Raw genomic sequence first — 69,854 nt, 5'->3', positions numbered from 1 at the left:
TCTCCTGTGTTTGTTTGGTTCTCTCAAAAAAATAAGTGGGAATTTTGATAGACTATTAGCTTTGATTAATCAATATTTTCGCTAGACAATTTAGTTTTGCCCACTTTTTTTTTTTTTTAATGAGAATATGACCACTTAAATTGATTGACTTGGTCTAGAATATCAGTATTATCAACAACAACAAAATTAATCAAAAGGGCAATTTTATTTTATGAAACAGAGAAAGTACAATGCTACACAGGAGAGTAGGTAAAAGATTTGGATCCATCCATGAAGGTTAATTACTTATATTTTTTTAAGTTATTGTCAATTTTTCAATATATATAGTTCATTTCTTCCCTGAAAAGTGTGCAAAATCCTCGGTCATTGTTATTATTATTCTTTTACAAACCTAATCGGGTTACAAAATTAATATGCAAGTCTAATATACCAAGTTTATAATTTTTCATTCACTTTTAAACTTTTCTTTTTCTCACTTCTTGCAAGTCTGATAATTTTTTTTTTCTTTTTTTGATATGCTCATAGAAATTAAACTACTTCAAGCAAGTAGTAATTCAAGAACAATATTCCAATTCAACATCCTATCATTTTTATCCCAAAATGAGATAGTCAATTTGTTTTCTTATATAAACAGGGTTTGGCAAGAACCGTTTGTGACCTCAACAACAATGTAATTATGATCTAGCACGCTTGACTTTAGGTTCACAGTCCTCAGTCCTCACCACCAACGCTTGTATCCTGAGAGGTCTTCATATCAATTAACATACCTTCCAGTTTAGATGTAAATTGACATCTACATTCTGTTTTGAGCTTGTCAATCAAACTTCTTTCATCACCAATAGAAATAGTTTTCCCTGAACTAAGCCTATTCGCCAAATGTAGACTGTAATACATCTCAAACATATCTTTCTTTTGAAGGTAACGGAAAAGCATCATGACCCTGTCTAGTAAAACCTCCACACCATCCTCACTTAAACCTTTCAGTCCTTTACGGAGCTTGTCATCCACAAACAAAGAAATGAATTCCGGGGACGAAGGCTTCAAATTAATGAAGTACTCAAAAGAGGAATTCAAAGCATTCTGGAATGTATTGTCATTGTTAAATTCCAAACTGATGTTTTTGTCAAATTTATCCTTCAAATCCAGTAGACATTGCACAAAGTTGACAGGATCCTTCAACCTTTCTAGATCAGCAACTAGCTGCTTACCAGTATCCCAAATGTATAAATTCAATACATCCCTTACTATTGAAAGTCCAGCAGGTACCCTGCGGAACAAGTTATACTGCATGCCCAAGTCCTCATATTTGTCATTTACAATCATATCAAGTAAGGCCATGTTCTCTATCTGGAATAGTTTGTGCATGTGACTTTCAATCATCTCCTTTTCGACCAGCTTAGCTATCTTGTCTAAACTTTTGGGATCCAAATAATGGGACACTCTTTCGATGTCTTCATTCAGACATCTCTCAGCCTTTAAATAATCCCTGCAATCACAAGACTCAATGAACTGTTGAGACTGTAAAAATCAGCTGAAACTTCAAGAAAAGGCTGCTCAAAGTCTTCGTCGTAAACTGAAGAACCTAAATCTTTTAGCATTTTTATGATATTCCTCATTAATTCCCTATTTATAACTTCACCATTCCTTTCTCTATAAACAAGCTCAAGAAGTGTATCCCGAAGCCTAGTGCGGGGCATAACAATATCTCTCCACAAATTGAACCCAAGCTCAAGAATTGGGGTTTTGTGGGTGCGTGGGATGAAAGCTATCTCCATGTACATCAATATATTTAGGATCATTTGCAAAGCCTTGTTATGATCTGCCCATCTCTGGTTCAGCTCTTCCAAAAAGAACTCTTCCTGAGCATCTTCAATCAATTTAGATATTCCGCTTAGATGAGAAGTCATAGTTGTCACAATTCCGGAATAGAGTTTCTCTCCAAAATTGTGCAGCACCATTTCATAAGCATGCCTGAATGTATTTAAACATCAGAAAATACAAAGTTTTCTTATGTGAAAAAAATATGCAATACTGAACCCAGAGAAACATATTTAAATGGGAGGCTAATCCATTGTAAAAATTATAACAGGGAAAAAATGAAAAGGAAAATAAAAGTGACAAAAACAACAATATAAACACCAAGGTAATGGATGACATAGAAACGTCAAACACTCCAACCCTTAACTTTGATATAGGACTTTTGTATCCAGTCAAGTCCATAGATAAAGACAGTTTCCACTAAAACATCAAAATAAATTTAACAAAGGATTCTGCATACAATGAGAACACCTTCGAAAAGCTAATTCTAGTACATCATGTTCTGCATTGGTTTGTGATGGAGCAACCAATTAGAATAGAATGTCATACTTTCTTCGCACTTCAAACATTTATTCAACCTTCACAGCCGTTATTTGCTCTCCCACATTGATTTAGAATGGAGTTACAAGCTTAATGGCTTTAAAATTCATAAACTTAATTCCTAGTTGAGTTGAGCCAAGAAATGTAGATGCAAACATTAAATCAAGCAATGTGATGTAGCAGTGTGATAACTTAACTAGCCCCAACCAGTCTCGAACAAAAATCAGATGTGATGTAGCAATGTGATAACTACATATATGTCCTACTACCAATCTAGCATGGAGTATTGAAGTAAGTATGATATGCTTCAAACAGGTTCAAGCTAACCATAAAATGGACTGTGAATCAAATTTTCTACATCAATTTGAAAATTTTTCCTTTTCCTTCCAAATAACTAAACCAAATTTCACCATGCTCTCTATCACACTTCAAACCTTTAGACAAAGCTTTTTTTTTTTTTTTTTAAAGAGAGTTTCAACATATGACATTCACTACTGATAATAGCTCTTTATCATTAGACCAAGACACCAATCGATTTTTGATGTAGGCAGAAATTGAACCCCTCAGTTGAGCTAATTGAAACCACAAACATCATCAAAGCTAAATGGAAACATACTTAGCAAAATGTTAACATACATAACACAATAACCAAAAGAACCCACAAACTTGAGCTGCAAATAGACCCAATCAAAATTCATCTGTCCGTGTCAATTTTGAAAGATAAACATAGTACAATAATCAAATCATCCAACTTAATAAAAGAAATGCTAATTTTTCATTCTTAAAGTGTGTAACAAATTAAACCCTATAGTTTTAAAAAATCACACATTAAACCTGTCTGTAATTTGAAAAAGCAACAAATTAAATCCTAAGGGATCAAAAATTAACAAATTAAACCCTCAACTCACATAGCTATATTACAGATCAAACACAATGTCGTTCTTCTTGAATAGCTTCGGATTTAATTTATTACTTTTTATAACTTCAATTTTGAATTTACTAGGATATTTTAAAGTACCCGTACTAAATTATAGAGTTTAAAATGTAATTTTGTATTAAAACCCAATAAAGAAAAGAATTTATTAATCTTATTATTATACTAAAACATTCAAAAGAAGAATAAATAATAAAAAAGAAAATGGGGGCAAAAGATATTATATTTATACCTATAAAGGTTTTCAAAAGAGAGGGTGCCAAGTTTGTGATTGGTCAAAATATCCATGATGGCATGCTCAAGAATCTTCCACGTGTTGTTTGCGTAGTTGGGATCCACCAATAACCGGTGCTTCAATATTTCCATCTCAAAGCGATTTCTCTTCATCTGAGACTGAGAGAGAGGACTCAGACACTCGTTAACAATCCGTTTTAGAAAAATTTTGATATTAGTTTTAAGGAAAATGAAAAAAGTTATCAAAATATTAATTGTTTTTTTTTCTAAAAAAATTTTCTTTAACTGGATTCTTAACCGGGAAATTATTGTGTACTCCCGGAGTACCATAAATGCGTACTTCCTCCTCTCACTCTCACTAATTAAATTCATGAGACCGACCATTTATGTGAGAATGGGGAGTACGCATTTATAATACTCCGGGAGTACTTAATAATTTTCTCTTATCCAATGCCCTTAGGACAGATACTCGTTAGCATTTCCCAACAAATAAATAAAAAGATTGTAGTTTTAAGAGCCAAAAGCTTTGATTTAAAAAAAAAAAAAAAAAAAAAAAAAAAAAAAAAAAAAAAAAGTGCATTACCTTTGGTGATGTTAACAAACACCGATCAATGAAGTTTCACTGGTTCAGAGACTGAGTGAGAGAGTGTACTGAGAAGAAGTAAAAGTCTAATAATGATTCACCGACTCCTCTAATCAGATAACTACCACTGTCCTTCAAAAACTGTTTCCAGTTAAACTGCATTTTTTTTTCTTTTTAATTTGATAAAATCAAACTTTTTTTTCTTTAAAAAATAAAAGTCAACTTTCAATAGAGGTCTTATTTTAATAGAAGACTTAGAACACTCATATCAGTTGGTATATAATAAAAAAAAAAAAAAAAAAAAAAAAGTGAAATATACATAATTCCTGTTTCAATCATTTGTGTTATCAAATTTTTTAAAATATATAAAAGGTTATTTTATTTTATTTTATGAAACAGAGAAAGTACAATACTATATAGGAGAAAAGGTAAAAGATTTGGTCCCATCCATTTATTTTTTTTAAAAATATAATGACAAATTTTCAATATATATATATATATATATATATTTCTTCCCTCAAAAGTGCTTAAAATTTCCGGACATTGTTATTATTATTCTTTTACAAACCTCCTCGAGCTACAAAATTCAATCTAAACCTGACCTAATTTGAAGTTCAAAATATTTTAAAAACCTAATCCAACTCATCAACCCACATGATACCAACTCAAGACATTGGGTTGGGTTGAATTGGTTCCTCCCATTCGCAATCTGAATGCACTTATCAGAGTTTTAATGTTTTGATCATGTTTGTTGAAATTGAAGGAGAAACTATTTATTGCTAGATTATGTTGCACGGAAAAGATTGGAAAAGATTATTATAATAATTCCAATATTTAGTGGATTTGTGAAGTTGCTAAAATCCTGTCATCTATTTTAAAAATTGGTTGGCAATAATTTAAAATTCTTAAAGGTTACTAATATATATGAGTGTCCGGTTTTTAATATTGTGAGAGTTTTAAATCTCCATATATCACATTTCCAACGATTTATAGGATGCAAACGTCTCGAATAAAGATCTTACTACTAAGAATCCCACATTATGCTATAGGCATGTAGATAAAATTCTTGTAATCTCATGCATCTAGCTAATTAGTTGAGATTAGATTGAGTTAGTTAGAATTTAAACGCGTGTAAAAAATTAAACACGTGACTTTAATTCTTAAAGCACGTGTTGAATTAGATAATCAATTATTTTGAGTCATGTGAACTAATGAGATAGGAGTTAATGTCCTACAAATTCATTTTTCTAATCCAATTGTTACTATGCGCATATCTTTTTCTCTTGATATTTCTCTTGAAGGGTGACTAGACTACCTGTAATAGGATCAAATTCTTTTTAATTCTCACTCATCTATGTTAGATACAGATGGGTTCCTAATAAGAGACACTAAAAAAATACTTTAGCTAATTTTAATATTATAAAACACATAGGGTCTGTTTGGGATTCATTAATTTTGCTAAAATTGAAAATTTTTTGTTGAAAATACTGTAAATAAAGGTAAAAGTTAACTGAAATAGTACAGTAAGACTTATGAATAGTACCAAAAAGTGTAGTGGGACTATGAATAGTAACAAAAATAAACTTGATATCGCTCCGAATCAGTAAGGTGGATGGCCTGGCTTCGGTGGGCTATCGAAATGGTTGATGGCCTGCAAGGAAGGAAACGCAATCAAAGAGGAGACCGGAGAAGACCGGTCGAACCCCCTCCGATGGAGAAGTTAGTTTTGTATGGAAGGAAGTTCCAAGTATTTTGGAAAATTGTCTGAGTGAAAATCTTACCACTGTCGGGTTCAGACCGGTCCCTTATATAGGGAGCCTGGGACGGTTACTTGTCCAATAACCGTTCCAGGATTTGTGGAAACCAACAACTCCGGAGTTAACTACCTAAACGGATATAAAATTGTAACCGCTAATGGAAGTTAACTTATTCGAAGGGTTTGTTGAAAGTCCAAGTGTTGAGCTTCCGTCTGTCTAGCGTAGGACGGTTTAGTTCGTCCAAAGATATTTATCGATTGTTCCTAGACGAACCTAATGGACGATCATGTCTTCCATGGAGGACAGTTTATGGAGTGGTGCTATTATTCATGGACGCTTCTTCTTCTTCTGGATAAACTCTGGGATCAATCCTGCGTTGTAGGCTCTGGACGATCCCGTTGGACGAGCTGGAGATGGAATTATTTTCCGCTTCTCTATCAGTTGCCCCTTTGTCCAAAGGGTCGTCCAGGACATTGTCGTGATTTCAACAAAGTTTCGCTTTTTCGTACGCCACGTGTCACGAAACCGTTGGTTGGCCAGTCGCGTCGATCTCGTTTCCCAAAGGGATCGCCACGTGTCAATCTCTGAGTGGTGAGTGTCGCTTCGTTGACCCTGTTGCTGGGGCCTATAAATAGCGCATTCTCTTTCATGCCCCTCACTTTTTTCCTCATTCTCTCTTCTGCCAACTCGTCCAAGATTCTCGTCTAACTCTCGTCCTAGTTTCATCAGGTATTTCCTCTTTCTTTTTTTCTTTTTAGGCTCTCATTTTAAGTCCTCTACATTTCAACCATGCCTTCATCTTCTAGTCTAGAGAGAGAGATAGACGACTACCAGGACGGTTCTTCTGAGAGTGACGGTAGTGTAGATAGTTCGTCCTGTAGTGACTCCTCAGACGAGCATTACTCGTCTGGGGTTCCTGGCATTCCCTTAGAAGAATTTCAGGAACAACGACGTAGGGCGGCTTCTGGATCTGGGGCTAGCTCGTCCAGACAGCCATCAAGTCCTCCTCAAGACGAGGAAGAGGACGAAGATGTAATCTATAGTTGTGCCCCAGAGGTAGCATCCACCTTAGACGGTGCTAAGTTAAAAACTCTTGTAGATAGATACCAAATCCCTAAAGAGCTTAACCCTCGTCTACCCCAGCCTGGAGAATGGTGTTATTCCCCTTCCTCTGGCTTAGGGGTATACGCTTCTTACCTATTAGCTGGCCTTAGGTTTCCCTTAAACTCTTTCTGCAGAGACCTCTTCCAAAGGTTGGGTATTGGGCCAAACCAGCTCAACCCCAACGGTTGGAGGACGATAGTTGCCATGCAAATATTATGGCGTGAGCCATTGGAAGGGAACCGTCCAATTACAGTGGACGAGTTCCTTTACTGTTATAAGCCCTCAGAGATCAAAAAATCTGTTGGGTTCTACCAGTTCTCCTCCAGAGGTTCATATTACAGTCTAATAACGGGCCGTAGTTCGTCTGACCGGCTTTGGAAAAAAGAATTTTTTATTATTTCTGGAAATTGGGCTGGGGACCCAGCTGATATGGGTATTCCCCTCTTCCCTCCTTTTACCAGCCCTCTAGGTCGTCTTCGTCCTGAGGGTATGTTTTTCTTTCCATTTTATCTTGTTTGTCCTTCAAAAAATTTTTATCTGTCACTCGTCTAACCTTTTATCTTGGTGATGCAGCTGTCATTCGTCCACGTTTGGATAAGCTTCTCTTGGATCAGATAGAAGTGGTTCGCACTTTTCCAGGAAGGACTTTCCACGACTTGGTTACTTTTTCTCGTCTAGCAACTTGGGGACTCGGTCCAACTCCTACTGCTAAGAATTTAAGTCACGAGGAGCTCACTCGTCGAAGTAAGTGATCGTCCACTGTTTCAGCTCTCCTTTCCCTTTTTCTTTTTTTATATATTAAATTTCCTCATCATAGGAATAAGCACGATGAGGGAAAACAAGGAGAAAACAGTGGCTAGCGGGGACGAGGATGTTGCTGCCCCTACTGCTAAAGTGGCTTCCGTCCAGGCTGGGAAGAAGAAGTCTAAATCAATCTCGAGTACTGTGGATCTGGACGACCTCCCCAGTCGTCGTGGCCACAAAAAACAAAAGCCAAGGACTTCTCTCCCAAAGGTTCCCAAGTTCGTGCCATCAACAGTGAACTTGGACGAGCCTGTGGTGGACGTGGAGCCCGTCCAAACGGTTCATCCTGTTCCGTCTGATCCTCCCCCTGCTCCCAAAACTTCTCACAAGTCTGGCTCGTCTGAATCCTCTGATCGTCCCTCTAATTTGGTTCTGGACGAGGGTTATGCATGGAGGACGTTCAAAGGGATCGTCACTGATCATGAGGTTAACGAATGTTACAACATGTCAGTGAAGGAGTTTGAGCGTTCTGGCATCCATGACCTTTTCAAGGTAAATTTCTTCCTCGTCCTTGTGTGTAGACATTTAATTTTGAATGAAATGTCTAACTCCTTTTCGTCGAAATGCAGGCTATGTCAAAGTTTTATACAGCGACCTGCCAGGTCAAGGAGCTTGCTACAGAGGCCAAGACAGCCAAGGATAAGGCTAAGGAGCTGGGCCATGAGGTTTTGCTTAAGAAGGGGGAGGTCATTAGGTTGACAGAGGATTTTAATCGTCTGCTGGGAAGCGAGACGAAGTTGAAGAACGAAGTAGAGGAGCTCAAAGCTGACAACTTAGAGAAGGATACCCGCATCGTCCATCTCGAGGGACAAGTTTCAGAGCTTACCTCGTCCTTGGAGAAGGCACGTGAGGAAGCAATTGCTGCCTTTAAGAAGTCTGACGAGTACAAGAATCGTCTAGACAGTCATTATGCAGCTGGGTATGAAGACTTCCGTGCTGATGCCAAGGAGGCGTATCCTGATTTGGACTTCAACTCGTTCAAGCTCCCTCTTGCTACAGAGAGTTCCGCGTTGCAGACGAGTTCCGAGGACGTCAACATCATGGACGATGCTAACACTGAAGTCATTCAGGACGATCCCAAGACGAGCTTGCCCAAGTGAAATCTATTTCCTTAGAAAATTTACTTTTATTTGCCTTTTCATAGAAGTGCCTGTTGTTTTGGGCTTTTTACTTCTTTTTCTTTTTTAAAGTTTATGCAAGTACAATCATCTCGTCCAGGATTATGGACGAGTTTTATATACATTTTCATATTCAAAACTAAAGGGGTTTTTGGACGTTGGTCGTCCACCCTCAGAATTTCATGAAAGAAATGAATACTTCTATTTTTACTTCCATTGTGTTTGAATATATATGTTTCCAGCTTTATGTATGAAATTTTTATTTTCATCAATGTGTGGTTCGTCCATCTAGGAATTCACTTCACCTCGTCTTGGGCATGGGGGTGAATTTTATTACATCACCAAGAAAGTAAATTAGTTCCTTTTGGCTAGATTTTTCATTATTCCAAAATTATGGACGATCATTTTGTCGTCCTTGATGATTAGACTTTTTAGCGATTTCTCGTCCAATGTAATGGATTGTTAAGCTAGTTTTGAAGTCTTCGCTCGTCCGCGTCTTGGACGAACACTTTTGGGAATTCATCTCGTCTTGAGGTCTAGACGAGTATTCCCTTTTCATCTCGTCCTTTGTTCTGGACGGATGAAACTTCGCTTTATTTTCAGCTTATTTTTCATCTCGTCCTATGTTCTGGACGGATGAAACTTCGCTTCAATTTTTAGGTTAGGTTTCATCTCGTCCTATGTTCTGGACGGATGAACCTTAGTTTCAATTTTGGGTTAGGTTTCATCTCGTCCTGTGTTACGGACGGATGGACCTTAGCTTCATTTTCAGCTTAGGTTTCATCTCGTCTCTTGCTTTGGACGGATGTACCTTTTCATCTTTCCTTTGGAGGAGAGCTCATGGACGATATGTCCTTTCGTCCAAGGATTTCATTCGTCCATGCTCGCTTTCTTTTTTGCGGATCAATCTAAATGATCATATAAGGATTCCAATAATATACTTTAAAACAATATATATATTTGAAAACCCAAACTTATGTAATCATTCGTCCACAGGCATGGCACATGCTCATGAGCTAGTGCCTTATTGAATTAGAAATACAAACCAACTCATCCATGAATAGCACAAAAGTGAAAACACTAATGTACTTTCTAGGGGATTATTAAAATACTTAAAAACACTTAATAGTAGTAAACACTTCTGCTCGTCCGGATATCTCGTCCAAGGACACTGGTGAAGAGTCAGCACTTATTGATGGTACTTCCTGAGGTGCTCAACATTCCAAGGGTGTTCCAGCCTCCGCCCATCCAAAGCTTCCAAATAGTAGGATCCTTGCCTTTTGCAGTTGATAACCCTATAAGGTCCTTCCCAATTTGGGCCAAGTTTCCCGTAGGCCGGGTTTCTTGTTGCCAAGGTAACCCTCTTCAAGACGAGATCCCCGATGTTGAAACGCCTAGGCTTCACCATAGCGTCATATTGTCTTGCCATTAGATTTTTGTACCTTGCTGTCCTCTGCTCTGCATCCATCCTGACCTCGTCCATAAGGTCAAGGTTAAGACGGAGCTGTTCCTCGTTTTCTTCAGTTTGATACTTCCTCACCCTGTGGCTCGTCATGTGTACTTCTGCTGGTATAACTGCCTCGCTTCCGTAGGCTAGTTTAAAAGGAGTTTCTCCTGTTGGAGTTCTCGCTGTCGTTCTATAAGCCCATAAAACACCTGGTAATTCATCCGGCCATATTCCCTTTGCCCCTTCGAGCCGAGTCTTGATGATCTTCAGCAAGGATCGGTTCGCTACTTCTGCCTGGCCATTGGCCTGTGGGTGGGAAGGTGAGGAGTAATGGTTCTTCATTCCAAGCTGTTCACAAAATTCCCTGAAAGGTGTGTTGTCAAACTGTCGTCCATTGTCAGACACTAGTACTCTAGGTACTCCGAATCTGCATACAATGTTCTTCCAGACGAAGTTCTTGACATTCTGCTGCGTAATTTTGGCTAAGGGTTCGGCTTCCACCCATTTTGTGAAGTAATCTATTCCCACCACCAGAAACTTCATTTGCCGAGTTCCAGTCGGAAAGGGCCCCAAAATGTCTAGTCCCCATTGCGCGAAAGGCCAAGGGGCCATCATTGGCGTGAGATATTCTGCTGGTTGTCTGGGAATGTTGCTGAAGCGTTGACATTGATCACATACTTTGACATATGCTTTAGCATCAGCTTGGATGGTTGGCCAATAGAATCCGCTACGGATGACTTTATGGACGAGTGATCTGGCTCCTGAATGGTTCCCGCATGCTCCTTCGTGAACCTCCCTCAACATGTAATTCGCTTCGTCTGGGCCAAACATCTTAAGAGAGGCTGGGAAAAACCTCTCTTGTATAACACCTCGTCCATAAGCACATACCTGGCTGACTTGACCTTGAGCTTCCTAGCTTCGTCCTTCTCTTCTGGAAGCCTTCCGTCCTTTAAGTAGGACACTATTGGGGTCATCCAATTTCCTTCTCCCTCTATCTGCATCAGTTCTGGAAGGTCTATACTTGGCATGTAGTATACACCATCTATATCGTCCAACGCCTCATTCGCAGATGCTTCCTTCGCCAGAGTATCTGCCTCTACATTCTCTTCCCTTGGGATTTGAACAAAATCTGCTTTTTTGAATTTCTTCACAAGGCGTACTACCTTCCTTAGATACTTCTTCATTCTGTCTTCCTTGGCTTCATATGTTCCATTGACTTGGCCCATGACCAGTTGAGAATCTCCCATGACAAGTATTGTGTCTGCTTCTACAGATTTGGCCAGTTCCAACCCCTTTAAAAGGGCTTCATACTCCACTTCATTGTTAGTAGTCTGGTATTGCAGACGGGCCTTGTATTTCAATTTGTCCCCTTCCGGCGACTGCAAAACAACTCCTATTCCTCCAGCATATAATGTAGATGATCCATCTACATGGACGACCCATTTGTTGTACTCTCCTTCCCCCAGGTCTTCGTAACTTGGAGTGAACTCTGCGATGAAATCTGCTAGGGCTTGAGCCTTTATTGCATTTCTCGGTTGGTACCGAATGTCGAATTCGCTAAGTTCAACCGCCCACTGAATCAGTCGTCCTGCGGCTTCCAACTTGTTCATTGCCTTCTTAAGCGGATGATCCGTCATGACATTGATGACATGAACTTGGAAGTAATGTCTCAACTTCCTAGAAGCCGTTATCAGTGCAAAAGCCAATTTCTCCATGAGCGGATACCTTCCCTCTGCTCCTCTGAGTGCCCGGTTAGTGTAGTACACCGGTTTTTGTATTTTCCCCTCTTCTCTGATTAAAGCTGAACTTACGGCGTGTGGGGACACCGCTAAGTATAAGTACAGTTCTTCTCCTTGCACGGATGGACTTAATAATGGGGCAGTTGTGAGATAGTCCTTCAGGTCTTGGAAGGCCTTTTGGCATTCGTCCGTCCACTCAAATGCCTTCCTGAGGACTTTAAAGAAAGGTAAACACTTATCTGTGGCTTTCGAAACAAACCTGTTCAAGGCGGCAACTCGTCCTGTGAGGGATTGGACTTCTTTGATATTCTTTGGTGGCTCCATGTTCAATATAGCCTGGATCTTGTCCGGATTTGCCTCAATTCCTCTTTGCGAGACCATGAACCCCAGAAACTTTCCCGACGATACTCTGAATGCACACTTGCTTGGGTTCAATTTCATCTTATATCGCCGAAGTGTTTCAAAGGTTTCCTGTAGGTCGTCTAAATGGCTTCCCTCGTCTATGCTCTTCACAAGCATGTCGTCGACATAAACCTCCACATTCCGTCCTATTTGTGGACGAAACATATGATTCACTAACCTTTGATAAGTTGCCCCTGCGTTCTTCAAGCCGAAGGGCATCACTTTGTAGCAAAACAAGCCTTGGCTGGTAATGAAGGAAGTTTTTTCCTGATCGGCTTCATCCATCTTGATCTGATTATATCCTGAGAAGGCATCTATGAAGCTTAGCAACTGATGGCCAGCAGTAGAGTCCACCAATTGATCAATGCGTGGCAGAGGATAACTATCCTTGGGACATGCTTTGTTCAAGTCAGTGAAGTCTACACACATTCTCCACTTTCCATTAGCTTTCTTCACCATCACCACATTGGCTAACCAGTCCGGGTAATAGACTTCCTTAATGAACTTTGCCGTGGTTAGTTTTTGAACCTCTTCCTTGATTGCCTTGTCCCTCTCGGGAGCGAATACCCTCTTCTTCTGACGGATAGGCTTAAAAAGGGGGTATACATTCAATCGATGAGTGATCACACTTGGGTCGATTCCTGGCATGTCGTCATGACTCCATGCAAAAACGTCGATACTTTTTCTCAGGAACTGGATGAGGTCTTCTCTTGCCTTCTCCTTCATACCTGTTCCAATTCTGGTAAATTTCTCAGGATCATCTTCTTGCAAAAGAACATCTTCCAACACTTCCGTGGGCTCTGCAATAACTCTTCTCTCCTCGATGCTCATTGTTTGCATCTGTTCGTCCAAAGCCATCATGGCTAAGTAGCATTCTCTAGCTGCCAACTAATCTCCTTGTGCTTGTCCTATCCCGTACTCAGTAGGGAATTTGACTGATAGATGGTAGGTCGAGGTTATCGCCTTCCAACTATTAAGAGTGGGTCTTCCAATGATGGCATTGTATGAAGAAGTACAGTCTACCACGAGGAAATTGACTTCCTTGGTTATCTGTTGCGGGTATGACCCTACCACCACTGGTAATGTAATGGTACCCACGGGCTGCACCTTCATTCCTCCAAATCCTATCAGCGGCGAGCATACTGGACGAAGTTGATCTCGTCCAAGCCTCATCTGTTGGAAGGCGGGGTAGTACAATATGTCTGCTGAACTTCCATTGTCAACTAATACTCTTCTGGTTGTATAATCTGCAATGAGCAGTGTAATGACGATCGCATCGTCGTGCGGGTGATGGATCCTCTCAGCATCTTCATCGGTGAAGGAAATGGTTGGCTCGTCCATTAATCTCGTCCTTGGTGGTCGTCCAGAGAGCTGGACATTTTGTACCGCTTTGAGATACGTCTTCTTCGACTTGAAAGATTGCCCCATCGGGTTCCCTCCAACGATAATCCTTATCTCTCCAAGTGGGGGCCGGGATGATTCCTCCATTTTGCCTTTCAGCTTCTCATCTGTACGATCCCTTCCAACGAAGTGCTTCAACTTTCCTTGCCTGATGAGGTTCTCAATTTGCTGTTTTAGGTCATAACATTCATCCGTGTCATGCCCATGGTCCCTGTGAAAGCGACAATATTTGTTCTTATTGCGCTTGTTGGGATCCCCTTTCATCTTCTCTGGCCATTTTAAAGAAGGATCGTCTTTGATTTGCATGAGCACCTGATTAAGTGGAGCGTTCAGGGGCGTATAGTTCTGGCTTCTTCCCATGGGACCTGTCTTCCTGCCATCTCGTTCCTTCCTATCTTCCGTCCGTCCCTTCTTTGGACGAGGGGCTTGTTCTGAGTGTCGAGCTGGGTGCGCTTCCATCCTCTCAGCTCTTTTCCTCTTCTTGGCTATGATTGCATCTTCTGCATTCATGAAGTTCTGAGCCGAATGGACGAGCTCGGCCATGGTTTGAGGCTCCTTCTCGTATAGCTTGTGGATAAATAAATCCGAATTAATCCCGTTGTGGAAGGCTGCTAGTAGAAGCTTGTCGTCCACCTCGTCCACACTAAGGGCTTCTCTGTTGAAGCGAGTGATGAATGACCGCAGGCTTTCGTTCTCCCCTTGTTCTATGGTCAGTAAGCTGGACGAAGAGCGCTTGTGCCTCTGTCCCCCGATGAAATTGTTAACAAACAATTTGCTTAACTCTTCGAAAGAACTTACGGAACTTGGGGGGATTTTACTGAACCAAACTCGTGCCGGGCCTTTAAGGGTAGTAGGGAAGGCTCGACACATGATTTCATCAGGGACCCCTTGGAGGTGCATTGTCGTCTTGAATGTTGCAATGTGATCAAAGGGGTCACGCGTCCCATCATACGAGTCCAGGGAAGGCAGTTTGAACTTTGATGGTAAGGGGTGGCCATTGATGGAAGCCGTAAAAGGAGAATCTGTTCTGTGGACCAAATCCTCTATAGGATTAGTTCTCCTCATGTTCTCCTTCATCTCCTCCATGACTTTCTTCATTTGGTCCATCTCCTCTTTCAAGTGTGGCACTACCCGTGAAGTGGTGCCTCTAAACTGGCTTCCAACCTCAGTATTCTCTTTGTCACCATGGCCTTGTGTCTGTCCTGCGTGTTCCTCACGTGTCTGTCTTCTCTGACTGATCTCCATCCTTAACTCCTGGTTTTGGCGAGTCAATTCCGCCATTGCAGCCGCCATGGATTGCATATTCTGAACGGATGACGTCTGCATGACTGGTGCAGATTGGCGATCACGCTGGGGATCACTTGAAGCGCCTCTGCTTCCCTGACGGCCAGGGCTAGTAGCCCTCGACCTGGTCCTGACCATCCTAACCCTTTGTCGCGGAAAAGAAAGTCGCAAAACAACCTTCGCTCCCCACAGACGGCGCCAACTGATATCGCTCCGAATCAGTAAGGTGGATGGCCTGGCTTCGGTGGGCTATCGAAACGGTTGATGGCCTGCAAGGAAGGAAACGCAATCAAAGAGGAGACCGGAGAAGACCGGTCGAACCCCCTCCGATGGAGAAGTTAGTTTTGTAGAGAAGGAAGTTCCAAGTATTTTGGAAAATTGTCTGAGTGAGAATCTTACCTTTGTCGGGTTCAGACCGGTCCCTTATATAGGGAGCCTGGGACGGTTACTTGTCCAATAACCGTTCCAGGATTTGTGGAAACCAACAACTCCGGAGTTAACTACCTCAACGGATATAAAATTGTAACCGCTAATGGAAGTTAACTTATTCGAAGGGTTTGTTGAAAGTCCAAGTGTTGAGCTTCCGTCTGTCTAGCGTAGGACGGTTTAGTTCGTCCAAAGATATTTATCGATTGTTCCTGGACGAACCTAATGGACGATCATGTCTTCCATGGAGGACAGTTTATGGAGTGGTGCTATTATTCATGGACGCTTCTTCTTCTTCTGGATAAACTCTGGGATCAATCCTGCGTTGTAGGCTCTGGACGATCCCGTTGGACGAGCTGGAGATGGAATTATTTTCCACTTCTCTATCAAAACTTAATAGTAAAATAAACTGGTAAAAAATAAGCTATCCAAACGGACACATGGTATGTCCATGTTAAAGTAATACTTTTATTAATGATCGTCACTTTTTCGAGGATATTGAGGGGGGAGAGGTGAATGTGTGTGTGGATAGGAAAAATTATCTTATAGAGTCTACATTACGACATCTCCCTCACAATATGTTATCTCCACACATTTAAAAGAATTCTATTGTTTTATTTGTAGTGCCTTTTAAACCCTTTTTCATCTTTCCTGACATTTTCATCTTTTGATCTCCCACCCGCTCCATCAACTATCTCTTGCGTACCATGGATCGGCCTTTTCACAATACATGGGCCTCATGTTCTTGTGAGGTCCATACACTGAGAGATTCATTACAAATTAGAACAAATCAAGTATTTGAAGTATTCAATATGATTGATTTTTTTTTTTCGAGGAAACAATATTATTGATTGATTGTATTCATATTTATATATATTTTTTATATAAATACAATGAAATTAAACTCGTTTGTGACAAGAAAAGAATTAATCAAATTTATAATTTATAATAAAAAAAACCCACAAAAGTGTTTCCATTTTTTAATTTTTTTTCTGCGACTGTTAAGTGTTAAGCACTTAAAAAAGAAAAGAAATTCCCACCAAAAAAAAAAAAAAGAAAAGAAATTTATTTTATTTTACTGTATGACTTTATCCATGACTGTTGTAGACTAGTATTTAAAAACCTTCGAGGTTTTTCTTCTTCCTTCGTCTTCAACATTTCTTTCTGCTACTCCCTTGAGTTCTTCCCCCCTTTTCTCACAACCAAACCCTAATTTCCCAATTCTCTCACAAAACCCTAATTTTTTTCATCGAAACCACTCTCGCTCTGTTATTCGCCTTTCGAAATTCGACCCCAAAACCTCTAGGGTTTTTAGGACCCGTGCCAATTCCCTTCTCAATTGAGGGATAATTCGGATTCGTATTGGATTAGGGTTTTTGAGACTGTGAACTGAGCTTCAAATCGGACCCGAATATGAGTGGTCAGAAGAAGAAGAACTTTCAGATAGAGGCGTTCAAGCACCGGGTCATGGTGGATCCGAAATACGCAGAGAAAACTTGGAAGATTCTGGAGCATGCGATTCAAGAGATTTACAATCACAATGCTAGCGGACTCAGCTTCGAGGAGCTTTATAGGTTTTCGCAATTTGTCCCCTCCTCTTTAATTCTTGGTTGCTTTTATATGTATAATTTTACAGTTTTCTTTACTATAATCTTGTTTTATTTTACTTTTTCTTTATTGGGTTTTTTGGGCTTTGATCGTTTCTCTGTGTTTGGAATCAGAGAAATGATTATGTTAATATTTAAGAGTTGAATTGTATTTGATAATTGTTCAGTCAAAAAGGAAAGAATGTTCAAAGATTTGAGGTTTGTAAGAGAGCATGATGGGAATTGGTTATTAGGTATGTGGGAAGATTAGGAAATAACTGAAAATTGTGCAGAAAATGTGACTTGTTGTCCAGTAACTCAAACCCGTATGAAGCTTATTGTTTTTAGTTATTGGTAGTAGGAAATTTATTAAGGAATTGGAAATTATGCGGAAAAGGAGACTCACTGTCTGTTGTATTTTAACTAAAAAGTCAAACCCATTTGAAGCATATTGATATCCTGCGTAAGTTTGGTAGTGGGAAATTATGTAGCGATTGAAAATTATGCTGGAAATGTGACTTGCTGTCTCGTTTATCCATAACTCAAATATGTATGAAGGATATTGTTTTGGCTTTAAGATATCCCGCGTCAGTTTGGTGGTTGGAAATTTATGTAGTTTGTGCACTGCCGTGTGATATCAGATTTGTTTTGAGACTGATTGAAAATTATGCTGAAAATGTGACTTGCTGTCTGTTGTATCCGTTACTTAAACCCGTTTGAAGCATTTTGTTTTCACTTTAAGATATCCCACATCAGTTTGGTAGTAGGTAATTTGTGTAGTTTGTGCACTGCCATATTATATCAGATTTGTTTTGAGACCGTTTGAATGGTTCCTTATGCTGTGACAGTTGTATTTCAGTGCCTTTATATTCCTCTGTTTTGGTGTACGCTGCAAAGACCCAACATCTCTCAGTTTCATTTCTCTTCATTCCTTCATTTTCCCTACCTGATGCCTTCGTTTTGTCCCCTCCCCCCCTTTTCTGAGCTTTTGTGCTAACTTGATTAGATTATTCTTATTATTTTTTTCTGTTGGTGTTTTTTAATTATGATGTAAGGCTACATGTACCAAGAGAAGGGAGTCAACTTGTACCCTTAATCTTGAATTGCCAAAGCGGCTGTAGCCAAATCAGACATCTGAGAGAAGTTAACTGGCCGGCTGTTGTGAGATCCCTTTGGTCTATGTTGACTAATCTGCTTACTGAACTTCTCATATTGATAGTTGAATTTGCTGTCAAATCTGCAACTTTGACTTTCAAGTTTATGGATTAACTGCAAATCTGAACCAATTGTGACTAATACATACACAGGTTGGAGGGCTATCCCCAGCTCAAGTCTACGAATTTCGTATACTAGACATGAACCCAGAGATACTCATGTATTCTACAGCTATAGGTTTTGGGAAGGATTTATCATTTTTATGCTTGTCAAGAAAAATATTTGATTATCAAGATGCTTTTACTGCCCAGTAGGAATGCAAGAATAGGGTTAGCTTAGGAGTTGCTTCACTTAGTGTTTGTAACTTTGTACTATGACATTAGCAATTAACATGGGTTTTTGGAAATTCTTTAGCTCATTCAACTAGGAACTTCAAGGTGATGAAACTTAAAATCATTAAGCTTGTAATTCCATGCTGCATCACTGCAGGGGACCAAAAAATGTATGCTGAGGTTGAATTCATGTTTCAAGTATGGAGAAAATATGACACCTCATTTGTTCACTCCATCACAAACCAACTTGCTAGAATTAACTGCCCGTGATTTTGAAAGGTGTTCTCATAGTTTGTAGAATCCAGTTTTATATATATCATGATTTTTATGTTTTATTTGAAATTTGTCATTATCTATAGACTTAACTGGTTATAGAAGTCTTGTATAAAATTAATAGGTTAAAGTCTTAGACGTTTTTATTCCATTTATTGTGTTTGTACTGTTATTTTTTGGTTTTCTTACCTTCCATTCATTTCTCTCTTTTCTTTTTTCTTGTTACTGGATTTGCCATTCTATCTGTTAGTGTGGTTTAACTTGGTCGAAATGTATTGTCCTGCCTCATCATAAGTATAACTTGGTTTGCTCGAGTTAATCCTATGGCATTTGGCAAGATCCTGCTAATTGTTGTAGCTTCATTCCAAAGCTTTTCATATAACTAAATATAGATCTGTTCCACATCCTTTCTTTTTGTCAAGTCATTTTTTCTTAATGTGGTAAAGTGACTGAATTTCAATTGAATTGAATATTATCAAATGTGTGAGATGCTGATAATAATTTTTTCACAAAACATTACTTTTTATTTTGTGATTTTTAAGATTCCAAATACATTCAGGAATGCTTACAATATGGTGCTGCACAAATTTGGAGAGAAACTCTACTCTGGACTTGTGACAACTATGACTTCTCATCTAAGTGATATATCTAAATCGATTGAAGCTGCTCAGGGAGAGTTATTTTTAGAAGAGCTGAACAGAAAATGGTTAGATCATAACAAGGCATTGCAAATGATTCGAGATATATTGATGTATATGGATAGAACTTTCATCCCAAGCACCCAAAAAACCCCAGTTCATGAGCTTGGGTTGAATTTGTGGAGAGATGTTGTTATCCACTCCAGCAAAACCCAGATTAGGCTTCAGGACACACTTCTTGAGCTTGTTCATAGAGAAAGGAACGGTGAAGTCATAAATAGGGGTTTGATGAGGAGTATTATAAAGATGCTAATGGATTTAGGTTCATCTGTATACCAAGACGACTTTGAGCAGCATTTTCTTGAAGTTTCAGCTAATTTTTACGGTCTTGAGTCTCAACAGTATATTGAGTCTTGTGATTGCGGAGATTATCTAAAGAAGGCTGAGAGACGTCTCAACGAAGAAATGGAGAGAGTGTCCCATTATTTGGATGCCAGAAGTTTAGAAAAGATAACAAATGTGGTTGAAAAGGAGATGATTGAAAATCACATGCATAGACTAGTCCATATGGAGAACTCAGGCTTAGTTAATATGCTTGTGAATGACAAATATGACGACTTGGGAAGGAAGTATAACTTGTTCCGCAGGGTAGCCAATGGTGGACTCTTAATAGTAAGGGATGTCATGACTTCATACATTCGGGATACTGGTAAGCAGCTAGTTACTGATCCAGAAAGGTTGAAGGATCCTGTAGACTTTGTGCAACGTCTCCTGGATTTAAAGGATAAATATGACAAAATCATCAGTTTGGCATTTAACAACGACAAGACATTCCAAAATGCTTTGAACTCCTCATTTGAGTACTTCATAAATTTGAATGCACGGTCACCGGAATTCATTTCTTTGTTTGTGGATGACAAGCTGCGTAAAGGATTGAAAGGTGTTAGTGAGGAGGACGTGGAGGTTGTACTGGACAAGGTTATGATGCTTTTCCGTTACCTTCAAGAGAAAGATGTGTTTGAGAAGTATTACAAACAACATTTGGCGAAGAGGCTTCTTGCAGGGAAAACTGTCTCCGATGACGCAGAAAGAAGTTTGATTGTTAAGCTCAAAACTGAATGTGGATATCAATTTACATCTAAACTGGAAGGTATGTTCACTGATATGAAGACCTCTCAGGATACAATGCAGGGCTTCCATGAAAGCCTTGGTGCTGAGTTAGGGGACAGCCCCTCGTTAACTGTCCAGGTCCTCACCACAGGTTCATGGCCAACTCAACCAAGTGCTACATGCAACCTTCCAGCAGAAATCCTGGGTGTATGTGAGAAGTTTAGGAGTTATTATCTTGGGACCCACACTGGGCGTAGGCTCTCTTGGCAAACAAACATGGGTACTGCTGATTTGAAAGCAATCTTTGGAAAGGGCCAGAAGCATGAGCTGAATGTTTCCACTTACCAAATGTGTGTACTTATGCTTTTCAACAATGCTGGCCGGTTGAGCTATAAAGAAATTGAGCAAGCCACAGAGATACCTGCCTCAGACTTGAAGAGATGCCTACAGTCTCTAGCCTGTGCCAGGGTGAAGAGTGTCTTGCGGAAGGAACCTATTGGCAGGGACATAGCTGAGGATGATGCTTTCTCCGTCAATGACAAATTCTCAAGCAAGCTTTACAAGGTAAGAATAAGTACAGTGGCTGCACAACGGGAGTCCGAACCTGAAAATCAGGAAACGCGGCAGAGAGTGGAGGAAGACAGGAAGCCTCAGATCGAGGCAGCAATTGTGAGAATCATGAAGTCAAGGCGGGTGCTAGATCATAATAACATTGTTGCGGAGGTCATAAAGCAGCTGCAGTCACGGTTCTTGCCAAACCCCGTTGTTATAAAAAAACGAATCGAATCCCTCATTGAGCGGGAGTTCTTAGAGAGGGATAAAAATGATAGGAAACTGTATCGGTACCTTGCTTAAGAAACTGTATCATTGGCAAGGCCTGTGTGGTTGTATCCTCAATTTGGTGAGTTGGAATATTGTTCTTGAATTAATCCAGGCTTGGATAAGTTTCAATGAATTTCATTACAGTGCATCCCTGTTTCATCAAATCTATTAGCTCGTTTTGCTTCAATTTCTTGGGGTTTTGAGTTTTGGATGGGATTTATTAGTGCTTTCTGTTTCTGCCTCAGATAACTAATGCTGGCAGTCCTCGTTATTTACTCAGCAGAAAGTTGCTATGAACTCGTTGAATCTCACAGGCAAAAAAAATGCCTGATGATAGATTAACAAAATCAAAAAGGTCACTTTGTTAAATTTGATCTTATTTGGTTTTATTTCACTCTTATTCGTTATTAAGAGTAACATTCTTTTAAATTAAAATTTTCTTTTTTGATAATTTAAAGATTTGATAATACGATTTAGGTTCATTTTAAAGAGGATATATAAAATTTTTAAGAACTCTATGGATAGAGCTGTCCTAAAAACTAAAACAAATATGAATTGATAAAGGTTAACAAAAAGAAGGAATCAACGCTATAGTTTCGCGAACAATTGACATACAAAATAAGAAAAGTTGGAACAGGAGAAAAGTTGGAATAGGAGAGCACTCAAATTAGGGTGGACTTTCTCAAATATGCCTACATTGCAATGCTATATTTAAAACTAATTGCCTAGATAATTAGTATTATTTTCTTTTTCTTTTTAAGGCAAATGAAATACTTAAGGATGGTCATTCAACTCGCTAACTTAACAAACATAACCCAGCGTGACCTAATCCAACCTGAGGTATCTGGTTGTTTTTTCATAGGTTGATGGGTTTGGTTGGGTTCTAATTCTTTTTAAAAGTTTGGGTTGACAATATGTTCAATACGACTAACTAGACTCAAGTCATGCTATTAATAGTTTATAAAAAATATTTATATTCCAACTATCTTAGTTTGATTTCTTTTGAATTTTAAGACTTGGTTTAAATTTATTTGTCTGATTTATTTTATTATGTTCTATACTTAAATTTTTAACGGAATTGAAATATTATGCTAAATTGTGCAAATTATGATAATTTTATTGAATAGTGTATTTAATTAATTGAATACAATCCAATTTTTTTTATTATGCCTAACAAAATTACCCTTCCCCAATAACCTAACTCAATTTTTATGGGTTGAGTTGGGTTAGAGATTTATCAATCTGAAGAGTTTGAATATTCAAATATGTTAAACCTAACTCAATCCATTCAATTCACCCTCTAGCGATGAATGCAATTGCTTTTCAAGAGGACAATGATATTTGCACACAACCTATACACACCGTGCAACATGGGCCATATTTTCACCATTTCATAATTTTATTTGAGAATCTGTTTGGAAAACACGATTTCAAAAAGTTTGCATATGTTGTATGCAACAAGATTTTAATGTTTCAAAAAATTGAATAGGGTTAAAAAAAATCTGATTCGGATCCCAGCCCAAAACCTATACATAGGGTTTTCAAAGTTTAAAGCCCAAAACTCCATAAACAAACACAGCCCAATTCTGATAGGCCCCCACGAAATAACTTGTGGCAAAAAGGTAATTTGGGATTGGCAATTAGGGTTTTAGGGTTTGCCCGTATATATAACCAAACATTGTTTCATTTTGTGCCCTCTCGTCTTGTATCTCTGTGCACCTCTCTGTTGATCCGAAGCAATGGTGCACGTCGTTTTCTACCGCAACTGTATGCTCTCTCTTTCTCTGAGATTTCATTCAGATCTGAGATTTGATTTAGGGTTTATTATTTTATTAGCTAAGTGGTTATGTTTGTGTATGCAATTTTTTTTTTTTTTTTTTGTGTGTGTGAGATTTATTTGTTTGTTAAATTGATCTTTGATAATTATGCATTGATTTTATTGGATACGCATTAGGTTCAGTTGGTTTTTACTGTTTCGAGTTGTACATTGTAACTTTCTTAGCTATTTGCCTCGTTTGTTTGCTGAGAAAAACGACGAAATGTAAAATGATTAATTTTACTTAGAAAAAAATGTTATATTTTGATTCAGAATTGATCTTTCAAGCTGTGCCTAATACGATCAAATAGCTGGTTGAAAGGGGATTTTTTTTACCAAAAAAAAAAAAAATCCATTTTTGTAAATACCCAATAGAAAATATGAGGCCCTGTAATTTGATATTCATTTGGGTTAGTCTAATTTTATAGCTGTACAAGCTTCTGTTATGTTGTTTCTTAATAAATGAATTTTATGACATTTCTCATACGTATTGCCTTAATGATCTGTACATTTTTAATACAAAATCGAACCTAAGCTTGTTATGGGTTTTTGCTCCAAAATCTTATGTTGTAGTTTATGAGAGGAATAGAAAAAACTGAGAAACAATCAATTGGGATTTGTTACTTAGAAAAGTGTAATGTGTAGGTTAAAATTAGTCTTCTAAAAACTGTGCCTAATGCAATAACCTGGCTAGTTGTAAGTAGCTCTACGATTCTTGTCTAGAGTAAGAGACCCAGTTTTTTTTCCATGTTCAATTGGGTCGGTTTAACATTGTATTTGTAGAAGCTTTTGGGTTGTTGTTACGTCATAAATGAATAATTTATGAAATTTCTCATGCATTACGTGATTTCCCTAATTGTTACAGCAATGATCTGTACAAAGATTAAATATAATGATTTACATGTTGAATTTTGACATTGTAGTTAATGGTTCATCTCTATATTAACTTTGCAATGGTGGTTGGTTTTAGATGGGAAGACTTTCAAGAAGCCGCGTCGTCCATATGAGAAGGAGCGATTGGACCACGAGCTGAGGCTTGTGGGAGAATATGGGCTCCGATGTAAGAGGGAGTTGTGGAGGGTTCAATATGCTTTGAGCCGCATCCGAAATGCTGCCAGAGAGCTTCTTACTCTTGATGAAAAGAATCCTCGTCGGATCTTTGAGGGTGATGCCCTTTTGCGAAGGATGAACAGGTATGGACTTTTGGATGAGAGCCAGAACAAGCTTGATTATGTCCTGGCCTTAACCGTGGAGAACTTTCTTGAGCGCCGGCTTCAAACCCTTGTGTTCAAGTCGGGTATGGCCAAGTCTATTCACCATGCTCGTGTGCTTATTAGGCAGAGGCATATCAGGTATAAATTCTGTTTTATTCCCACAAAAAATGACAAACATTGTTTAAATTTTTATTTTGTTTTATCCTTTTATGTTTTACATATACACAGATTATGTATAACTAGTTTGATTGGCTAATGCATTGTGGTAAATAGAATTTATGAAAGTGTTATTTGTTATCTTAGTTATTCACTTCAAAGATGCTTAGGACCCGTTTGGTTTGTAAATTGTTATCATTCAATTTTCATCACTCATCACTTATCACTTAAAATATCCCAATTTCCCAAACTCCACTCATCACTCAGTTCCCATTACTTTGTTTCCAAAAAAAAAAAAAACCCCAAAAGTTAAACATTGCGGCTTATTATTATGAAAATGCCATTGGAAACTGAGTTATGGAAATTGAAAACGCCTAAAATGTGTTTTCAATTTCCATAACTCATCACTCAAAAATCAAAGAATTAAGTAATGAAAACAAGGGTTGAAAACTAAGCCAAACAAATATTTTTTTTTTTTTGTGGGACCCACACAATTTGGATAATGGAAACAGAAAACTGAGTGATATCACTCAAAACTCATCCCATCCAAACAAGCTCTTAGTAATTTTTCTGTTCTATAGCTAGTAGCTGCTTGGTGAGCTAGTAAGAATGAAAACCAGTGTCTGTTGTTTGTCTGTGAAATGTGTTTTGCTTTTCAATGCCTTTCACTTATATTGTATTTGTCTCTACATTAATGACATTGATGTTTTCCTAGTTCCTGTTTGTGCATGTTCTTGTAGTTTTACATCTGTATATAACTTTCCGCACCTCTGCCTAAGTGCAACCAAACCACATTATGATCACTACCTTTTCTTAACTTAAAAGATGCTTGGTGATTTTTCTGTTCCATAGCTAGTAGCTACCTGGTGAGCTAGTTAGAATGAAAACACCTGTGTCTGTTTCTGTGAAATGTATTGTCCATTTCACTGCCTTTCACTTATATTGTATGTCTCTACATTAATGGCATTGATGTTTTGCTAGTTTCTGTTTGTCATTGTTCTTGTAGTTGTACACCAGTATGTAACTCTCCTTGCCTCTGTCTAAGTGCAATCAAACCACATTATGATCACTACCTTTTCTTAACACAGTATACATTCAGCTTGCACTGTAGTTGTGTGTACCTTTGCTTCATGTTCAGTATTCTTTTAAATGTATTTAGTTTTAGGAATCTTTTTATCTGGTTCTGGGGTATTTGATGCCATGTGTGCTTCTGTGATGTCCTTGTTACATGGTGCTGAAACAGCTCCTGGCCACTTGAATAATCTCTTTTATAGCAGCTTAATGTTGATTGTCCAGTGCTATATTGATTTTCGTAGGAGGATTTAAGTACCTTTCATGCCTATCATGTGCATGTTTAGCCATGTCCTTTTCACATTTTATATTATCTAATAGTTTCTTTAAACTCTCAGAATCTCACACATTTATCCACTTCTTTCCTTGTCAGGGTTGGGAGGCAGGTGGTTAACATACCATCTTTCATGGTGAGAGTTGATTCTCAGAAGCACATTGATTTCTCTCTTGCTAGCCCCTTCGGAGGTGGTCGCCCTGGAAGAGTGAAGCGAAAGAACCAGAAGGCAGCTGCCAAGAAGGCTTCTGGTGGGGATGGAGGTGAGGAGGATGAAGAATGAAGCTTAGGCTAGCTCCAACCCTAGGAACTATTTGAGATTTTTTCCTATCTGGCATCTTTATGTTCGGCACTTGTTTGCGTACCTGACATTTGTTTTCAAATCTTTATCCTAGTGAATTTTAGTACATGTTTCATTTTGGTTTATTTGGAATAGAACTCGAAAGCACTCCTATGGATCACCAAGATTTTGTTTAATCAATGAAAATTTTGGCAGTTGATGCCTATATCTATTTTATTTGGAAATTGTAGATTCATGTCCGTTTAAGATTTAATGCTGCATTTTGACCTAGATTGTTCAACATTTCCTAGCATCATCGATTACATGTGATGGAGGATATGAATGGTTCTTGTTTCAACTAGTGCACTTTGTTAGATGGTCAATGGTTTGTATATTATGAGCTATTATTAGCTTAGTTGTATTTAACACGCCACAATCACTGGTTTTTTTTTATAAGTTGTGAAGTTTCTGATCTTGCTATTTACCAATTTAAAAAGGGGCAAGACTTGGGTACAATTCTTAGGTGCTGTTCTATGGATTCCTCTCTTAAAATTCTGCCATTTGGATTTTTTCTCATGAGATAGAAGTGTATTTTTTAGTTAAGTAGCCACATAGTTGAATTTTAAGAGGGAACTTAAGAAAAAGCACTTAAAGTTCTGTACTTAAGTTTAAGATACTTGCCTAAGTTTTGTCTTTAAAAGTGTTTTACCATTGGTTGTTGTAGGTTCTCAAGTTGTGAAGTTTCTGATCTTGTTACCTACCATTCTACCAATAAAAAAGTGTGCCAATAGATTTGGTTATTAAATTTAGATAGATTTGCAAGAAGTCTCTTTTCTCTCTTGATGGAATGTGCCCAGTTAAACACGCATCATTAACACCAAGTCATCCCGTTTTGCTTGCATTTCAATTTCAGCTTTACCCCTTTCTTGGCACCTAGGCCTCCTGTTTTTGCTTGCACTTCAAATATGGGCAGCTTGGCCTCTTCTCTGACTCGTGCACGGTTTTTGGATCTGATATTATGTCACGGTTTTCATTTGAAAACCTATTTTGGCAAAGCTTCTGCGACCAGACTCCACCTGTTACCTGGGTCCCTTTTGAAACCAAACACACCCTTGCCACGTTTGCATTATAAGCATTTCCACCATCAACCACATTTCATTTTTATTAACAAGTGTCAAGGATACAAAAATTGCTCATGATGTCAAACTACGTTTGCATTGTAAGCATTTCCACCATCAACCACATTTCATTTTTATTAACACAAGTGTCAAGGATACAAAAATTGTTCATGATGTCAAACTATGACAAGTTATAATTGGTGTAATATCATTTAATGAGTTCTCTGATAATCTTATATTATTGACACCAATTATGAGACCTCAATCCAAAAAAAAAAAAAAAGACCAATTATGAGACCTCGACACCCAAAAATATTGTGAAAATTTTATGCCACACACTTGGGCTTGTCAATTGCCATGCCATGTAAGTCCCGACAGAAATCTGGTTGGACCCGCTTCAACTAGTATCGGATGTGACCAGAATACCAATTTCTAAACTCCACACCACGTGTCCCTATTATGTACTAAGCTCAGCTAACCCCAAAAAGCTATATAAGACACTCAACCTCACTTGTGATTTTCTCTGCCATATGGACACCACTAAATCTCCAATAAAACAATAAATTAATATAAGAAAACAGTATTTGATAATTGATCCTGTGTATCAAACCGCAATTATACCACACAAGCATCCAAGGTAAACAGATTGATGGTGACCCAATACCCCAAAACCCAATCTCTATTTAACACCTAGTACCCCAAACCAGGATTAGTGGGGTGTCTAATCACTAATAATTATCACTTCAACAAATGAAAATAAAATCTTTTAGAAAGGTCCAAGAGACGTGGCATTGAGCCAAAACACAAAAAAAATGTTGAATCCTAACAAAACGGCAACGACCTGATGAGCTTCATAGACTCACTGGTCCCCCATAAATTCAAAACTGAAAACCCTAGGTAAAAAGTTTAGAGGTACAAAAGATTTTACAATAAATTGACATGGCAAATTATTAGCCGTAAGTAATAAAATAAAGTTAATAATATCATGTTCAGACGAAGACATATAAAAATTTATTAATTTAATTATTATGAAAAATATGGTAAATTTTGGTATAGTTTTAGCATTTTTCAATTTTTCAACAACTATTATTAACCTCACGCCATTTTCAATTCAACACGTGATATTCTTGCCACGTGTCACCCAATAACAAAACGCAACGTTTCACCCCCGCCCTCTATAAATAGCTAAATTCCATTCGAATTTTGCATGCAAAAAAAATTTAACAGAAAGATTTCTCAAAGCAAAGCTCTTTGCGTTTTGATTTTATAATTATCGCCCTCGAAAAATAAAACGTATCGTATCGCTTCATTTCGGTGCCGTGTCGTGTCGTGTCCGAGAGAAAAAAGAAAGAAAGATGACGGTGAAGCACGTGAACGAGTCTGATCTTCAGAAACCGAAGAAGGTGGTGATACCGTCGCCGGAGACGGAGATGAGAGTGAATTCCGGCGATCTCCTCGCTGGAAAGAATGTGCCGAAGAAGAAGGTGACGACGATGAAGTACGTGCACAGTCAGATCTTGAAGATCCGAGAGGAAGACTCGCATCTCGGCGAGGATTTCGGTCTCGGACTCAAAGAACACTCTCATCATCATCATCTTTATCATCATGATCATCATGATCGTGATCGTGATCATCATGATGATGTGGAATCGGCGATGGAGGTGGTGATGTTCACGAAGCCGACCTTGCCGAGCTCACCTCTCAGCGGCAAGACCACCACCACAACAACAGTCAAGTCGTTACACTGAGAAAATCGAACCAGACGGACATAATCAAGGTTAGCCTTCTTTGACCTTTTGTTTTCTTCGTTTCATTCCCGAGAAAAACTTAAGGAAAATTCAGAAAAAGGAAGAATATAAATTTTCCAGTTAAACAACAAAGAACGATTACTTCACCTAGTCATTACTTTTACCAAGAAAGAAACGGATTAAGCTTGATAAAATTTTAATTTGTTTGCTTTATTTTCTGTTTGGTTACCAAGAAAGAGAAAACGATAACAGAATGTTTATATTCATTTTTGTTTTTTATTTTACAATTTCCCTCAAAATTTAGCTCAGGTTCGGGCGAAATATTATTATTATTATTATTAGAATTTTATAGTAGTAAATTATCTTTCAAAATTATCCTTTCAATAAAATAAAAAATACTAAAAAATTGAGTAACTTGTAATTTTTGAGTTTGAGCCAGAGCGCCAGGCCAAATGTTATTATCATTTGAAATTTTGTGTCTTTTAAATTACTCAATTAAAAGTATTTCACACGAGAGATTCTCAAAAAGCCAAAAAAGAAGATGAGGAAGGTGGTGAATAACATCATAACACTTCTATATAAATCTATCAAGAGAGATTTGGGTTCGGTGCTTCCTGTACACTAGACCCAATGAGATGTTGCCATGTAATAATTTTTGAACACATGGCAACATGTCTAGTGCAAAAGACTCTTGACCCAAGCTGAATTTGAATTCATTACTTTTTTTCTACTAGTATTATAGTCAATTTCTTTAATAAGTTGCGAAAAATATTGAGTTGTTGGTAATTTTTCTAAAATTTGACAACTTTATGAGATAATTACTCTGAAATCATTTTTGTTGTATACTAATCATAATAATATATTTACCAAATATGAAAAGAAGTATTTATATAATTTTTTTTGTGAACTTATTGATTGTGATTACTGATTAGTACAAAAAGAAAATTTATGTATGTTATAGGTATGTGTTGTGTTGCACAAATTGAAGTGTAGTAATGACATTGAATGGGTTTTTTTTTTTTTTTTTTTGGCAGGATTTCGTATATGGGATTCCAAGGAGAAGATGTGGACTTTAGTTAAAGAAAAAGTAAAGTTGAAATCAAAGTTTTATCTCTGGTCACTTTTTTTAGCAGTTAGGAGAGAGAGAGAGAGAGAGAGGGTCTTTTATGTATACAGTGAAGAAAGCAAATGTGAAAAGTATGGGCCGGTTTGAAATATTTTCCTAGGCTAGTTAAGTTTTTATGTGTAATATGAATTTTTGGTCAGGCAAAATGGGCAGATGATATAAGTGCAACTATTTGTCATGCCATTCCTATCCATTATCTGTAAGTAGAGCAGCAAAATGATGGCAAGTTAGGCTTAGAAAAATGGGATCAAAATGACTTCATGAATTCATCGGTTGGTCGGTTTTGGTACCATACAATTTATCCCCAAGCCCATTTATTGTTTTTATTGGAACTCGAGCATGATATCTTATTGAATGAGAAATAATATTAGGAACATATAAATTGACACAATTTTGTATCACAACTTGCCATGTAACAAGCTGTGATTGGTAAAGGTGCCTCCACATGACCCACCATCACACCTCTACAAATCACAACTAGTCATATGACAAGTTGTGGCATAAAATTCTACCAATTTATGTGTCCCTAGTATTACTCTTTAACAAGAAATAAATATAAAGAGAGCATAATCACATATTCTTCCAGCAATAAAAAGATGTTTTATTTATTTATCTATTTATCATCTCTTACTTTTAAAGCCACAACATAACCACAAAAAATAAGTATTGAATAATTTTTCAAAAAGAGAGGTTTCATTATGTTCCCAAAATGACCTTAATTTTCATTACACAAAGAAACCCTTTATATTAATCTAAAGTAAATTTTAAAAAAGAAGAAGAGAACAAAGTAATAAAAAGTAGTTGTATGATAGAGCATTAAATTAAGGAAATGTAATGAAGGACTTGTATAACAGAATTTTGTGATTATATCCATCAACTTTAAAATAGTTGTTTGCTACTCAACCTATAAGGGTAATGTTTACTTCTCAATATATATAAGAGTAATGTTTGAGATTCAAAGACACTGCATTTTTTCAAAACGGTTGAACTTGACTTAGCATGTAGTAATTGGAGTAACATTACTTCTATATGAATCAATTAACATTTATTGGGGATGTTTTTGCGACAAGGGCCGAAAATGCGAAAATGGCCCAAATCTCCACTTAGGTTCTTTAGAAGTATTTATTTATAGAGAATCAAGCCCAAAATTCAAAATGTATATAAAACAAAGGCTCATAATGCTTTGACAAGAGAGAATTAAAATGCTAATAAAAAAAGTGCAAAAAAAGCATAAAAACATAACAGGTTTGAAACTTCGACCCATAGTCACTGAGAAGAGGAAATTGAGAAAGGTTGTGAGAAAGAGAGGGAAGGTACTCCTGTACTCATATTTCCACCTCTAAGGTTCAGAATTGTGAAAATGTTTCCTAACTCAATGGGTTTTGGCTCTCAAGTTTCAGCTCTATAGGAAAAACGTAGTTCAACAGGTCTGAAACTTCGACCCACAGTCATCGAGAAGAGGAAATTGAGAGAGGTTTCTCCTGTACCTATATTTCCACCCCTAAGGTTCAGAAGTGTGAGAATGTTGACTGGCTGAATGAGTTTTTTTTTTTTTTTTTTTTTTTTTTTTTTTTGTAGGTTATAGGTATGTGTTGTGTTGCACAAATTGAAGTGTAGTAATGACATTGAATGGGTTTTTTTTTTTGGCAGGATTTCGTATAGGGGATTCCAAGGAGAAGATGTGGACTTTAGTTAAAGAAAAAGTGAAATTGAAATCAAAGTTTCATCTCTGGTCACTTTTTTTTAGCAGTTAGGGGAGAGAGAGAGAGAGGGGGGGGGTCTTTTATGTGTACAGGGAAGAAAGCAAATGTGAAAAATTATGGGCCGGTTTGAAATATTTTCCTAGGCTAGATAAGTTTTTATGTGTAATATGAAGTTTTGGTCAGGCAAAATGGGCAGATGATATAAGTGCAACTATTTGTCATGCCATTCCTATCCATTATCTGTAAGTAGAGCAGTGAAATGACGACAAGCTAGGCTTAGAAAAATGGGCTCAAAATGACTTCATGAATTCATCGGTTGGTCGGTTTTGGTACCATACAATTTATCCCCAAACCCAATTTATGGGTTGAGTACCCCTAAAACTGATCCATTTTTTGTTTTTATTGAAACTCGAACATGATCTCTTATTCAATGAGAGATCAATATAACGAGAGGACAGTCACATAGTCTTCCACCAATAAAAAGATGTTATTATTATTTTTATCATCTCTTACTTTTAAAACAATCATATAATCATAAAAAACCAGAATGGTCTAATTCTATTAATTAGGAATTAGGAGGATCGTGTAACTGTTCAAGTTGAAGATTTTCTCAAAAGAGAGAAGATGTCATTAGGGCTATCGATGTATTCAATAATTTTTCAAAAAAGAGAGGTGTCATTATGTTCCCAAATGACATTAATTTTCATCACACAAAGAAACCTTTTTATATTAATCTAAAAAGTAAGTAAATTAAAATAAATAAAAAATAAAAAAATAAAAAGACAGAAGAAAGTAATAAAAAGTAGTTGTATGATAGCGCATTAAATTAAGAAAATGTAACGAAGGACTCATATAACAAAATTCATTGTGATTATATACGTCAACTTTGAAATAGAGATGATAAATAACCCAATGAATAAAATAGTTGTTTGCTACTCAACCTATAAGAGTGATGTTTGAGATTCAAAGACACCGCATTTTTTCAAAATAGTTGAACTGGACTTAGCATGTTGTAATGAGAGTAACATCATTTTTATATGGGTCATATTAATATTATTTTTGTATGTACCCATCATAATTCATAAATAAATCTTAAGTAAAAATAAATTTTATACCCATATATTTGTTGATTAAGAAAAGAGAGAAAATCACTTCACAAAGACAACTTAAATAGTAAAAACATCAGTTATAAATGAAACCTATTTTTTATGGACAAAAATTGGGTCAAGAACCGGTAAGAGTTACTGTGGAGCCCAATAATTTAAGGACCAAGCCCAATTGTTCCTGGAAAATCCGAAGGCCCAGTCCGAGGAGAGCTGTGGCCCAAGCTCTACAGTACAGAGCACAAAACAACTTTGGAAGGTAGCCGAGGACTGTTTAGTCCTCGGCAGATCCAGAACCCCATCAGAATTAAGGGGTAGAACTGGTATAGGGACGAATTCGTAAGGAGATCCAAAATATCTTGGAGAAGTTACCCTTACTACCCTTCCAGATAAGATCCAACACATGACAGAGCCGTACTCTGCAGCCTTATCAACCATACCCAACAATTCTGGGATTAGACTGATGGGACAAATATCAGTCTTGTAAAGATTAACCCTACACGTGGACGAAGGACAATGAACACGGACGAGTATAAGAGAAGAAAGTAAATAAATCTAAAAGGATCCAATCTGACCTCCAAGAAAAAGAGAGATCACATGGGGGAGAACATCTCAACAACACCGGACTTCACTGAAGAAAGTCCGTCGTTGGATAACCGGGGGAAGGCCTCAATGGTCCTCGGATCAACTCCGAGGAGTCCCATCCCATAGGGTGCGACGTCTTAGGGCTTAAATGTTCAGGCCCAACTCCTTTTTCTACCTGAATTCCTATAAAGCCAGGATCGGACATCGCCCCGTGACCAGCGGCTAACTTTTCAAGCCCACTCTCTACAAATCATATTGTGAGGGATCTTTTGTACGCGAGCCCAACATCCTTATTGGGCCGCCAGAAAATTTTGTCCTTACAATTGGCGCCGTCTGTGGGAAAGCTTGCGCGTTGGCGCAGGTGGCGGTGGAGTCAGCTCTCTAGCAAGCAGAAATTTCTGGGATTTCCCCCGTCTCCGACGACATATAGTTGTTGCTCCGACGTAAGCTTCTGCTAGGGGCTACGCCTCGCAGTGCTGAGGGCGCGGGCATCTCTAGGGGCTTTCAGCCTCAGGCCAACTGTCCCCGCCTTGGTGTAGGGGCTGGTGGTTGAAAAATAAAACACATAAAAAGATCGTAAGTTTTGGACAGAACCAAGGCCTTGCATGGTCCTCGGACTCAAGCCTATGGGGAAACCAAGTACATAAAAGAAATCTTATAAGTTTTGGACAGAACCAAGGCCTTGCATGGTCCACGGACTCAAGCCTATGGGGAAACCAAGTACATAAAAGGCCTTGCATGGTCCACGGACTCAAGCCTATGGGGAAACCAAGTACGAAAAAAATCTTATAATTTGGACAGAACCAAGCCTTGCATGGGGACTCGAAACCAAGTACGTAAAAGATCTGGACAGAACCAAGCATGGTCTCGGACTCAAGGGGAAACCAAGTACATAAAAGATCATAAGTTTTGGACAGAACCAAGGCCTTGCATGGTCCTCGGACTCAAGCCTATGGGGAAACCAAGTACATTAAAAGATCATAAGTTTTGGACAGAACCAAGGCCTTGCACGGTCCTCGGACTCAAGCCTATGGGGAAACCAAGTACATAAAAGAAATCTTACCAGTTTTGGACAGAACCAAGGCCTTGTATGGTCCTCGGACTCAAGCCTATGGGGAAACCAAGTACACAAAATAAAAACTGTTACTAGAGCATTAAAATCCATCCGAAGAGAACTTCTCGTTAACAGTTGGGTCAGTCTTTAATTGCACGGTTTCCCCGGTCTACCCTCAGATCCCCAGTGCCAAAGGGGCTGATACGATACGGCACAGTATGTTGTCCCAAGGGCACGATCCAAGTCCATCGCTGCTCGGCTGCTCTCTCGGATATTCGTCTAGCGTGCATCACGCAGCGCTCAGCAACTATCTCGGTTAGTTCCATGAATTCAATCTATTGAGGATTACCATTATTATACTTGATAATATTTGCGAGTTTAAACTAATAAGGGTTTATATTAAAGTGTTCTTCCGTCCAGAATATTGTTAAAGGCATGCTTAGACTTAATATTCAGACCCAAAGTGGTTGTTGCAAAAAAAATATGTATAAAGAAATAAACACATCTTTTATTAAGACAAAAGAACAGTACAGTGTACAATAAAAGCTGAAACCAGCTTACATTAAAGTTAACTGCGTAAGTAAAAGAAAAGTACAAAAGAGTGAAGATGGTGCCGAGGAGATATCTCAGAGGAGAGGTTGGCTACTGTTCCAAGATGTCGTCTAAGGAAACTATTCCTCGACGCTTCTACATGCCCATAACTCAGGCAACCAAAAAACCTGACCTCAGGCTAACACCATCTACGGAAAAGATGCAAGGAGCCGGAAGTTGGGAAGCCCTCGCAGAAATTTGCCTGCTACAAGGCAGACGGCGCTGATGGCGGAAATTCCTTCTTCGGGCATGCCAAAAATCTGGCATGACCAGAACCTGTTTCGGATTTTGACTAAAAGAGGGAGAAACATCCTTTCCCCTCTCTCGAACTGAAATATTCTCTTGAGCCTACGCCTCCTTGGCCCGCACCTCACTATCTGGAGTCGCAGGAAGACACGACGCTTTCGTGGCGGAGAGGGCTCCTTTGCCCCAATCCTCGCCTCAAACATGATGTACTAAGAGAGGAGACTGAAGAATTCGTGTGAAAGTAAAGCAACCTTCTCTCCTATTTATTTAAAAGATGAGGTGACGGCATTTAATTCACGCAGCGTCCCAAGGAACGCTACAGACAAAATGTCTCCGACTCGATTTCCAATGTCATCTGCAACCCTGAGATTAAAAGAGCCTCGTGAAGGCGCAACTCGAATACTGGGACGCCAAAAAGTACCGCGTGACCAAAGACTACGGAAATGCCTCTAAATCTGTGGGCCTAATAAATTCGCGGCCCAGGCCCGTTCTGCATGGAAGCCCACAGACTATGACCCACACCAAGGAATAACCGTTGCCAAGGACAACTTCCTGCTCGGCAACTTATGAGACACCTGAGGAAAGACAGGTGCAAAGAGAAAGAGGAAAGAGCATAAAGTCTTGGACAGAACCAAGGCCTTGCATGGTCCTCGGACTTAAGCCTGTGGAGAAACCAAGTACAAAAAAGAAAATATTACAAGTTTTGGACAGAACCAAGGCCTTGTATGGTCCTCGGACTCAAGCCTATGGGGAAACCAAGTACAAAAATTATTATTATTACAAGTTTTGGACAGAACCAAGGCCTTGTATGGTCCTCGGACTCAAGCCTATGGGGAAACTAAGTACAAAAATTATTATTATTACAAGTTTTGGACAGAACCAAGGCCTTGTATGGTCCTCGGACTCAAGCCTATGGAGAAACCAAGTACAAAAATTATTATTATTACAAGTTCTGGACAGAACCAAGGCCTTGCATGGTCCTCGGACCCAAGCCAAGGTGGAAAGTACTACTTTTTATTGGTCTGCCTTATTGCGCCCAGCACTTCTGTTAAGATTATGGCAACATCTTTTTATTATTAAGTATTTTGGTCTTAGTCGTCATAGATTTAGATGCGGTATTATTGAGCCGAGCAGCACTTGCAAATTTATAAAAACAAAGAGACAGAACATGCAAAGTGAAATAGAAACAACTTTTATTAATATGAAAAATTATTACAATGTACAAGAAGAGGTTTCAACCAGCTTATACAAAAGAGGGGCTGCCGAAGCAGTACTAACATCCACAGTACAGATAAGCAAACGGTCAAGCGCCTTTTAAACTTGTCTTCAAAGTCTCTCCAATCTCTGCCTCATTGTTGCTCATACTAAGAGAAGAACTCACTTCAAAAAAAAAGAAGAACAAAGAAGAAGGAAATAGTAAGGAAGAAATCAATGAAGAAGATGGAGGACATGAGTAAGGGAAGGAGGAGAAGAAGAGTGGGAGAAATGAAAGGACAAAGAGAGGAGCAAAAGAGGGAGAAGGACAGCACCAGGGCGGAACTGATGCTGGGAAGACTATAAGAGGAAGGCGGAGGAGGGCACCAGTGAGCAAAGAGGGGGGGAAGCAGAAGCACTTCGCTCCTGCCTCAGCCCTGACTCCTAACACACTGGTGCCATGTTAGGTACGCTCGTGAGGAGCCGAGTGGTGCTGATATTGGGTGTTCTCGACTCAGTCACGCCAAGAGTTCGACATGACGAGCCCCTGTTTCGGATTTTGGCTGAAAGAGAGGCGGGACAGATCTTAAGTCTGCGCCACCCCTGCCCCGATCGAGCCATTTCAAGCTTTATCGGAACATGGTGTTTTGAGGAGGGGCATGGTTCCTTCATCGTTCGTTATGGTAGGCGTGTACTGATACGGCGTATAACAAACAGGCTAAGCAGGCGCTAAAGGAGACTACGAGTTTCAGATCTCAGAGGGAAGGAGAGGAGTCTGCACGAAAGTGATGGCCTCCTGCTTGCCTTCTTATAGGAAGGGCAGAACGGAGGGTATTAAATGCATTCAAGTTTCCCAAAGGAATCTGAAGAAAAAAGAGGCGTCTGTTCCATTTCCCCACCTTATTAGATGAGCCGCCGGACATAAATGAGCCTCGTAAAGGGGATTCATTAAGGGCGCGTCTGGGACAGCCAAGCGGCAGGAGTGGATCACGAGCAAATTAAACGGAATCCCTAGAAAACCGGCTAACCTCCTGGACAGATGGAAAACCGCCCACATAAATGCGGGGTTGAACTAAACAAACCATATTAAGGGCCCGGGTTTGCCAAAACCCTCCCTTCCAACCTGGAAGTCGGATAGAAGGGTTTTGAGGGGCTATTGTGGGGCCCAATAATTTAAGGACCAAGCCCAATTGCTCCTGGAAAATTCGAAGGCCCAGTCCGAGGAGAGCTGTGGCCCAAGCTCTACAGTACAGAGCACAAAACAACTTTGGAAGGCAGCCGAGGACTGTTTAGTCCTCGGCAGATCCAGAACCCCATCAGAATTAAGGGGTAAAACTGGTATAGGGACGAATTCGTAAGGAGATCCAAAATATCTTGGAAAAGTTACCCTTACTACCCTTCCAGATAAGATCCAACACATGACAGAGCCGTACTCTGCAGCCTTATCAACCATACCCAACAATTCTGGGATTAGACTGATGGGACAAATATCAGTCTTGTAAAGATTGATCCTACACGTGGACGAAGGACAATGAACACGGACGAGTATAAGAGAAGAAAGTAAATAAATCTAAAGGGATCCAATCTGACCTCCAAGAAAAAGAGAGATCACATGGGGGAGAACATCTCAACAACACCGGACTTCACTGAAGAAAGTCCGTCGTTGGATAACCGAGGGAAGGCCTCAATGGTCCTCGGATCAACTCCGAGGAGTCCCATCCCATAGGGTGCGACGTCTTAGGGCTTAAATGTTCAGGCCCAACTCCTTTTTCTACCTGAATTCCTATAAAGCCAGGATCGGACATCGCCCCGTGACCAGCGGCTAGCTTTTCAAGCCCACTCTCTACAAATCATATTGTGAGGGATCTTTCGTACGCGAGTCCAACATCCTTATTGGGCCGCCAGAGAATTGTGTCCTTACAGTTACGATAAAGGTCCATTTTGTCACATTTTATCACGTGTCATGATCTTAATAGATTTGAGCAAATCTAGACATAGTGGAAAACAAAATAAAGTAGAGAGAAGATATACATGGTGACAACTGAAAGCAAAACAGTTTAGGTATAATAGCCCAAAATAATGTCCCTAGAATTTCATGACTAGATTTTAGGATTTCACCAAAATCAACATTAGTCCAAGTAGTCCACAAAATGACTTTTTTTGTTCAGCCCAACCCATTATAAAAAGCTAAAACTAAATTACTAAACCGATCTGCACAATACTCTGAGAGAGAGAGTGTGTCTATGCGTGTTTTGTATAATTGTGAAAAGTGTTCTTCTCTCTGCTCTCTCGATCATGAGATCTCACAAGACATCTTCGAACAACAACAAACGACCTTTGCTTCTCCATCTGGTCTGCTCTGCCGTTCTCTTCTCTCTCTTCGTTTTCGCTATCCAATCCTCTTTCTTCACAGGTTTTTCCTTTCTTTCTTTGAAATTTGTTAACTTTTACACTCACACCCAATTTCCCATTCTTTCTTATTCCAAATTTGGAATGTGTTTCTTCAGGTAATCAGAATAAATCAGATCTCAACAGAGAAGAAGTTCGGGTTTTGTCAGAATTTCAGTCCAGTGTTCAGCAATGCGTGGTTAGCATTAATTTCTTCCCACATTTCTCGCTAAATTTACCATTTTTACATTAACTCCTTTCTGGGTTCTCTAGCTTTGATTATATACATGCTCCAATCCAATCTGTTTTTTATGATAATTGGCCTTTCTACTTCTGTAGTGCTTTTGTTTTTGGGATTGAATTATAGATGTTCAATTAGTATTAGCAAAGGTAATTTGTTTTGGGTTTAATTGGGTTGGTTCAGTTTTAATTTACCACTGTTCTAAACTTGATATGTTTCGACATGTGAGACTGATTTATCAGCTGAGTGTACTTTGCTCATTAGAAAGATAGGGTTCGAAATGAGAAAATTCGTTTAAAGATAGTGGTAGCTCATGTTGATGGAAAGATGAGGAAGAGTCTCTTGAGATAGTTTAGTTATGTTTAGAGTATAGCAATTAATGCACTGGTATGGTAAGAAAGAACGAGTTGATCCAAGTTGAAGGAATAAAAAATAAAATAAAAAAAGGTAAAGGAAGAGCAAAAATAACATCAGTAGAAATAATAAAAGACATGTAAATCAAGGAAGTGACAATGAGTATGACTTTAGATAGAGTAGAATGAAGGAAAAGAATAAATATTAATGAATCTGTTGATGATCCATAGCCAACCCCAACAAAATTTGGGTCTAAGGGTTGTTGTTGTACTTTGCTCATTCGTTTTTTTTTTTTTTTTTTTTGGCTTCCTCTTGTATAATTATTTGTTGTATTTGCTAGCATGCCAGTTTTGTATTCAGCTTGAAATTGGGTGTAGGCAAACAGGGGGCTTGGACTCACTGCACATATAATTGACCACTGCAAATTGATTCTTAAGTTCCCTGAAGGCACTAACAGCACCTGGGTATGTTTCTTCTACTCTCCCCCACTCTCAGTCTCTATGATGCATTTTGTTATAAGCTGCTGAGTGCTGATAGTTTTAGTTATAATAATTGCAGTACAATGAACAATTTAAAATATATGAACCCTTGGAGTACACATATGATGTTTGTGAGGCAATTCTATTATGGGAACAGGTCAGATGTTATTCCTTTTTCCATTTGGGTAATTATTTTTTGAGGAGAGTATAGGTACTAAGCAATTTTAGGATGCAGTATCGTAACATGACTACTGTGTTGACAAGAGAATATTTGGATGCTCGACCTGATGGGTGGCTAGAATATGCAGCAAAAAGGATAGCACAATTGTATGGTTCTACACAGTCATGCCTTGTGGTTTTATACATGTCATTTTGGTTTGTCATCAAGGAAGTCTCTTTATACCTTTGTTTCCTTGGTTGCAGGGGAGCAAAAAAATGCCATAACCGGACTCTTTGTGAAGAACACCTGAATTTGATTTTACCAGCGAAACCCCCTTTTCATCCCCGGCAGTTCCGCAGATGTGCAGTTGTTGGAAACTCAGGAGATCTCTTAAAGACGATGTTTGGGAAAGAGATTGATGGTCATGATGCTGTTATACGAGACAATGAGGCTCCTGTTAATGAGGTGAAAAATATTTTCCTTATCATCAATGAATTCTTGTCATTTCTTAATATGCAGTTATTTGATGGCCGTTGAGTCTCTGTTAGCTATACATGCACATATACTCCTTTTGTGAATGAAATTGATCGTTTGTTTAGATAATTTGCTTGGTTCTTTCCAACGTGCATTTTCCTCTACATAGTATCTATTATTCACACTTACTTTCATAGGTATGTCTGGTCACCAGGCACTCCAATTATGATATTTCCTCCTTTCCATATTAGATGTCAACCAAAAAAAAAAAAACAAGAGTTTTTTAGTGTAATATGGGTGATAGACATACTCAAGTTCTTTTGTGAAATTATTCATTTTGTCTTTTGATATATTATAGAAATATGCCAAGTATGTTGGCCTGAAGAGGGATTTCCGACTTGTGGTGAGGGGTGCTGCTCGTAACATGGTCACCATTCTAAATGGGTCTGGTAAGTTGTTCTATATATTTTGTTTTATTAATTTGGGTTCTTAGAATTCTTATTTAGTGCATTTTTCTCTTCTCTCTTATTTTATCATATTTTAGAAACAAGAGTTATGCTGCACTTGCATTTCAATTGTGTTATGGTAGTGTTTCTTGTTCTTCTGTTTATTGTTGTTTTTTCCTAACCAGTTATTGATGCTTTATGAGATTTTTTACTGTTATAAGATTCTTAGTCTCGTCCAAATTTTACAGAAAACCATTTTTATAGTGCTCAATCTTTTCAATGGAAACACACAACTTGAATTCTAGCACTGACTATTGAAAATTCACTATTATCTCTAAGAATGATGGTACAGGTTGAACATAAGTTTTAGATTACATCAACAACAAGCCTTAATCCATAATAATAATTAAAAAAAAAAAAAAAGGAGTGATAAACTATATGATTAGTCTTCCATAGTTCCTTTGTTATTGACTACCATTTAGGATGCCTCTGATTTTGGTGCCCTTTTTAGTAAAGTCATAAATGTCTGTTGGTGCAGGATCTAGATAGTTTAATGACTCACAATTCTTTTCTCTTGCAGTTGACGAGGTGCTTATAATTAAAAGTGTGACACATAGAGACTTCAATGCTATGATTAAGGTGAAAATCTTGTCTCAGAACGCTATTGCATTCCTCATTGCTGAGTAGATAGTTAAGTGGGAAGACTGTACATATAAGCTAACAAGATCTAATGCTGGCCTTAATGGTCACATACCTGAAGAAAGAGGACATGCATCATGATCAGATGAATGAGTGATTGAGATGCTTTTCTGAGTTATGTAATTTGTGTAACTCGTGCTTCTATCCGTGTGCTAGATCATTCTTTCAGTTTGCCACGTACCTCGCTTCTGTGATGATAAATATTAGTTGTTTCTGTAAACGTCCTTTATCATTTAGTGCTTTAGTAAAATGTTCTTGTTGTAGTGTGGTTGGACACTTGTTACATGCAGAACCACTAATTGAGGCCTCCTTAAAAGACATAGTGATCATTTTGACATTTTGGATTGTTTTTGTTGCAGAGTATTCCAAATCCGGTTTATCTTTTCCAAGGAATTGTGCTGCGTCGAGGTGCCAAAGGAACTGGAATGAAATCTATAGAACTAGCACTCTCCATGTGCGACATTGTTGACATATATGGTTTCACTGTTGATCCTGGTTATACTGAATGGTTAGCTCTGATTTTCTTGCTTATATTATTTTACTTTCCATCAATTGATAACCTGCTGATGTCCTTGTTATTTGCATCTGTATCTCAATTAATTGTTATTTGCCATTGCCTTGTATGCTGGCTGGATATATATTTTTGACTTGTATCAGGATATCATTAAATTCAGGTTTCCTTATTTACATGTTATACTCTATGTTGCTATCTTTGCATTCTAGCTCATATATGTCATGATCTTTATGATAGGACGCGATACTTCTCTACACCTAGGAAGGGGCACAATCCACTTCAAGGGAGAGCATACTATCAGCTTCTAGAATGCCTTGGTGTAAGGATATTTTCTCTCTCCATTTTACTCTTCCCCCCCCCCCCCCCCCCCCCCGAGAAGCTATCATACACTCTTATTACCTCAGGCCCGTATGCACCAATTATTCTCTCCGAATGACTAGGGTTCATGTCTGTCAGGTTATTAGAATCCATTCTCCCATGAGATCCAAGAGGAAGCAAGACTGGTCAGATGTACCTAGTCGAGATATGATTAGCAGAGCTCACGCTGCAGCTTTGCGCTTAAAGAAGAGTCAAGGTAGTCAGGTGGGTGATTTGGGCCAGTTTGGTAGTTGTAAGGTGTGGGGCAATGTTGAGCCTGACAGCAATGGACCCATCTCAGGATCTCCAGACATGAGCGATGTCAGGAAGTACTCAAATTACAGTAAATGGGAAGTCATGCCTTTTAAAAGTCTTAGGAAGGAAGCACAAGATCACTACATGCAAATGCAAGGTGTCTCCTTGTACAAAATGGATGGCAATAAATTGGATGATCTAGTATGTGTTAGGCATTCCTTAAAATCTGAGGTATAAGCGATGTGGTTAATTCTTTGTGATCTTACACTGATTGTGATTGAGAGCAGACCCGACTGGGTATACCTGTATTCTTAAACGAAAATTAGGTTAACTGACTGTTTGTGGTCTTACACTGAACATGACTATCGTCCACTTTCAACAAATTTTGTTGGCAACAGTGGCAAAATGGAAGCTTGAGTTCTGCTAATGCAAATTACATGGATGTTGCGTGAGATTTCACTGATGGGATTCTTCTTGCTTAGTGGAGATTCTTTCATGTTGATATTAAGAGTTGAGTTTATGGAGTGAAGGTGTGATCATAGGTTTTTGGTATGCTCTAGGTTGGGCTTAAATATTTGTTCTTGTAGTTGATAGAAAACGAGAAATTTGTATGGTAGAAGGAATTGAAGTTTGTATTCTTTTCTAATTTTAGAAGCTATTCCAAGCAGGTAGTTCCTTGTATCTTGGTTTTGGGACATGCTCTCTCTCTCTCTCGCTCTCTCTCTCTCTCTCTTCCTTTATCTAATAGGACATGCTTATTTTGGTGGAGTGGTGTCTCTGCCATGGGGCTTGATTTGCGTTATTGTCTAATTTTGTGTTCCAGGAAGGTAGTCGCATTTGAGATTTGGAATTATTGCCTGCCACCATGAGGAGATATAAATTCAAGGGAAAAGTTAACGGAAGTTTTAAGGGCATTGGTTTTGGAAATATTTTTAAAAATGTAATTATTTATGGTAAAAGAAAAAGATAATTAACTTTTTTTTATAGCTTTTTATATTTTCCATAAAAATGGGTATTAAAACTTTTCTAAAATGACAAGACTTAGGTATACTGTTTAGTTGCTATTCTTTAAGTTCCTCTCTTAAAATTCTGTCATGTAGATTTTTCCTCATGGGATTGAAGTGTATTTTTTAATTAATTAGCGACATGACCTAATCTTAAGTGGGGAAATTAAAGAACAGCACCTAAGTTATTGTAATTAAATTTTGTCCTTTCTTAAAATGATATATTAACAAATGTCCTATGTTTTGTACCTTAAGTTCTCTTTTTAAGATTCTGTTATATGAATTTTTTCACATAGGATTGAAGTGTATTTTTTAGTTAAGTAACCATATGGCTCAATATTAAGTAGGAAACTTAAAGAACAGCACCTAAAATATTGTACCTAAGTTTTGTCTTTTTTTAATTGATCTATTAACAAATGCCCTATGGTCTATCTCATTCCTAATTACACAAAAACTTTGATGAAAGACTTTATTGCATGAGATAGTAAGAATTTTCCCTTAAGCATTTATTGAGGAAGGGACGAGAGAGAGGATTGTGTGGCTTGGGAGTAGATAGCAAGGGAGGTTTTGTTAGTACTTGTTTTTACTTATTGAGATTTGTCTTTATTATTACTGAATCTTATGGAATGACTTGAACTAGTGTCAAGCATCAAGCATATAAATCAACCTTCGTAACTTCCGCAATTGGTTATGGGAATTCTAGATGTGTGGCATTAGAAAAGCGGAAAAGACATAAATTTTTTGTTGCAAAATACCAGTTACAAATCATAAAGAACAACACATACAACTTGCACAAGATTCTTAAGGTATTGTTATTGTAACACAACATTTTTAGCCATAGAAGTTCGTCAAACAATATGGTTCTCAACTGAAAAAACAAGCACTTCCTTATCGAGTTTCACCCTCTCCATTCCTTATTGAGTTTCACTCTCTCCGATTATATAATTTTCTTGGTTCCTCAGCTGCCACAGTGAAACTGAGTGTAAGGGGTTTGTTACTGGTTTCTTGTGAGAGAGAAATTCTTGGGACACCCATTTCATTGTCGGCCTAGACTTTGGTTTAGTGTGTAAGCAAGCAAATGAAATTGCAGCAACAAGAAAAACATCCTTTGCAACCAAACGGTTTGGAGGTGGGAGACGTTGGTCTAATATATCATTTAACATCACACTTTGAGATGATGATAACGATGTCATGAGCTCGCCTGGATGTCTTCCCATTAATATTTCTAATGCCACCACTCCAAAGTTATAAACATCACATTTTTCAGTCACCACCATAGTATAGGCCAATTCTGCATACATGAGAAGAAGAAAAAAATGAAAAGTATGAAAAGATGTAATGTCTTTCATTTACCTTTAATCTTAATGTTTTACTTTTATTTCTATATACTTATTTTATGAAGACATTGGACAACTTGCTAGTATATAAAATTTCTGTTGTGAAAGTGATATTTTCTATTATGCATGCATGGTCCTATCAGATAACAAACAATAAAGTATGCTAAGTTGCATAAAATGTAGAAAGCTCCACATGTGGCAAACCTTTTAAAATAATAGTTGGGAGTATGACAAAAAGAATATTAATTTACCTGGAGCAAGATAACCATAAGTCCCAGCAACTAAAGTTTGATTGGAGGAATCAGGATCAAGAAATTTAGCCATGCCAAAATCAGAGACAAAACCCTCCAATTCAGAGTTCAATAGTATATTGTTGCTGGTTATATCTCGATGAACAATTGCCGGAACACATTCATGATGCATGTAACATAAGGCATGTGCTGTACTTTTGATGACGTTCATCCTCTTCATCCAATCGAATTCCATAGCCTCAACATTGTTGCTTAGGACAGAAAACAAGCTTCCCCTTTCCATATACTCATATATTAAAAACATGCATCGATTATGCAAACAATAGCCAAGAAGTTTAACAATATTTCGATGTCGGATTTCTGTCAACATTTTGACCTCATTTTTGAAACTCTTGTCAAATGTTGGGTTCTCAGCCTCCAAGCGATGAAGTTTCTTTATGGCAACTACTTTACCACTAGACAGTTATACTTTGTAAACACTACCATAACCGCCTGTCCCGATGCAGTAGCTAATGTCAAAGTCCTTTGTTGCTTCGATGATGTCTTCATATGCAATTTTTCCATCATAATTCCATATTGAAAATAAGTCTCCATTCTTTGGCTCACTTGAATCCGATTTAGTTTTCTTATCCCCACGTCGAGAGAGGAAAATAAACCCAAGAAGTAAAAACACAAGGAAAAAGCTGAGGGGAACAACAATTTTTATCTGGTGGACAATTTTTGAGAAACTATTTGGAGAATTTCGAAAGCAGGGACGGAAACCTTGGATGTCGCCACATAAATCTTTGTTGCCGATAAATGTGTAAGGTGTACAATTTAAGTAGCCATTTGGGATTTGACCTTGCAATGAATTGTATGAAAGGTTTATTTCTTTTATGGAAATAGAAAACATGGGAATGTTTCCAGTCAGATTATTGTAGCTAAGATCCAAGAGCTCTAAAGGTGGTGATCCAAGTTCAAATGGAATATCTCCGCTGATATTGTTATGACTTAGGTCAACAGCATTTAAGAAATGAAGATAACCAATGAGAAAGGGAATGTTTCCAGTTAAATAGTTGTGGCTTAATGACAAGTGTTTCAAGCTCCTGCAATCTGCTATTTCTATGGGGATGGAGTCACTGATTTGATTCCAATTGAGGGACAGAGTTTCCAAATCAGTTAAATGACTGATAGTTCGGGGAATGAAACCACTAAGGTTATTATAGCTGAGATCTAAATATACTAACAAATAAAGGTTACTCATGTTAAAGGGAATGGTTCCTGTTAAGTAGTTGTGGCTTAGAGTTAAGTTTTGCAACAAAATGCAATTAGCTATTTCTGCAGGGATGGAGCCACTAATTTGGTTCCAAGCAAGGGACAAATTTCTCAATTTAATTAAATGACCAATTGTGATAGGGATTTGACCAGCAATGTCATTATAATTGAGGTACAACTCTTCCAGATTCTTCATGTTGCCGATTTCTGCGGTAATGGAACCATTGATTTGGTTCGAATTAAGAGACAAATAGGTCAAATTGGTTAGATGCCATAGAAATGAAGGGAGTGGACCAGTGAGCTTGTTTTGCTGTAGGTCCAAGTATTCTAGGTGCTTTAGAAATCTAATTTCTGAAGCTATAGAACCGCTGATTTCATTAGAAGACAGATCCAAATAAGAAAGACCGGTTAGAAGGCTAAGAGTTGAAGGGATTGGCCCGGTGAGTGTGTTATTACTCAAATCTAAACTATAAAGATTCTTTAGGAATGGACCCACTAATTAGGTTAGAAGAAATGTCAAATGTCTCTAACTGAGTGAGGTTGGCAAGCGAAAGAGGAAACTGACCAGTGAGTTGGTTATTACTTGCACTCAAATATCGAAGATTCTTTAAATTTCCCAATTCGTCGGGGATGGACCCACTGAATAGATTATACTGAATGGAACACGCCTCTAATTGAGTGAGGTTTGTAAGTGAAAGAGGCAAATTACCCGTGAGATTATTCATGGATAGAGAAAGAGAGGTGAGTTTAGAAAGAGTACCAATCTCTGGCGGGATGCTTCCTTGGAGTCCAGTATTATAAAGATAAAGAACTTGTAAATTTGGGAAGGATGAGAAGTTGAATTTTCGAAACTTATCTCCCAGATAGACCTCTTCCATGTCAATCTCTATGACGCTTCCGCCATCTTTGCATTTAATTCCACGCCACGCGCAATGACTTAAGGAGGAACCATTGGTGTAGTTACTCCACCAGGACCACCACCCACTCTCCAGCAGAGCCTTGGCTTCTAGTTCTAGCGCTGATGAGTTAGCTGAAACAACCATAGTTGCGGAGTGCGTGAATATGCAAAGAACCCATAATGCTAATACCAGAATGGAAATGGAGACAGAGGGAGCCATGTTTAAATAAAGTGTATGATTGATTGATGAGTGCAATGCCCATGGCAAATGGTTTGTTCTTATATATATGCATCACTCTAACACGCTTTATTAATTGAAATGCAAACTTTTCGAAGACTGAAAGTCGCTACTCTTCTTGACTTTGAATAAATACCAACGTGGTTTTCACGAAATCATTCTCTTTGAATCCTGAAGATCTAGCTCAGAAGTCTACTTGAGATCTACCCGCATGATCTTTCCTCGAAAATTTCTTACACGTTCCCTTTGTAATCCTGGCCCACGGTTTATTTCTCGCACTTGTTCCGTGTGAGCTCAGTAGATAAGTGAAATCAGAAAATGGTGTAATTTCTTTGATTGATTGATATATGCGATACAAGGCCAACTGGTTGATTGTTATATGCATCATTCAAGACTCAAGAAAGAAAGCCTTATAATAATTAAAGGGAAAATTATTAGTTTACTTTAATATTATTATTACCATGCAAAGTGCAGTAATAATAATTGTACTTTCTCTCAAAAGTGATAAAAATTGGCCGCATTCTTTGAAAAAAAGAATGAAATACAGAATTGACTCATTAGTAAAATATCCGATATTTTTTTTTGGAAAAAATATCTACTTTACATTCACTATTTCAGAAACGTACATATTCATAATTGATGTTGACCACATTTTAAAAATGTACTAATTTTTTTCTTTTTGAGATAGTTAGAAATACTTACATTACTACAAATTTTGCTAGCCTGCTATCCCATAGCTTGAACCTATGCCCTCTCTTGAGATATTAACTCGAACAAATGGTGTCAAATAACTAGGATAACATTTTTGAAAAGGATCATAACAAATAATACAATTTTTGTCACAACTCACTCATATGACAAGTTGTGAATGGTGAAGTTGTGAACCCACTAATTTTTTTCTACTACTCCTAATTTGTCACTTGGTGTGGGCGAGTTGTGCCCCTGTGGCACTAGCATTTTTTTTATTTTTTCAAACTTTGAATTAACAATAACGTGTTTCTCCCGAAGTATTATCCTTTTGAATCCTATTGAAGTGCAGAAATTAAACTTGAAGTGAACATCTTGGAAATTTCTCTAAAAATCTTCCTCATAATTCAATTGAATGAACATCTTTCAAATTCCATCGATGTCGGATGACTCTAAGTCCAGCTCTATATAGCGGACTTGCTGCGTAGCTTGCAATCTAAGTTAGGACACGTTGCGAAGAATCTTTCCTAGTGCAATTTTTGTCTTACGTTTTATGGCCACGATTTATTTCTTACATTTTATTAAAGGTTTTATACATTATTGGAAAAGGTAATGATATTAGAAATTAAAAAAAAAATAATAAAAAAATAAAAAAAAAGGTGTTGAGTTACTATGAGTCATTTCTAACACTTTTATTAAAGGATTCATATAAATATAATATGATGACTTTTTTTTTTTTTTTTTTTGCTTTTATAAATTCAATAGTTATAATAGGAAAGTGGGAATTTGAACCCTATACGTCTTTGTTAGATAAACTAGATGTGCTAATTGACTTACAAGACTCTTAGAGTTTCATATGATGTCCTTATATTAATGGAAATTGCATCAATAAATCTATCTACCCTACATAAATTATGAGAAAAATTTTGAAATACAACTTTTGTTGCATTACTTTCGCCACAAATTTGATGTAGTTGACTGTGAATAGTGGAGAATAAGTAGAGGGACTATGTATAAATTATTGTCTACCCTTTAAAATCAACCACTTTAGAGTTTTGACAAAAGTTGTGGTCGTAGAAAAATTGATATACAATAAATAAACAATCACTCCCCTTAAACTCTATTAGCTAATATGATTAGAGAAGAGATTAAATTTAATAATGATTTGATGCAAATGCAACTATTTACACCATCCTATACCAATGTGACACATCATATTTTTATAAATAGAGAAATAGGAGTTACTACAAAGAATCATACCTAGACCTCATTCTCATTGTTACCATATTCAACTAATATAATTAGAAAATTAAATTTATCACAAAAAATAAAAAATAAAAATCCCACCACCAATGTGAGATGTCGTCATAGACACCACTGGATATGAGGGAAGTCATTGGTTTTACTGAAGACACTACCAAAGATGCCATTGTTGATTGAGAATTCAAAGTCCACTTATTCTCATTGTTATCATATTCAACTAATATAATTAGAAAATTAAATTTATCATAAAAAAATTAAAAATCCCACCACCAATGTGAGATGCCGTCGTAGACACCATTGGATCTGAGGGAAGTCATTGGTTTTACTGAAGACACCACCAAAGATGCCATTGTTGATTGAGAATTCAAAGTCCATTGAGAAATTTCTCTCTCTCCCTCTCTCTCTCTCAGACACACACACACATACACACATACACATTGTCCATCCAACTCCCTACCCCAGCAACTGTGACAACCATAGAAAACAAGCTCAACTCAATTTTGGCACAAGTTGGTTCAATTAAGTTAGAGTTTGAATCAATCAAGTTTGGCCAAGATCAAGTTCGGTCAAAAACAAATTGTCTTAAATGAGTTGTGTTAGGGTTTTAGACACTAGTTGTCTCAGATTTAATCAACTTTTAAACAAATAATTAATTAAATTAATTATGCAATAGATCTGATTTAAACAAATATCAAACATTCACAAATCACATGTATACCAAGAATGATGACCCAAGAAAACTTTTAAAATTGTGGTTTCAAAGTAAAAAACCTAAAGAGGATTTAACCTAAACAATCCTCAAAGCAACATTTCACTAATAGAATTGAAGTTTATACAATAAACTTCACCCTAAATCTACAAATACCTCATGACCACACGTAACTCCAAATCCATGAACTCTTCTATTGTGAAACTATTGCACACAAACTCCCTTTGTTTGTGACTCTGAGATCTCCATTCAAAGATTTGGACAAACTCTCTAGTTTGTGACTTTGAGATCTTCACTCAAAGATTTAGATCAGCAACTATAGTTGATTAAATGTAACAACTTTGCTTTATAACTGGTTCTATTGTTTGCACAAGGTCTCCCAACTATAGTTCCAAAAGGGTATGGAAAATCTCCAAATCTGTGTACATAACACTCCCCTCTTGAATGTGTAAAAACGTGCTTTAAGGTTTGTATTTATATATACTTAATATCCATCAAAACCCTAGATCAAACGACTAAGAGAAAATGCTAGATTTGAAATCTGCACGAATCTCAATCGGTCAAGATAAGTGAAACTTATTTACACATGCTTTTTCTGATTTCCTAACTTATCTACACATGATGATAAAAAGAAGATGACGACCAAAGTTTCGAAGAAACTAGGGGGAAAAAAGTGAGACCAAAGACAAAATCACGGGTTTGACGTAACACTACATAATGTAATTTTAATAATGGTAAATGCCTGTGTTATGTGTTGAGATCTCATCTCTTTTAATTTTACTTTGAAAAAGTTGATGTGACACATTATTATTGGAGGTGTGAACTGGGTATTTATATCAAATCCTTATTGAATTTAATCTCCTTTCTGCTTATTGTTGGGATATACATCAGCCAGCATGAGTAAATCTAGGCATATTGAAAACACATTAAGGCAGAAAGAAGATATACATGGTGATAACTGATATAAAAGTTAGGTACATACAATAGTAGAAATACTGTGCCTACAATTCCATCACCAGCTTGAGGACTTCAGCAAAATCAACATTTCTACTAGTGTCTGGAGGCCCAAGTGGTCCACATATTTTCTTGCTCAGGTTGTCGACCTCTTTCTGCAGCCTCTTTATATGATTGCAAATCTCTTCCAGAACCTGGACAATGATAACAAAGTTTGCAAGACAAACCAAGTTAAGCAATAACAACACTTAACCAAAAAGAAAAAAATGGGGCTGAGCAATACCAATATAACATATCTTATTATGTATGCTTATACACAATGTGAGTTTTCCTACCTTTGTTGTCCTGCTCCTGTCCACCTCAGTGGATAACAGTGCTTGAAGTTCTAGAATGAGATCTTTAACCTCATCTTCTGTTGCAATTGTAGAATCTAATCTTCTGCTAGACATTGTTAGATCTTAAAGGTGAGCTTGTGTTGTGTGTGTGAGAAGGTGAGTTGGGATCGATGAAAAGGCAGGAGGCTAAATAGACTCTATATTATGGAGCAAGAGTGCAAGACTGTTGCTAAGAATGGGAAAAGGAATGGAGTGAGTATTCTGCTTGGGAAACATATCAATAAAAGATATTCTTGGTTGGTGCTTTGGAATCCATTTGTCCTATATCTGCTAGACCAAATGGCCCCTCAATTATGTGGGCCTTTTAGTTTCTTATGTTTCTTAAGCTGTTAATTGCATCCTCGTATTCGTTTTACTACGTTGTTAGAGTTTGGAGTAAGTGACAATATGCGTTGGTTTCTGTCATAATGGCATGTGAAGAACATGGTAATCTATCTAAATTAAATTGGCAAGTACGAACATATACTCAAATTATAATGCAGATCTTTTGGAAAATATTCCACTGCGATAATAAAAAGTGGAATATTTTGTAAGCAATAGAAAAAGGTGGAATATTTGGTTAAAACCAAACGATTTTTCTGGACGAAAGCTTCTCAATAGAACCAGTTCTTTCATCAATTGATCAGAATTTCATCAAGAAGGAACCAGTAATTTCATTGTGTTCAGGAATCAAACATCCTCTCACTATCATTTCCTGGTTTAAATCACCACTGGGACAAACCAATTCACCAAAATTCCATATCTTCTTCGGATAACCAATTCACCCTTGGAGTGAACTCACATATCCTCTCTCAATTCTTTAAAAATTATAAGGTGAGAAAATGAAGCCATTAAAAATTTAAACCGCATAAATTTACCATCTCAGATGTTTCAAGAAAGGGATATTAAAAAAATCAACCACCTTTTATCCCCAACCTGCAATCTGTTGGGGAAACATATCGACAGAGATATTCTTTGGCCATCTATCCGTGTATGTTTGGCACGGGGAGACTTGGGGGGTTTGTGTTAGTCAGCGTGGTTCCCTCAATACACCCTTATGCGTGATGATCATAAACTTACAATATATGATGGCATGTGAAAGAACATGGCAATCTAATTTACATTGGAAAGTACTGACATTTTATTAAACAAATCAACACAAGTGTTATTTTTTTGTTCATAATGCACCCCCCCTCATCTCATCACGACATTTCATTTGGCTTATTCTTATATACTTTAAAAATTCTTCCTCAAAAATTGAGTTTCTATCCCACTCAAAACTGGTCTGCTGCTAGAGATGACCGGACCAAAACTACGTCTCTAGTAGCATTTGTAGAAAGGGAAGCTAATGATATTTTTCCCCCATTGAGCTAGCTAATTTAATTGATTTGGTCGTGTCTCAATTACTTTGGCAGTTGTTATATAAAATGTGTTACTTGAGCAAAGATAGTTTCAATTCCATTAAACCAACATCAAAATACATCTAAAGAAACTTTAAAACATAAGGCACTACAGACACTTAAGACTAAATTCAGACCAATGAGTCCATTGGCAGAACACTACACCAACACTGCCCACAACCTAATACTCATCACCTTCATCATCTTCTCCTTCAGCAGACTCAGCCCCAACTTCCTCATAATCCTTCTCCAATGCAGCCAAATCTTCTCTAGCCTCTGAAAACTCTCCTTCCTCCATACCCTCACCAACATACCAATGCACGAAGGCCCTCTTCGCGTACATCAAATCAAACTTATGATCAATCCTTGAGAACACCTCAGCCACACTAGTTGAGTTGGAGATCATACAAACAGCCCTTTGAACCTTAGCCAAGTCACCACCAGGAACCACAGTTGGAGGCTGGTAATTGATACCGCACTTGAACCCAGTTGGGCACCAATCAACAAACTGAATAGTCCTCTTGGTCTTGATGGTGGCCACAGCTGCATTCACATCCTTGGGGACCACATCACCTCTGTACATCAAACAACAAGCCATGTATTTTCCATGTCGAGGGTCACATTTAGCCATCATGGACGAGGGCTCAAATGCACTGTTGGTGATTTCAGACACAGAAAGCTGCTCGTGGTAAGCCTTCTCAGCTGAGATAACTGGTGCATATGATGAAAGCATAAAGTGAATCCTTGGATATGGGACCAAATTGGTCTGAAACTCTGTCACATCCACATTCAATGCACCATCAAAACGCAAAGATGCAGTCAATGAAGAAATCACCTGCATTGCATACAAACCACAATTTATAATCGGCAATGTATAACTTGGAGAAACTTGGAGACCATTAGGCCCGCGATTTCAATTCTCAGCTCATCATAGGATGCTTTTTCAAAATTTCTATTTTTTAAAAGAAAAATGTTTTCATACTGCAAAATTTCCCAATAATAACACTAACGATCACACTCATACCAAATGCTAAACTACGTTCATCAAAATCAGACCTTTTACCCCCAGAATGCACGTTTCAACCCAAAGGGACACTAAGTACTAATGCGAACAAATGTAACATGTAGCCAATGATGTAAGATAATTTTTTTTCTATACCTGTCAAATAAGCCCATGCAAATTTCACAAATTTTATACAACAATAAACTATGTTGGTTAAAATTACACTATTTTTCAAAACGCACAAGTTCAATGATGTATTTTCATATCAAATCTAAACTACATTCATAAAAATCACTCCTTTAACGACAATCTACTTTTTTTTTTAGGAATGTGACATACAGCCAATGATGCATTTTTTTTTTTTTTTGAATTATACCTGAGAAATAAGCCTATTGAGATTGGTGTAAGTGGGTCTCTCAATGTCCAATGATCTGCGGCAAATATCATAAATGGCTTCATTGTCGAGTAGCACCGAGACATCAGTGTGCTCCAGGAGTGAGTGAGTGGACAGAACACTGTTATAAGGTTCCACAACAGAGGTTGAAACTTGAGGGGACGGGTAGACAGTGAAACCCAGCTTTGATTTCTTTCCATAGTCCACAGACAGCCTCTCAAGAAGCAGAGACCCCAACCCAGAACCTGTTCCTCCACCAACAGCGTGGAAAACCAAAAACCCCTGAAGCCCAGTGCAGTTATCAGCTAGCTTCCTGATCCTATCAAGGCACAGATCCACAATCTCTTTCCCAACTGCCAAAACAAAAAACCCCCAATATACCTCAATTTCTTCATAAAATAAACATACATTAACTATATATTTTCGGATTTTTTTGCTTACTTGTGTAATGGCCTCTAGCAAAGTTGTTAGCAGCGTCTTCCTTGCCGCTGATGAGTTGTTCGGGGTGGAAAAGCTGGCGGTATGTCCCGGTCCTGACCTCATCGATGACAGTGGGCTCCAGATCCAAGAACACGGCACGAGGGACGTGTTTCCCGGCGCCGGTCTCACTGAAAAAGGTGTTGAAGGCATCATCTCCGCCTCCTACTGTTTTGTCGCCAGGCATTTGTCCATCAGGCTGAAAAATTAGAGAAAGAACAACAATGAAAATTAGTACTACCCCAATAGAAAACAACAAAGGCCTAATTTTTTTTATTTTTGTTGTTGTTGTTGAAGCAAAAGGGTTACCTGAATGCCATGTTCAAGGCAGTAGAGTTCCCAGCAGGCATTACCCACTTGGATACCGGCCTGACCGATGTGGATTGAGATGCACTCTCTCATTTTTGGTTGATTTTGATTGCTAGTAAAACTAAGGTACAAGGTTTGCCAAAGACGTATACAAAGACGTCTGGGGCTTTTTTTAAAAAAACTTTGGGTGAGAAAATGAGATCTAGAGGATTTGAATGGAGCCTTGTAAAGTAACTAGTGGTACATATATAAAGAGGTTTTGCAAAGAGTATCCGTTTGAAACGTCTATTTCTCGATTGGCTAGATTTTCAAATTTTGAAAATGCTATTTTGGGGGGAATTGGGATACAGCTGGTTCTGACCGTTTTTTCCGGCTTTGAAACTTTTCGAATTTTGAAATTTGAAAGGTAGCGAAACTTGTTTTCGTGGGCTGGGTTTCCAAGTAGTGCTTAATGTTTTTCAGATGGGTCGTAGACATAGGGTCAGATTCACTGCATTGTTAATGGGCCTGACTATCCCTTGAATTTGTGTGGTTTGAAGAATTGAATCCAACATCTTGTGAATGGCATGAAATCTAATATACACTGGGCCTAGTATGGACTTTTTTTTTAGGAATGTTCAGCAGTACCGCATGTCATGGAAATAAAATTGACAAATGTATTTCAAATGGGCTAGGGCTTAGTTGGGAGAGATCACTTCCAATAGTGCTTTAGGGGATGTTTGGTTGGGGTAAAAATAAGGAGGATGAAAAATAAGGAGAGAAAAATAGGGTGAAAATTGGCATTTTCTACCGTTTGGTTCAAGAAAGAAAACAAAAGAGACAGAGAATGGGGAGGAAAATAATCCCTCCGGGCCCACATCTTTTTATCCTCCCAGGAGAAAAAGATGTTGAATGGTGTAATTTACACAAATAACCTCACTTTATTACACTCACCTACCCTCTCTCACTTTCCCAAGGATATAATAGTCAATTTATATAAACTATATTTTCCATCCTCCCCTTTTTTTCTCTAATCAAACAAAAAAGTTTTTCACCCTCCCACTTTTCCACCTTCCAACCAAACACACATGAGGGAAAACCAAATATTTCTATCCTCCCACTAATTTTCCATCATCCCACTTTTCCACTCCTCCAACCAAACAAACCCTTAGTATCTTTAGGTACTAATCTCCATGGCCTAGAAAACCAATATATTTTTTGTTTTTATGTTTTTATTTGATTCTTTTATAATCGAAAAATCATCAACTATTAATTTTGTTCCTCAACTTTTAAAGTCAATTTAATTTTATTCTTAAATTTCAGATTTATTACAACTTTATTGGGATTATTTGACGTAGAAAAATGAGATTTTAGAGATTTAATGCATGTTGCAAGTGCCAAATCAAACAATTCGGTCAAAATTTTAATTTAGGAGACACCCAATGATGTAATTGAGTTGATTTTAAAATGTGAATGGCTATGTTGACAAAAATAATAATCAAGGAACCAAATTAAACTTTGTCCAATAGTTGTAAAAACCAAATGAATAATAAATAAACTTATGGAAAATATATATTAATGATGAACCAAAGCTGGCTAGCCACATGAGTATTAAAAAGGATTAATCAAATTGAAAATGGAAAAAAAAAAAAAAATGATGTTATATAAATTCAATAAATTTTTCTTCTTTTGGGACTCAAAGTGGAGAAAAAAATTGGAAAACTATCATTCAAAGAATCAAAGTGATTATATTTGACAACAAGAGGAACAAGTATTATGAAACCAGAAAATAAAATAAAAAATAAACAAAACTATAAGAAATTGGAAATGGAAAAAAGAATCAAGTATGAATTTATATAATTTTAATAATTTTCTTTTGTTGGGACTCAATGTGGAGAAAAAGAAATGGAAAACTATCATTCAGAGTATATATTTGACAACAAGAGGAAAAAGTAGTAAGAAAACAGGGGAAAAAAAGAAAAAGAAAAGTGAAACTAGTAGAGACTAGAAAGTTAGAATAAGCAATGTGTACAACATTGTCAACGTATGGCTTTGGCGCCCCATTGTGATCTTCAAGTCATTATGATGAACTAACTTATCATAATTATTTCTCTAGAGAAACAGTTGCAATCAGAAAATTGCTGATGAAAACTTTGAAGTTGTTTGACTAAAATGAGAGACAAACAGGCTAACCAGTTAGCAGAGCTGACTAACCCAAATCTCTTATTTGAAATCTAATGGGCCTGTAATTTGGGCCTGTACAAAAAGATGGGCAATCAAAAAGTGGGCAGGCTAGGCAAAGACTGAAATTTGTTTATATATATATATATATATATATATATATACTATGGATATCATTGAGCTATACTGTACTAAGGTTGAGTTTGGCATAGCTTAAAAAGTCAACTTATTTTATTATTTAGTTTATTTTTGTTAATATTCATAGGTCACTTTTTAGTATAATTTATGAGCCTCATTGTACTATTTTAACTAACTTTTACCTTTGTCTACAGTATTTTTAATAAAAAGTTTTCAGTTTCAACTAAATAAGCTACTCTCAAACTGACACTAAGGGATAAGGGTGGGTTTGGAAAATATTATTTTTGCCAACTTATTTTACTATTTAGCTTATTTTTGCTATTATTCATAAGTCTCATTGCACTTTTTGGTACTATTTATGGATCTCATTATATTATTTCAGCTAATTTTTACCTTTATCTACAAATTATTCATAGGTCCCATTGCACTTTTTGGTACTATTCATGGGTCTCATTGTACTATTTCAGCTAATTTTTACCTTTATCTACAATACTTTCAGCAGAAAAAAAATTAATTTTACCAAAATAAGCGGATCTCAAACGGACCCTAAGTCAAATATAGCCATTGGCCTGATCATTATTTTGCATAATCCATGCGTTTTAATTATTCATGACCGAGAAAAGTGATGATGCTATATTCCTAGGAATGAAACTCAAAGCAAAATAAATTGTTTTGAAAAAGTAGGATTTACAGTAAATCACACCTAATCTTAGAACAATTTCAAGTATGAATAAATAAATAAAACTATAAGAAATTGGAAATGGAAAAAAGAATCAAGTTTGAATTTATATAATTTTAATAATTTTCTTTTGTTGGGACTCAATGTGGAGAAAAAGAAATGGAAAACTATCATTTAAAGTATATATATTTGACAACAAGAGGAAAAAGTAGTATGAAAACAGGGGAAAAAAAAAAAAGGTGAAACTAGTAGGGACTAGAAAGTTAGAACAAGCAATGTGTACAACATATGGCTTTGAATTATTTTTTCCCCCCCTATTCTGCCTGAATGTTTGAGCCCCATTGGGGAGTGTTCGAAGTTAATTATCACGTTCGATCGAGGTCATTGGCAGTCCATTAAAGATCTCTGTTATGGCAGTTGTTAATGGCGGAAGAAAGACGGACAGAGACGACGGCGAAGCTTGTAACTGGCGCTTGGTGCTTATGAAATTAATAATCGTAACGAGGTGCGTGCTGGAGGCGTGAAGGAGGGGACTGTATTGATGAAGAGGGCAGTGCAGTATCTGGCGGAATACTATACAACGCAGCATTGGACTTGAATCAGCAAGCGTCGATTCCAGAATTACAGGCAGTATCGTGGACCCCTCCAACTGCACGTACCAGCTTCAAGATAAATGTTGATGTTGCAGTTTTTTCGAAACAGGGAGTTTTAGTTCGGGATGGATATAGGAGTCCAAGAATTTATTTTGGAGGGAGACTTATTCATTATCTATCGGGCTTTATCTGGTCTTTATGCACCTCCGTCATTAGTGTACTTTGTAATACAGGGCTTACAGTCCTTTAGTGGAGAGTTTCGCTAGGTCTCGTAGTCACATGTGTGTCGTCGAGGAAATAGGCCAGCTCACATTTTAGTTAAATATGTTAAGGGCATTATTGATTTCTCTACTTGGATTGAAGAGAATTATTTTTTCTTAGAACAAACTCTTCTCCATGATGTACTCTCTATGGTTAGATGCTAATAAAAGTAGTAGTCTTTTCATCCCACAAAAAAAAAATGCTGATGAAAAATTTGAAGTTGTTTGACTAAAATAAGAGACAAACAGGCTAACTACCAGTTAGCAGACCTGACTAACCCAAATCTCTTCTTTGAAATATAATGGGCCTAAAATTTGGGCCTGTACAAAAGCTGGGCAGGCTTGAAAAATATTGAAATTTCTTTATATATATTATGGGTATCATTGAGGTGTACTGTACTGGCTACTAAGTCAAATATAGCCATTGGCCTGATCATTATTTGCATAATCCATGTTTTAATTATTCATGATTGAGGAAAGTGATGATGCTATATTCCTAGTAATGAAACTCAAAGCAAAATAAACTGTTTTCAAAAGTAGGATTTACAGTAAATCACACCTAATCTTGGAACAATTTCAAGTAATAAAAAAATTTTCTAAAAAAAAGTAGCCCAAAAGTAGCAAAATTAGTGGTCTGTGCCAAAAAAAATTGAGTAAGCAAAGGGAGTTTCTTTGAACACACCCATAATTGAGTCACTTGTCAAACTCATGACCACTCATGAAAGTTTCCAAGAGGTACCCACATGTCTAAAGCTAATCTATTTTTGCTCGCTATTGGTCGTTTATGCTAAAAATAATTAGCGAAGATTTTTCTTTTGTAAAAAGAAAAAGAAGCTTGTAAAGTTGGAATGACAAAAGGATATATGAGATTTGTATAATTAAGAGTATGACAGGTTGATGAGGACCCTCGAAGTGTTGTTCGGCCTGTGGTTAAGGGGAATTTGGTTATGTAGGAGATGGCCCAGTACTACTCCCATGTATTCATGTTTTTTTTTTTTTTGGAAAAAGTTTAATTAGATTATGATCTAATGATAAATTATTAATATTAATAAAAAAATGATAAATTATTACTACTACCACCAGATCTGATATCATGATAAATTACTAATTATCTCAAAATTTTAAATTATTAAGATAAAATTTTAATCATTAAATCATTATTATAACATTTATACAACCTTACTGATGAACATACAACTACAAAAAGTCATTTTTAGCTATTAAAAAAAAAAAAACTACAAGAAGTCATGGAAACTGCAGTGATTTCGTAGACTAATTTTGTGATTTGACCTCTTAAATTTTTTGCACTTGAGTCTCTATTAATTTAGGAAAAATCTTAAATATTTCTACTAATTATGATATGTTTTTAATCTATGGTATATATTAATATATTATATATTATAATTGCTTTTTATCGTGGAATCAAATTACAACAGCAAATATCTTAATACCATTTGTTTAAAAAAAGAAGAAGTAGAAGAGGATAATGGAACCCTCATTCAAGCAATTATCAAGGTGAAGATTTAAAATGCAACCCTAAGTTCAAAGAAGTGATCAATTTATGTGGGACATTTACACCTATCCCAACCATACCAAATCATTTCATGTGAAACTCCTGAGATATTAAGGCGAATATCAGCTTAGGGATCTCCATAATCAAGCTGTATCATGCAAATGATCACGGATTAGGTGGAATACTTGGCATAATCAATATAGTAATCTCACATAAAGTTACTCTTAAATTATGAGCAGCCAGAGCAATCAAGCTTGGTATTCATGGCTTAGCCACATGAATTAGACCTTTGACTCCATGTTGTGGTCCATCACTCCCTTCCTCATACACCCATCCTACTCCTAGTCCTAGCTTAGGCCCTAGTATCATTTTTTTGCTATTGTTTTTTCTTCCTTACCATCTCTTTGGTCATTCTTAATTGCATATGAGTTATGATCAGCAACAACCATTTCTAGAGGTATAATGAAATGAAACCCATCTCAAACCAAAAGATTACCAACCAATTTATTTTGGTTCAAATAAATTAGGGTAAATTACACCCCTAAAGTTTGGGAGTATTTAGATTTTATACCCCCAAATTCTGAAACTTTAGGATATAAAATTCAAATACTCCTAAATTTTAGGAAGTAAATCCAAATACCTCTAAAATTTATGAAGCAAAATCCAAATTCTAAAACGTTAGAGTGTAAAATTGAAACACCCCCAAACTTCAGGAGGAAAAATCCAAATTCTAAAAGTTTAAGATGTAAAATCTTAACACTCCCAAACTCTAGGGGGGCATAATTTGCAATTTACCCAATAAATTATTGTGATTGGATGGTATACAAAGTAATGAGGTAACTTCAGCAGCACCAGATCATCCAAATTCATATCTTATTAAATATTAACAATTTAAACTCTAACCACTAGCAACACATCACATGCCTCAATGCTACATAGTGAAACATAAAATAGGCCTAAAATTAGTTCACCAAAACGGATCTAGTGTCTCAAAAAGTGACAACAATACAACCAAAGCCACTTCATTGAATTACAAATCCTTTCGGCTCAACAAAAACTGGGCTTTGTTTATATTTATTTTCGTGTATAAACATTTAAACCATACTTTAAAACCATAAGGAGCCAAAGGACCTCACAAGTACACTTAAGTGTCAAAGGATTAGCCGACCATTTCCCTCCTATTTGTGACTTTGACATGACTTTCAACCCTAAGCATCTTGTTTATTATTTTATAGTCACTTTTAATTGTTTAATTAAGGAATGAGATTAGATTATTCGATGGCTTCGTCGCTGTCACATTCATGGAATTAGCCTGAGGGTTGGAGAACGACAGGTAGTTTTTGAGTATAACTTTGATGGGATGGTCTAGTTTTGAATTATAAATTATAAATCAACATGTTAAAAAATATGGGATTAGCCTAAATATTTTCCATAATGGGTTAGTTAGAGACTTAGAAAATGCTAAGATAATGGTTTGGTGGAACACGCTTCCCAATAAGATGCTAGTCACAGTGTCCCTATGGTCTTACTACGTACTATAACTAAGCATTATCATATATTGATACTTATATAATATGATTGTCATGAGTATATTTTGATTTTCTTTGTGTTGTTTTTGTTCAAGCTTTGCAAGTTTGCTTAAACTTATCTGGGCCTGGATTCAACCTGGGTCTCAAGTTTCAATGCTTTTGGGCTAACATCTAAACTCAAATCTCATACATTTTTGTATCTAAAAAGAAATTCAAACAATTTTAACTTTTCTTGTAGTAACGCAAATTTGCTAAACTACTTATTCACTAATAGAGAGAAACAAACAGCTTAATTAGGTTTTGAGAAAGGGGAAAAATTAAGCTATTAAAATGATGTTATATTGTTATATGACTTTTAAGATTAACGAATCATTATATGGTTTATTTTTGTGGGTTTCAATTAATACAACCAGTAAAATCTCTTGTAATCAAATAAAAGATATAAAGTCCAAACCCCACTTACACCAAAAATTAATTTGGTGTCTTAATTTAATGATAAAAACAATAATCATAGAGCAAAAAGTTGAAATTTATCTTACCTATAAAAATAAAACATATTTTATTTATTACATAAAATTACAGTTGTATCTTAAAAAAAAATGTATTCTTTAAAATGATATAATTAAATTTACATTCTCTTTTCGTTGAGGGGAGGAGCCAAATTTTAAGGGAATACAATTTAGCAAAAACATTTGGGTTTGGGCCAGACTGACCAGTATATATTCCTACTCAATTGTGCTACCTTAAAGTTAACAAGAAACAAGAGAAAAAAGCAGCATATAGGGGGGTCTTTTATAGAATGGTCCAGCCCAATTTAAAGCCTAAGACTTTTAGGGGGTTCTGTGGCTGAAAGCTAATGAATTGATGGTTACACACTGGATGGGACTAAGAGTAACACTTGCACAGAATAATTTTTTATACGATCATTCTTGGACAAACGGTACAAGTTTACAGACACGAACTGTGTCATATGGAATTACCTTTTGATTTTGCCAACTCACCTACTCCTAACATGTCTAGTTTGTCATCGTACATACACAAAGTGATGAGAAGATTTCCCTCTTATTTAGGACCACAATGTATGATTTTGGAGATCCATTTATAGGAGTCTTCTTCTGTTTGTCTGTTTGTTTATTTTTATTTTTATTTTTTTTATTATATCGATAGTTAAGGATAGGAGATTTAAACCTTGAATATCTTCGTTAAAAACATCAAAAAGTATCAATTAATTGAGTTACAAGACTCTTGGCTATAAAGAACTCTTTAATGGATCTTCAATTTCTATTTTGTAAGTAAATCTTGTTAACAAAGTACCCTAAGAGGCAAGAGCACAAGTTAAATAATAATAAATATTTATCTCATCTCTTCCTAGTTCTTCCTCCTATTTACTTTCTTTAAAAAAAATTAAAAAAAAAAAAACTTTATTTGATGTAGTATTAAATGATCCTTAAGTTTATATATATATATATATATATATATCTATATGTATATATGTATATTTCATGGGAAATGTTATTGTAGGGTTAATGGGTCCGATATTGGGCCGGGGGCCCAATCCGAGGACTCGTAGTTATCCGAGGACAAGTAAACGTTATTACGGAGGCCAGTGTTCATAAATAAAGGAGGAGATCTAGCCATGATGCTCAAAGAGAGTGGTCTGAGGATGAATGTCTCCTCAGCTAAGCAAAGCTGAGGATCGACGGTGTGGTCTGTTGATAAGGACGAATACCCTAGAAGCATAGGACAGAGGGAAGCCATATAATATCTAAAAGAAAGCTACTATCACCACATTGAATGCTTTGTAACTAACTTTCTGGCCGCATTAATGAGGAAGTGATACTTGAACAGTAATTTTCAACCTTACAGCTACTCCCCAAAGATTTCAGGAAGGTGCTGATGGGACAAGGATCAACACCAACAATCTACTCTACACGTGGAGGGTATAAATGAAAGAGGGAGAATAGTATAAAATAAGAGGGAGGTCCTGAGAAAAAGGATTGAGAAATTGAGAGAAAAACACTGTAACAATCAAAAGATGAACTTGTAATAAAACTTGAGAAAAAATATATAAGAATTGATCTCCTTGGATTGTGCCGAGGATGATTTTCTTTAGATGGTTTATCATCATTTTTTTGTCATCTGAATCCACTTTACTTGTTGTTTGACTCATTAAAACTCAGTTTTCCAACCTACTCTTTACAAATTCATTGTATTAGGCTCTTTGGGGCTAAATGCATCCATCCTTTGGGCTTGGGAGCCAAATTGTGTCCTTACAATTATATTCACAACATTTTCACGATACTTTCACAACAAATTTTAAGTGATAAATTGTTATTAGTTGGTAAAAAAGTAATTTCAATGATAAGTTCAAATTAGAACTAGTAACAACTTACCATCTATGATTTATTATGAAAATGTTATGAACATAACACTTTTTTTTTTAATAAGTTGAATATGCATTTAGTGAAGTTTGAGCTCAGAGCTTTGCTTCCACCTTAATTATGCATTAATGAAGTTTGAATTCACAATTTTACTTTCCAACTTATTCTAATCTTAAAGAGATACCGAAGATTTTGCTACATACTACAATGTTGCCCAATCAATTAGTTTGCTCTTTACCATCGCACATCCTTAGTGCGACGATCACTCCACAAATATAAGTACTTGTGGGACGTGGGAGGGGGGGAATGGCAGGGGTTCAAGTCTCCAGAAGGGAGCTTCACATACATATACATTTAGATTAGGTTAGAGTAAAATTTCTATCTTATATATATTAAAAAAAAAAAAATTTAGTTTGCTCTTTTTCAAATGATGAGAGAACCCTAAAAACACATTTACCATTCTATGTCACATAATGCTATAAATGATATTGATAGAAGGTGACATATTACAATGGCAAGTTTACACAGTTTGAAAATAAGATATAACATTTTTTACAACTGTTGACAAGGCTTATTTAGATTGGAGTAATATCACTTTTATTTAGATTTATCGTTAACATTACTTTTATTATGTACCAATCACAATAGAGAAGAGACCATGTTAAAAATTGTGAAAAATGATGTCCCCACCTATGATCATATCATTAAGCAACCGAAATTTAATTTTTATCTCCAACACTAGGAAGGAATTGCCATTTTTACAAAACTTTGATTGTCACTGTTATTTCTTTATATTTCAAGAGAGGTTTGTGTAAGTTTATTTTTGTTTTGTTTTTGGTTGTAGTCCATCAAAATATTTAAAACAAGCATAAGTTCCAAAAGGCCTTACCATTGTTATCATAATTTTTTTTTAGTTCAATAATTGGGGATGAGAGAATTTGAATCCTGAAAGTTTTTGTTAATAAATGATCGATTAGAAGCTGTAATACACATTTTCAAAGAAGGAAATACACTTGTTAATAATTTATCAGCTTGCACGCACAAATTCATTGTGTTTATGTGTATTTTTTGGGATATATGTAACAATTTGACTTTATTTTTTGAAAAAAAAAATGTATAAAAACATTATTTTATAAAGAAATTAATATCCCTTAATTATTGCCCATAGCACATTCGTTAACAAAAGTCTTCCCTTGGCTTATATATAAATTATCTTGTCCTTATCTTATTTGATTAATTGGGTTTTAAAAAAATAACAATATTAATTGGGTAAATCAAGGGGGACAAAAAGATATTTCATAATATTTATTATGTTTATCACAAACTTCAGTGAGGGAATTATATTTTTTTGCAAAACTTTAAGTTTGTTATCATTTCCTTATATCTCAAGGGACATTTGTGTAGATTTTTATTTTAAAAATATAAATCATCAATATATTCAAAACAAGTATAAGGTCCAAAAAAAGGCCACAATTATGATTAGTGGCGGAGCTAGGATTTTAGTTTAGGGGAGGCAAGATTAAAAAGAATAGCGATAGTTACATATTATGTGAATGAATCACAGTTGAAATCGTGTTCATGATTTTCAATTATAATTGCAAAAACGTCAAAACAAACCTTGGTTATAAATGACTTTGGTTACTTAGAACTAACAAAAGTTACAAAACACCTTTGAAAATGATGCAACTTTAAGCACATCTTAAAAACTAGTAAGGATTTCCTCACTTTAAATTCAAAAGTTTAGAGAGCCAAGGGAGCTAGCGTGAAACTCCCCTGTTTCATGACTTTAAAACAGAGTATTTTTCCCAACTTTTGAAACTTTGCAGCAATAGCAACTTGTTGACCCATAAAACCCATGGATTAGCTAGCTGAGATTCCCTCAAAATTATTGATTTTCAATTAATGTAAAACACAAAAAGTTCCGTAAGACTTCTAATAATAATTAGAAAAGAAAGAAAGAAAAAAAACTATCGTGAGTCCATAATTAAGTTATTAGTTTTTTTTTCTTTCAAATAACATGTAAAACTTATCTTTTCTTATCAAAAAAAAATTGTGATACTTATCTCTTGACTCTTAGTTAAAAATATCAAACTAATCTAAAAATCTGGTAAGGGGGGGGGGGGGCAAAATAAGCATTGGGCTGCTATATTAAAAGAGTTTGGGGGAAGGTCAGGGGGAGCATTTGCCCCCTCTCGACCCCCCCTTGGCTCTGCCCCTGATTATGATTAAAATATGTAGACTCACAATAAGCAAATAAGCTCAATTAGTTGTTTTCTCAAAAAAAGAAAAAAGAAAAAAAAAAGCTTAATTAGTTATTATTATTATTATTATTTTTTAAAGCACTGACATTACAATGGATCTCTTATTAGAGTGATACACAAAGAAATATCCATGATTCAATCCCCCTTTTTGACCTAACATTCAAAAAAAAAAAAATCACTTTAAAATTATTTTCTTCTAAATCAGTTTGGACTAAAGCTTTATTTATTTATTTATTTTTGAGAAGATACTAAAGCTTTATTCAATCACTCTCACTAAACATAATCTAATTCACATTCAAATACTACAAAAATAAATGATCGAATAAGTTCCCACGTGATCGACTTTGATTCATGTTGATTTCTCTGAACCAATTTGGCCTAAAGCTTCATTCAATCGCTCTCACGTAACACTATCAAATTCACTTTCGAATACTACAAAAATCAATGATAGAATATGCTCCCTTGTAATTTGGCCTTGATTCCTGTTGAGTGCACTTCTCCAAAATAGATGGGTCAAAATCAAATGTCGTATATCAAACCCTCACTTGTGCTTATAATTGAATTCTTATCTGTCAACAAATAGAGAATTATATAAATTCCCCTGACCTCCTCATTCAATTTGTATAAAAATAGTTATTCAATACTTTTTTTTTTTTTTTTTTTGAGGGGATGTTATTCAATACTTTAGAATAAGTTTTAATTTTTATTTTTTTAAAATATATATAATTATGGGTCCTATTAATTAAATTTATGATAAACCTTACAACTCACATGAGTGGTGGGAGTATTGCTTTTGGTGTATTGAACAATTTATTTAATACTCTAGGTACAATCTTCTTTTCACATGAGTATGAAATTTCTCTAATTTCATGCTTCCTGTCATATAATAATTTGTTAAAGAATATATTTTTGTTGTTGATAATTCAGGAATTGGGGGAGGTGTGATTTGAATTCTAGATATCTTAATTGAAAACATCAAAAGGTTTCAACTAGTTGAGCTGTAAAACTCTTTGCATGATAAGCTTATCAATGCCAATAAAATCGACATTTTCAATTGTAAGTTGATTCACAATAGACGTCAATGGCAGACTTAAAGATTGCTTAAATCTATATCAATTTTCGTTGTACTTGGCATTGGATGATTTGAAACTTAGATTCTCAGAAGAGTCTTGTCTATGTGGTTTGTATTGTCAAAACAATTGTTGCAGTACTCGTTAGCAATCGAAAATAATCCCCTATATATAGATATTATCATGTTATATGTACGTATATACATGCTTCCATGTTTCCTTATAAAGTAAAAAGGGTAAAAGAATTAATTCTTGCTCTTATACTTTTCAACATATATTCATTTTAAAAAATACTGATGGAGTGATAAGAGTTCTTGTATTGCTTCACATTTCGACAGAAGTTGAGTAGTCTGAACAGTAATACTTTAATAAATGTGTTGTCACGTGCTATTACTCTTATCATCACGTGACGTGAGATCGATAAATCTACATCAAAGATCCTATTTTTATTCACCAGAATCTCATATATAGTAGAAAAGGAGAAAAAGTAATAAAATAAATTTGAGAGAGCAAGATATATATATATATATATATATATATTTTTTTTTTTTCCCCTTAGTACTAGCAGAGAGTGAGAGTTACTGGTAAAGTGAAAAAGAGAGTTGAAAGTTCGAACAACCAAGGAAATTATTAGGATATCAAAACAAATAATAGAAAAGAGAGGATAAAATGTCACATGGAATGTCAGTCAGTTTTAAAGGTGTTTCCAGCAATTGGTTTACAGATATGGGAATAAAACTGCAAATTCACAAAGTTAATAGGTCATAAAGGCAAAACCAAAAGTTTCAGCTGAACTAAATTCATTAAACTAGGACTAACATTGAAATGACAAAAACAAGTGGGTTTTAATATGTGGGGACCTAGTCAGTTTAACTGGTAAAGTCTCTGATGGTTGTATAAGAGATCTAGGGTTCAATTCCCACCTACACCAAAAACTGGAGTGGACGCCATATTAAATATTAGAAATTTAGGATTAATTAAAAAAATTAAATTTCATGTGTACACTATTAAATCCAAAATTAAATCACAACCATTAATTAATGAAATCTCAAAAAACAAAATACAACAATTCATAATTTGTATTTTTTTTTTTAGATAGTTTCAACTTATGACATCTACTCCTAATAATAACTCTTTATTATCAGACCAAGATTCTAATTGGTTTTGGTATAGACGAGATTGATTAGGAGCTCTTTATCATCAGACTAAGACACTAATCAGTTTTTTGTGTAGATGGAGATTGAACCCCAAATCTTTTATTTAACCATCAAAGATTTTAAGATAACTAGAACCAACAAATTAGCTTTTCTTTAGGGATTAAGAAAACTGGAAATTCAAAAAAAAAGAAAAAGAAAAGTGGAACGTGGTCTTGAAGGAAATATACAAAGTGGATTAAGAAGTTTTTTTTTTTTTTTTTTTAATTTTAATTTATATATATATATATTTTTTTTTTTAATTTTTGGATAAGTTTTTTTTTTTTTATAAGTTTGTTTTGAAAACATGGATTAGCAGGAGAATGTCCTATTTTGTAAGCATTTTACGTGGAGTTGAAGATATATTTTTAC

At 36.5% G+C, this 69,854-nt stretch overlaps 8 protein-coding genes, 1 long non-coding RNA gene, 1 other non-coding gene and 1 pseudogene across 11 annotated transcripts; 5 read left to right on the top strand and 6 right to left on the bottom strand.

Annotated features, from left to right (window-relative positions):
* Positions 1-711: 711 nt before the first annotated feature.
* Positions 712-4,182, bottom strand: LOC115972258 (annotated as a pseudogene).
* Positions 4,183-13,368: 9,186 nt separating this feature from the next.
* On the bottom strand, positions 13,369-15,303 carry LOC115972240. Its single transcript, XM_031092455.1, has 2 exons — positions 14,413-15,303; positions 13,369-14,193 (listed from the first exon to the last, which is right to left on the bottom strand). The coding sequence occupies exons 1-2, from the start codon at positions 15,301-15,303 to the stop codon at positions 13,369-13,371; spliced, it is 1,716 nt and encodes a 571-aa protein (XP_030948315.1).
* A 1,375-nt stretch (positions 15,304-16,678) lies between these two features.
* On the top strand, positions 16,679-21,694 carry LOC115976855 (cullin-3A-like). 2 transcript variants are annotated; one of them, XM_031098366.1, is made up of 2 exons: positions 16,679-17,165; positions 19,497-21,694. In XM_031098366.1, exons 1-2 carry the CDS (start codon positions 17,005-17,007, stop codon positions 21,538-21,540), a joined length of 2,205 nt encoding a protein of 734 aa, XP_030954226.1. In that variant the 5' UTR covers positions 16,679-17,004; the 3' UTR covers positions 21,541-21,694. The 2 variants fall into 2 exon arrangements, with proteins under 2 accessions (XP_030954226.1, XP_030954227.1); XM_031098367.1 differs by having other exon boundaries at positions 17,090-17,165; positions 19,480-21,671.
* Positions 18,290-18,392, top strand: LOC115978473. Its single transcript, XR_004088749.1, has one exon. It is a non-coding gene; the product is annotated as a small nucleolar RNA snoR109 (small nucleolar RNA).
* A 1,474-nt stretch (positions 21,695-23,168) lies between the features above and the next one.
* Positions 23,169-26,572, top strand: LOC115976854 (40S ribosomal protein S9-2). The gene is made up of 3 exons (XM_031098365.1): positions 23,169-23,274; positions 24,294-24,675; positions 26,138-26,572. Exons 1-3 carry the CDS (start codon positions 23,247-23,249, stop codon positions 26,319-26,321), a joined length of 594 nt encoding a protein of 197 aa, XP_030954225.1. The 5' UTR covers positions 23,169-23,246; the 3' UTR covers positions 26,322-26,572.
* Positions 26,573-28,660: 2,088 nt separating this feature from the next.
* LOC115978347 lies at positions 28,661-30,636 on the top strand. The gene is made up of 2 exons (XR_004088685.1): positions 28,661-29,213; positions 30,219-30,636. It is a non-coding gene; the product is annotated as an uncharacterized LOC115978347 (long non-coding RNA).
* An 8,324-nt stretch (positions 30,637-38,960) lies between these two features.
* Positions 38,961-43,850, top strand: LOC115976853 (sialyltransferase-like protein 1). Its single transcript, XM_031098364.1, has 11 exons — positions 38,961-39,199; positions 39,294-39,373; positions 40,147-40,233; positions 40,328-40,405; positions 40,484-40,575; positions 40,672-40,873; positions 41,241-41,331; positions 41,909-41,967; positions 42,387-42,535; positions 42,779-42,860; positions 42,998-43,850. Exons 1-11 carry the CDS (start codon positions 39,082-39,084, stop codon positions 43,388-43,390), a joined length of 1,431 nt encoding a protein of 476 aa, XP_030954224.1. The 5' UTR covers positions 38,961-39,081; the 3' UTR covers positions 43,391-43,850.
* Positions 43,851-44,910: 1,060 nt separating this feature from the next.
* Positions 44,911-48,146, bottom strand: LOC115976852 (MDIS1-interacting receptor like kinase 2-like). Its single transcript, XM_031098362.1, has 2 exons — positions 45,746-48,146; positions 44,911-45,448 (listed from the first exon to the last, which is right to left on the bottom strand). The coding sequence occupies exon 1, from the start codon at positions 47,193-47,195 to the stop codon at positions 46,209-46,211; it is 987 nt and encodes a 328-aa protein (XP_030954222.1). The 5' UTR covers positions 47,196-48,146; the 3' UTR covers positions 44,911-45,448; positions 45,746-46,208.
* Positions 45,072-46,028, bottom strand: LOC115972230 (MDIS1-interacting receptor like kinase 2-like). The gene is made up of 2 exons (XM_031092444.1): positions 45,746-46,028; positions 45,072-45,448 (listed from the first exon to the last, which is right to left on the bottom strand). Exons 1-2 carry the CDS (start codon positions 46,026-46,028, stop codon positions 45,072-45,074), a joined length of 660 nt encoding a protein of 219 aa, XP_030948304.1.
* Positions 48,147-51,624: 3,478 nt separating the features above from the next.
* On the bottom strand, positions 51,625-53,458 carry LOC115976851 (transcription factor ILI5-like). Its single transcript, XM_031098361.1, has 2 exons — positions 52,084-53,458; positions 51,625-51,942 (listed from the first exon to the last, which is right to left on the bottom strand). Exons 1-2 carry the CDS (start codon positions 52,195-52,197, stop codon positions 51,796-51,798), a joined length of 261 nt encoding a protein of 86 aa, XP_030954221.1. The 5' UTR covers positions 52,198-53,458; the 3' UTR covers positions 51,625-51,795.
* A 100-nt stretch (positions 53,459-53,558) lies between these two features.
* LOC115976850 (tubulin alpha chain-like) lies at positions 53,559-55,927 on the bottom strand. Its single transcript, XM_031098360.1, has 4 exons — positions 55,706-55,927; positions 55,361-55,595; positions 54,902-55,272; positions 53,559-54,357 (listed from the first exon to the last, which is right to left on the bottom strand). Exons 1-4 carry the CDS (start codon positions 55,796-55,798, stop codon positions 53,704-53,706), a joined length of 1,353 nt encoding a protein of 450 aa, XP_030954220.1. The 5' UTR covers positions 55,799-55,927; the 3' UTR covers positions 53,559-53,703.
* Between the last annotated feature and the right edge of the window lie 13,927 nt (positions 55,928-69,854).

This window comes from Quercus lobata, chromosome 2 (assembly GCF_001633185.2).
Source record: "Quercus lobata isolate SW786 chromosome 2, ValleyOak3.0 Primary Assembly, whole genome shotgun sequence".
NCBI classification, from domain to species: Eukaryota; Viridiplantae; Streptophyta; class Magnoliopsida; order Fagales; family Fagaceae; genus Quercus; species Quercus lobata.
The sequence above is the reverse complement of the archived record's forward strand: the minus strand, read 5'-3'. Positions and strand labels throughout refer to the sequence as shown.

Bases quoted from the DNA above. Each gene is read 5' to 3' on its own strand.
- LOC115976851 (XM_031098361.1), bottom strand. From the start codon at position 52,197: ATGTCTAGCAGAAGATTAGATTCTACAATTGCAACAGAAGATGAGGTT. The intron at 51,943-52,083 runs GTAGGAAAACTC...ATCATTGTCCAG, and splicing joins ACAGGAGCAGGACAACAAAG to GTTCTGGAAGAGATTTGCAA.
- LOC115976855 (XM_031098366.1), top strand. From the start codon at position 17,005: ATGAGTGGTCAGAAGAAGAAGAACTTTCAGATAGAGGCGTTCAAGCAC. The intron at 17,166-19,496 runs GTTTTCGCAATT...AAATACATTCAG, and splicing joins AGCTTCGAGGAGCTTTATAG to GAATGCTTACAATATGGTGC.
- LOC115972240 (XM_031092455.1), bottom strand. From the start codon at position 15,303: ATGGTCAGGACCAGGTCGAGGGCTACTAGCCCTGGCCGTCAGGGAAGC. The intron at 14,194-14,412 runs GTCCATTCGGCT...CCACTTAATCAG, and splicing joins CTCAAACCATGGCCGAGCTC to GTGCTCATGCAAATCAAAGA.
- LOC115976850 (XM_031098360.1), bottom strand. From the start codon at position 55,798: ATGAGAGAGTGCATCTCAATCCACATCGGTCAGGCCGGTATCCAAGTG. The intron at 55,596-55,705 runs GTAACCCTTTTG...CTAATTTTTCAG, and splicing joins GCCTTGAACATGGCATTCAG to CCTGATGGACAAATGCCTGG. The intron at 54,358-54,901 runs GTATAATTCAAA...TATGCAATGCAG, and splicing joins TCAATAGGCTTATTTCTCAG to GTGATTTCTTCATTGACTGC.
- LOC115976853 (XM_031098364.1), top strand. From the start codon at position 39,082: ATGAGATCTCACAAGACATCTTCGAACAACAACAAACGACCTTTGCTT. The intron at 40,576-40,671 runs GTATGGTTCTAC...CCTTGGTTGCAG, and splicing joins GCAAAAAGGATAGCACAATT to GGGAGCAAAAAAATGCCATA. The intron at 41,332-41,908 runs GTAAGTTGTTCT...TTTCTCTTGCAG, and splicing joins CACCATTCTAAATGGGTCTG to TTGACGAGGTGCTTATAATT.
- LOC115972230 (XM_031092444.1), bottom strand. From the start codon at position 46,028: ATGGAAAGGGGAAGCTTGTTTTCTGTCCTAAGCAACAATGTTGAGGCT. The intron at 45,449-45,745 runs GTAAATTAATAT...TCATGTATGCAG, and splicing joins TTATGGTTATCTTGCTCCAG to AATTGGCCTATACTATGGTG.
- LOC115976854 (XM_031098365.1), top strand. From the start codon at position 23,247: ATGGTGCACGTCGTTTTCTACCGCAACT. The intron at 23,275-24,293 runs GTATGCTCTCTC...GGTTGGTTTTAG, and splicing joins CGTCGTTTTCTACCGCAACT to ATGGGAAGACTTTCAAGAAG. The intron at 24,676-26,137 runs GTATAAATTCTG...TTTCCTTGTCAG, and splicing joins ATTAGGCAGAGGCATATCAG to GGTTGGGAGGCAGGTGGTTA.
- LOC115976852 (XM_031098362.1), bottom strand. From the start codon at position 47,195: ATGAAGAATCTGGAAGAGTTGTACCTCAATTATAATGACATTGCTGGT.